The following is a 72,089-nucleotide window of genomic DNA, read 5'->3' as shown; positions in this document are numbered from 1 at the left end:
CCATTAGGGGCCTTATATTTGAAAACTTTACTGAGCAAGTTTGACCTATACAAATATTTTTCTGCGAGTATAAATTGATTTAAATGATTTTACGTTTGCATGCACCTAGTTGGGCTAATGAATACGGGCAACGTCATACTGTGGGCAATGGGGGATATATGCGTGGACAGTAGTAGGCCCTCAGCCAGACAAAAATATATCCAGAGGGGCAATGGGGTGCACAGTGGCGGAGCCAGGCTTACGTCCGAAGGGGGGCAAGATATCTGAGATTGACCGAATCTCTAACCTCGTTGTCTCCGTCACTGGGGGTGTAGTGCTTAGTTGCAGTGACGATAATGGTTGGCCGTCTGAATTTTTGTTCCGGGGTGGGCGGCATTCCCTTTTGTCCCTCTTGTAGCTGGGGGTTTGGGCATAAGACTGCCCTTTTTCGATTTCCCAGTTGAATGTTTAACGTGTAATCTGAGCGACTAGACCTATGCCCCTACGCCTGTAAAAAGCTATGATTATCCTCGCATCATTATCCCATCGAAATGGTATCGTACCTTTAATATTGCCGACCTGATAAAATTGAACTGATTTTAAACTGTTGAGCCTACTTCCTGATTGTGTTAGGTTTTCAAGTTACATCCTTTAAAACTGACTCTCGAATCAAGTAGGTCTGATAATATTACAATAGCTCTAGTATGATGATCCGTCGTTTACATAATGTTACGTACTCCGTAGTAGGCTAGTTCAAAGGGGACTATCTAAAAGGGATACCCGAAACCGAGTTGACAAACCGGCGCATAGTCTTTCTGAAAGTGATGTCGAGTTGACAAACCCAATTACCAAATACATTTGTGAACTCTCTGAAAGATGCTAAGTAGACAAACCCAAAGACCAAATAAACATCATTATCCATATGGACTCTGTGTTGGAGATATTACATTTAAAGCCATATACTCAGAAGGGGCTATCTTGCTGACGAACCTAGATTTGTGGACTCTTACAAAGGGATTCTCAGTGAGCTATCCTTAAGAAATTATACTCACAAATCCAGCCATAAGTGGTATTAGATACTCGGGTATCGTGTCCAAACGAGGTCCCCATTCGCCATACTTCCTCGAGACGATTGTCAAAACCCGTGTTTGTGATACGATAGTGCTCGGGTAGAGTAAGAGTGCCCTATTTCGCATGGTTTTACTTATACTATTAGAGAAGACTTTAAATTGATAACATTCTAACCTGGTACTAGGGCGATACGTACATCAACAAATAATCAAAAATTACTCACTAATCTTGTTTTAAAGATTGAACATTATTTACGATATATGATCAGAAATTTAACCCTGTTTGAGAAGCATGATGCACAATAACCGACAACCCCTCTAAACCGGTAGGCTATTTCCATTAATTTGATGGGTGCCGGTTAAGAGGTTTCAATAGAAATGTGCAAAAGACACGAGGTTTATGTAAAGCTATAGGCCTATAGCTGATAGAAATGTGCAAAGCTACGACAGTCGAGACTTTCAGGTGCGTTCTTTGAATAATTGTAATAGTGCAGAAAAGTAGGACGTAAAACTCCATTCATTTCTTTTCATTTTTTGAATAATTGTAGGCAAACCGAACGTCGAATTTTAATTTGAAACGTGATAGGTTCTGCACTAGACTACATATCATCAATGCTATTGAGCTCTTTTGAACATGACTAGCCTATACAACAGTGGAAACACTAAATAAACCGTATTAAAATTGAACCACCTTTGATCTCGATGCAAGGAATGTGTTCATCGTCAATTTCCATTTACTCGTACTCTCCAGCCAGTCTAAATTTCACATCCAATCCGTATACATCTCACACTTGAAAATTGAAAGTTCACAGTCTGGAATTTGGAAGTATTTGTGTAAATGACCAGAATTCCGAACATGTTTTCTTAATTCGGCGAATGAGCTCATACATCAGGTAGCCAATCTATACACAGAAAGTCAAAAATCGACAGTGAAATGATTTTTATCGTCAAGAACTTGAGTTAAAAAAATATTCATTCCATTTCACTTGTTTACAAATTTCGTTACGGATGAGACATGGAATGTGGGTTGTAGCTTGATTTGACAGGTGTCACTTTGATTATACGGAGGAGTGTATCAGTAGGACTACACCTTAATTCTTTTACATTTTAAGAGATGAATTCATCTGTCTGTCCTTTTTTATTTGGTTATTTACACAAGTTTCAAATCCCTTTTGTACATCTAGTAATTTGTAATTTAAGTCTAAAAAATTATTGTCTAAGCAAAGTAAATTTGAGTTTAATTGTGTCAATTATAATGGGGTCCAAGGGATCACAGAATGTCAAACAGACTCAAAGGAAAATATTTCCATAAATGTAGAATGGTACTTTAATATGAAAGTGGAGATCCAAATCTGGGCCATCCTCATTTTCGGGGGTCCATGATCCCAACTTGCCCGTTTTCTGTTCTTAGAAGTAACTTGAATATTTAAATAGATCTAGCCATGATATCTATTTGAATTATTTTTAGATTTTAAAGATGGAAGAAGATGGAAAAGAGGTTCAAACTAAGGAGCTGACAGAAATTGAAATTTTGAAGGAGAAAATTTCTCAGTTACAGTATGAATTGACACATTATAAATCTAACAACGAAGATTTGATATCGAAATTGGCGAAGGCTGATCGTCAGACAGCTAAAATTAACAGCTATAATGAGGAGCTGCGCCTACAGCTAGATACCCTGAGTAAAGAGCTCCATGAATACAGAAAATCTCAGACTGTAGAAAAGAAAGGAGAAGTCAGAGAAGGGGTACCGAGACAAGAGATTGGTGTTCAAGTTAACTCAGATGATTTTGAAATAGGTTTGTGTTAAGTATTATGGGATGAAACCTGTCGCTGGGCCAACTCTCATAAAAAATGGCCATGGTATAAGAATTTTTTTACCTTGAGGGGGATTGGAATATAAAAAACCAAGTACCAATGATCTGATCCAAAACGAACCTCATCTTGGCAATACCAGTATATTTTTTACAGCTATTGAACTTTTCATATGAAGAAGTACACTGTATAACAATCATAAATGAGGAACCATGTTTTATTTGATTAAATTGTTTTCCATGTCTTAATACTATTTAATTTATTTTCAGTTTTTGAATCTAAGGCTCTACCCGATTGGACAGAAAATAGCAACCATGTAAGATATGGTTATTTGTTTATTTTCAAATAAATTCTGAAACTAACTAATAAATAAGATAAGGCCTGGGCAATATAGGGATATCATATTAAATATCATTAATATATCATGATATGGGTTTATGATATAAACATTTCAATGTAAGAAAATCGACTAACGATTACCTGTATATCACCCAGCCCCATGTTAGATAGTGGTGTATATCGTATTTGTCTTTAATGGTATCATTTCAGAACAATACATCAATTGACACCAGTTCAATCGCAGATTCATTGAAAGCTACAGCTGAAGCAGTTTTACATTCCCAAGGTTCTCAACCGGACTCCACGACCAACTATACTAGTAACTATGGTGATGGCTATTCCGGTAACCAAGCATCCTCCTATGTATGGGATAACAACTATCAGATGTATTATGATTATAATTCAGGGTATTACTTAGATACGGTTAGTAGAAATAGTGTCTTAAAATCAGATTAAAAATTTCAACTACTATGACTACCAATAACTACCTAGTTACCGATATCAGCATCCTCTGGAAGTGAACGTTAACTTGTCATCTACCAACCAACCAACCAACCAACCATCCTCTTGCCATAGTTTGCAATATCAGCATCCGTTGGAAGCGAACGTTAACTTGTCACCTACCTACCTACCTACCTACCTACCATTCTCTTGCCATTACATCTACCAACCAACCATCCTCTTGCCATAGTTTGCAATATCAGCATCCGCTGGAAGTGAACATTAACTTGTCATCTACCAACCAACCAACTAGATTAAAATTATTATCTTTTTTTCATTCTATGTTTTTTCTCCATCACCATGATCCATAAAACTAAATGATTTATTATTATACGTCAACATGAAAAGGGGGGCGTATATATAGTTGTCTCCCTTGAACCCTATTGAAAATAAAAAAAATTTCAATTTGTATATTGATGTTTATTACAGTCCAATAACCTATATTACGACCCAAAAACTGGGACCTATTTCTACTACAATAATACAACTCAGAAGTATGAATTCCATTCTCAAGTTTCTGTGAATGATGGTTCCAAGAGTGCAAGAGAGAAGTCTTCTGATTGTTCCAACTCTGCCAGAAAATCAAAGACTGAGCAACATAGTCTTAAATCCAGGTCCCATTTAGAGAATGATACAAGAGACGTTCGACATCGAGATTCTCCCAAAAAGAAGGTAAGTCTCTAAAAATTTGAGATTTAGGTTGTATAAGAATTTGTTGTCTCCGGATCCCTTTTGATTTTCTTTTAGTATTTGAGTTTTAAACTTGTAGTGCACATAGCTATTTAAGGTCACTTTGGAAAAACCACATAGCTGATAAAGTGTATTTGGTATTTTGGTTTGATAACTTTTTTTTTGGAGTGGCCACATGCCTTTTAATGTTTTATTGTCAGCTTGGCATTGCATCTGAATAACCAATAATGTGTATTTGATATAATGATTTGAGTTTGTCAACTTAGCATCCGTCTGCACTCACTAAAGTAGATATTTTCCAAATTGACATTTATTTGTCTAGGCTAAGTCAAATTAAGATTCAAGGAAACCATAGTTTTAAGATTAGAATATTTTGTTGCTAGGTAACATTAGATATCGATGACGTCTGCAGATCTGTTCAAAATTTAAAGATACAGTCTCCCGTTCAAAATATTCTAGGTAAATATCATTTCGTTTTTTTCTTTTTTATTTCAGGAAAGAAGCAAACATAAAAAACAGAAACGTAGCAGATCGGGCTCAAGGGAGCGTGAACGATCATCCAAGAAACGTAAAAAGTCAAAATCACGGAAACATAGGAAAGAATCTAAGGAAGAAAATGATGAAAAGAGAAAGCATGATTCTTCACGACATGGGTCAAGTCGCTCTAGAAAATCGAAACATGGTGAAAAATCATCAGAAAGTGAGAGAAAATCGGGTGAAGAAATTAATGTTAAGGCAGAACAAGATGGAGTCCTTATAAAGGAGAAACAATATGAGGATAATATTTCAGAAATTCCGAGTACAGAACTAGAGTCAATGGAAACTAATGTAGAAATTGAACAACAGATGTCAGACAGTTCAAATGATGATTTGGAGATGATTAAACTTAAAGACAAAGTACCTGAAAGCATGGACACTGAGAAGTCTTCAACTGACTCAAAATCAAAATGCAAACAGAAAAATTGTGAGAATTCACCATCAGTTGATCAAGACATGAATTCGGAAAGCGTCAAAATGGAAGTGAAAATGGAGATTTCTGAGGGGGAGTCGAACAGTATTTGTACAGGAGAGTCAGAGCTGGAATCTGGAGAACTTTCCTCTGATTCTTCAGATTCCGATCTGGATAGTAATTTTGACAAGAATCAGCATGATGTGTACAATGTTCTGGAAGCTGAATTGATTATTCCAGAAGCTGTGATGGTGGCCCAAAAAGACATCCATGGACAATTTGTTCCCTATTCTGAAGATGATCTTCGTCAAATAGGAAATGGTAATTTGTTTTAGTAGAATTACAGGAACCACAGACTGATTGACAAGATCTGTCCTACATGAATAATTGAACCAAAACATAAAATTTTAAAAAGCCAGTTTATGGAAAAGGATTTTTGAATGGTTCTGTTTTAAATTTCATATCTCTACTTTCGTTTTGTAGAAGCGTCTGCTAGCTGGCCACCCTGTATACGAGTGATGGTGAACCAATCAGAATGTCTAGATATTGGTGATTTATTTATAGTAACATGTACAGGTGGTACGATTGGTCGAGAGAAAGGAAAGAATCATGTGATCGAGATAAACAATATTAATATTAGTCGGGTGAGTAAGTAGATAAAAAAAATATTAAAAAATATGCCCATAATGCTTATAGAAGATAAGAAAATCCTTGAAATTGAAATGGCAAAATTAGGCCCAAACACAAGTTAGTAGTTTTATAGATGTGTTTCTTAATTCTAATCAAGATACTTCCTTATCTTCTACTAGGCCAATGACCAGGCCACGTATTTTTGAAATGATCTTAGTGCTACGACATCCTAGACACAGTGTTAGAAGTTTAGACCCTAGAATATCCGAGCTCTAAGATCATTTCGAGAATACGCGGGCAGGGGTTATTTCATAAGCACATTACATTAAGGATGATGTGTTATCCATCTGTTTGATCCTTTATCAATCAAGTGGTTAGGTGTTTTTCTTAAAATTTGTATTTTGGATTTGACCACAGGTGAATAAGGGAATCATTTTTTAAAACTTAATTTATTTCTTTGTGTTTATTTTCCAACAATTTTTTTTGTCTTTATAGAATCATTGTAGTCTAAGGTTTGATTATACCAACAATCAGTATGTGGTAAAAGATGATGGTAGTCAACATGGTACTTTTATTAATAATATTAGATTGTCTCAGGTAAGTTGGAATCATGGCGCTTCAGGGTTCGAATCATATTAGATTCATCCCATGTAGGTTTGACGTTTCAGGGTTTGTAAGATCAAAAGGTCAAATTCCCTTACAATTCTAAAATCATAAGGCCACATTCCCTTACCACCCTAGAGTCATAAGATCAAATACCCTTACCACCCTAGAGTCATAAGATCACATACCCTTACCACCCTAGAGTCATAAGATCAAATACCCTTACCACCCTATAGTCATAAGATCAAATACCCTTACCACCCTAGAGTCATAAGATCACATTCCCTTACCACCCTAGAGTCATAAGATAATATTCCCTTACCACCCTAGAGTCATAAGATAATATTCCCTTACCACCCTAGAGTTATAAGATCACATTCCCTTACCACCCTAGAGTTATAAGATCACATTCCCTTACCACCCTAGAGTCATAAGATAATATTCCCTTACCACCCTAGAGTTATAAGATCACATTCCCTTATCACCCTAGAGTCATAAGATCAAATACCCTTACCACCCTAGAGTCATAAGATCACATACCCTTACCACCCTAGAGTTATAAGATCACATTCCCTTACCACCCTAGAGTCATAAGATAATATTCCCTTACCACCCTAGAGTCATAAGATAATATTCCCTTACCACCCTAGAGTTATAAAATCAAATACCCTTACCACCCTAGAGTCATAAGATAATATTCCCTTATCACTCTAGAGTTATAAGATAACATTCCCTTACCACCCTAGAGTCATAAGATCACATTCCCTTACCACCCTAGAGTCATAAGATCAAATACCCTTACCACCCTAGAGTCATAAGATCACATTCCCTTACCACCCTAGAGTCATAAGATCACATACCCTTACCACCCTAGAGTCATAAGATCACATTCCCTTACCACCCTAGAGTCATAAGATCACATTCCCTTACCACCCTAGAGTCATAAGACCACATACCCTTACCACCCTAGAGTCATAAGATCACATACCCTTACCAGCCTAGAGTCATAAGATCACATTCCCTTACCACCCTAGAGTCATAAGATCACATTCCCTTACCACCCTAGAGTCATAAGATCACATTCCCTTACCACCCTAGAGTCATAAGATAATATTCCCCTACCACCCTAGAGTCATAAGATAATATTCCCTTACCACCCTAGAGTTATAAGATCACATACCCTTACCACCCTAGAGTCTTAAGATCACACACCCTTACCACCCTAGAGTTATAAAATCAAATACCCTTACCACCTAGAGTCATAAGATCACATCCCCTTACCACCCTAGATTCTTAAGATCACATCCCCTTACCACCCTAGAGTCATTAGATCACATTCCCTTACCACCCTAGAGTTATAAGATAATATTCCCTTACCACCCTAGAGTCAAAAGATCACATACCCTTACCACCCTAGAGTTATAAGATAATATTCCCTTGCCACCCTAGAGTCATAAGATCACATTCCCTTACCACCCTAGAGTTATAAGATAATATTCCCTTACCACCCTAAAGTTATAAGATCACATTCCCTTACCACCCTAGAGTCATAAGATCACATACCCTTATCCCCCTAGAGTCATGAGACAGCACACTCTTGCCAGCTTGGTGTCATTAGATTATTTTAACTCAAGAATAAGGATGTATTGGGTTAATTTGGTTTAGGCACATGAAGAGAGTACAGAGAGGGGAATAACTCATGGTGATGTATTAAAGCTGGGTACAACAGAGTTATTGTTACATATTCACCCGGGTACAGACACCTGTACAGACTGTGAACCTGGGGAGGTCAAGGCCAGGGTCAAGCTTGAGCAAGGTCATAACTACGGTAAGTATTTTACGCAAAATCCAAGGAAATACACGATCAGATTGTTTAATAAAAAGAGATTTAAAATCAGTTTTAGTAATTGACCAATCAGATGACCGGAACAGTTCAGAAAAAGTCCCTGATTGAAAAGATTCATTGAATGATTTTAGCATCTTATACAATTCAGCAAGAAAATATATAATTTCAGTTCTAATGACTGCCAAAGAGAAGAAAAAACAGCAAAAACTAGAATTGAAAAGTATTAAAAAACGATATGGATTAAAGGTTAGTTGGCTTGATATTTAGAACTATTGAACAAATAGATTTTGGCTCTAAGCTTTTGGGTCCAAAATTTCATTCATTAAAATTAAGGTACACTACCATTGTGAATGTGGTTGGTGTCAGTGGTGTCACAGCCTACATATTTTGGAATGTAATTGTGACTTTGTTGTCCAAAAAGGTTATGTTTTGGGCGTATTAGTTATCATCACCCCAGGGCTGTTCACTTATTATTTTGTCAGTGGGACATTTTTCAACGACCTGTGATATTTGATCTCAATTTCCCATTGAGAGAAGGTTTATTATATCATGGCCTACTACACCGGTATTGTCATGATGTTTGGCAAAAGAAAGGTCAACTGGGTCATTTAACCAACAGTTCGTGATCACCCTCATAACATTGATAGAAAATGACCAGAGAATTTACATTTTTATCATGTTATACTCTATGTCTATTCGGTCTACACTTTCTTATTTTCCAGAATATGAATTTTGAAGACAATGAAGCGATAAGCAATCCGGCATACGAGGACAAGGCTGCTACTAGAAGAAAACAGGTCGGAAGCGACGGACCAGGACATAAGTCTGAGGCTCCTGCATCTGTTCATAAGTAGGATTTCTAAATATTATCTATCTTACAAGACAGTCACACAATCCAACTTAAAATGAGCCAGATGGATTTTAGATACATTATGGAAATAAGACACTTAAGTTTTGTCATCATTTCAAAAGTGAGGCATTTTCCTCCATTACTCTGGGGCTATATTTCCAAAATCTGCATTTTATTTAAGTTTTGAGAGACAAACACAAAAAATTTATGAATGGTTATTGGACCGATTTCTGATTTACCACATTAATTGAGCAGTCTTTTGGACTTCATGACTTAAATTTTGCATAGGGCTTATTATTTTGCCAATGGGACATTTTCAACAGTTTGTGTATTTCGACCACAAAGTCTAGTTAGAATAAGATATATGAGGATATATGAGTGTATCCTTGTGCATTACTTTAATGTGCTCTCAATTCTAAATGAAGGAATAAAATGATGATATTTCAGGCCTATATCTCAGAAGAATAAAGGTCATAAACTATTGGCTAAGATGGGTTGGAAAGAAGGAGAGGGGTTGGGGAAGTCTAGTTCTGGTATTACAGATCCGGTAAGTTGGTCATTATTAATGTATTTGAAAATAGCGATATGTTTGAAACTTGATGATCAAGCAAATTAAAGAAAAAGAGGTCCATATAGAGCTTGGTGTTGCAATTTCATACTTGAATTGAATACATCACTAAATAACAACAAAATTTATGGCATACTTCGCTGGCTGCATATTCTAGAAACGATTTTTGCTCTTGGATATATCCTAGGGTCTTAACAATGTTCCTGGGATATCCTGGTGCTAAAATCTTTTCGAGAATATGTGGCAGGAGGTATTCATTGTCATCATCAGATGAAAAAAAAAACCTCATTTGATTATTTGTAAATGTGTACAATAAAACTCAGGTGAAGTATACTCACTATAAGATTGTGTTTCATTATTTAATATAAACACCCTCTAATTGTTAGTAAAGATTATTGAAGACATTGTGACCTAGGTCAGTGCTTTCATTGAGACTCATCTCAATACACCTTTACATTAGCTTATCTCAAAACTTAATAAGTAAATTGAACAACTTTGTTACTTTTATTCCAGATCAATGTTACGTTTCGAGCCAATCAATCAGCAGGGTTTGGTTCATCATCGTCAGTGGCAACCTCTATTGATAACGTAGACGGATCCGCAACTAAAAAAGCTACAATTTGGAAACAAACCCGCGAAAGATTTGATAAAATTAGTAAACAATCTTTGGACATTTTTGAGTCAGATTCAGATGTGGAAAAACCAAAAGAAAATGGTTGAAAATTAGGTAAAGATAGCTTGCAAGGCAAGGGGTAATATATGATGTGAGCGTATAATAACATGAATATAAGCTAGAGATGAGTAGACTGAACTGTTGGCTACATTGGAAATTGCTTAATTATGAGTATGCAGTAAATAATTCTATTCAAAATCCAAAGGAATCCAAGGGACTAAACTCTGCATTAGTCTGAAGTGGATTGTATGACCCAAAACAAGTGGACTGTTGTGTGCCTTTAAGTGAATGGTATTACTATCCTTGTTTGATTTTCTGCTTTATGAACTGTTATATGCACATTAAAGGAACCAAGACAGATGCATTTTGGAAGATAAATATTATTTTGACCTGATTTAAACTGAACATATCAAAATGCCTAATTCAGGATATTTTATTGCTATTTTTAAATGACACTCCTGACAGTGCTTGTTTGTATGATGAATTTTTGAGTGAAAGCTTATAAAGACAGATTTTTGAAGGGATCAATAATAGCTGATTTTCTGTTGTGTTTATTTGAGTATAAAATATTCAACTTGAATATTGTTTTGTGTTTTCATTTTTGTTTTCCCTAAATATACTTGCTGTCCTGTTGAAATGTGAGTGTTAGAGCTTTGATGCAGTTTTCATAGATTTCAACGTTGAATTTTGTATGTACTTATATCAGCAAGTGTTGATCTGTTGATCAGAACAGCTGGTTTTGAAATTAATAGGACATAGGGATATACCACAAAACTGGTCTTGCATCACAAAAGTTTGTAAATGCAGCAATTTGATTGGATTGTACGCAAACAAATACAACCAATTAGAAACTTAGACAAAAAGACAGTAAACAACTAGGCTGCATGTGTATTCAGGGGCTGTTATTGGCTGTATGTGCTAGGGTACCATCCAATCAAATTGATGTAATACCTCAACATTGTGAACATGGCTTTTATATATGCCTTGAATTTACCAGCTTTTTTCTATAATATAGGTAGGCAGTTCACAGTAAATAGGCACATGCCCATTCTTTATCAGAATAAATATTTCATTATCAAAATAAATCTATATCTTTAATCACTAAACATAAAATAATATATAATAAAAATATATAATATATTTGAACAGATGAAATTAAGGCACCAATATACTAACCCATTACTAGTATAAATAACAACCATAACAAATAACAAGATAACAAATAACAAAATAAGGAAAACACACCAGTAAAAAATTATTTTCATGAGCATCAAATTTCGTTGATTTTATTTGCATATGTAATAGGACTTCAATATGTGAATCCTAATTCTTTTTTGTCAATATTTTGAACTTCATGTAGGTCTGCATGTTTGAAATTTTTCTGTGTAAAGGTGCAAGCTCCAGTGCAGGAATTATCAATACAGTTCATACAGAAGTGAAAACATGAGGTATGGGTCAGGAGAAGAAGAAATGAATTTGGTGAAATGTTAAGCAACATTTGTTGGTCATGATTTGTATTTGAAGATTTGTTACTGAAGAGACACTTGTGTTTTTTTCTTTATATCAGCACAATGTACTTGTATTTTCTACTGTAATGATAAATCCACAAATTTCTCCATATCTTATTTATTCACAACTTACGCAGTGGCGGAGCAAGGTTTACATCCGAGGGGGGGGGGGCGAATTATCTGACATTGCTCGAATTTCTAACCTAGTTATGAGATTTTTGCCCGAAAAACTTGCTTCCGGGGCTGCGAGAGGGGGCGGTTAACCCCCTTTGGCTGTGCCACTGACCTTTGGACAATGTAATTGATGAAAACTTAAGTAGTGTGTTTCCCTTTAAAATATAAAAATATAAACCTATATACATGTCTTGTTGTTGCTCCATAACAAAAACCCAGGAGGTTTAAACGTAAATAAATAACAAAGGAACACAGATTTGATTTTTGCTCGAGAGACAAACTGTAAGGCCACTGTGGTATCAGAATCACATTAGGTTAATCATTATTAAGGATAAAGGATTTCCATATGGGATGGATAAAATATTAACAATCAATTATCATTTGATGGATGAAGGGTTCGTGGTAATTTTAAGATAAGAATATGTCCATATTTTTGACAAAATTGATCAAAGATACATGTTGACCATTAAGGGACAAGTTATCTATTTTCGGAGATTGATTAGGGTCTTGAATATGTGTAAATAAACTTCAGAAGTACTAGAAATGTACAAAATTTGCATAATTCCTTCAAAAATACCTCAATCATCATATTAAGTTTCAAACGCGGATAATTCTGGACACACATGGATATGAACGCTAAAATTCCCACGGTGAACTGTGAACACTATCACTGATTAGCTTAGCTAAAAACAATTCCCATTTGGATTACCATTAGGAATGGATCAAAAATTATCAATAATTTAGTGCTGATCAAGGATAATCATGATATTGGTACAGGATTGGATGACAATCAAAAGTATTAAGTATAAAAGATGATTAGATTAAAAAGGATTATAGATGGATTAGGAAATGCTATTCAATGGGATCATAATCTCTTTGTGGGACTTTACCACACCTTATTGTAAATAATATACCATCCTGAAATAAAATAAAATACACGTATTCTACTTAATGTGATACTACGTCTTAGACTGAACATAAAATTCAAGTTTTCAAGAATGGTCAATATGAGTATATATTCATCAGTGAACTCACCTTGTGTCATAAAGTTACAATAGAATCTCTGGAAAATTGGAAAAATCATAAGTAATTATTGAAAAATGCTTAATCTTGATATCAAGCGTTTTTCAATAGTTAATTTCATATTTATGGATAATTACTAAGTTTTTTGGATTTATCGGATTATATAAGGATCCTGTTATATTATTTATGATCATGAATATATGCTCTTATTGACAGTTTAAAATTCTTAAATTCTAGGACGTAGTATTCCTTTAGGATTATGAGCCATGTGGTCTCTCCAAATTGGATGTCATTTCATTATTAGTTAAGTGGACTCTCTGAAAGGGACATTGAGTTGATACCCACGGAGCATTTCAACCAGAAGTTGTAGATGTTAAAAATGATAGTTTGTCATTATGTAATTGTTTCCTTACTGTATAAGTGTGAATTCGAATCCTTACAAGCAAGGCAATTCTGTTAATCAAAATCGAGCCCAAAGTGGAGAGTAAAAGCTGTATACTCCTCATAAGAGTAAACATGGTCTGCTTCACATAGCCTTTTATACTCTCAAGTAAATCTGGAAAGTCACCATGACCAGTGTTTCTAAAGATAATTCTCTTATACACCCAATAGTATTTGGCCAATATTGTGAAATAATTTGCACTTATGAATTCTTGAGACCCCGGCCAGTGTTTCCACAGAAGTATCTCATTCATTATACCCAAAACGGTAAATAATATCTGCCCAGTCCAGACATAAAATGGGACAAAAATTTACTCACAGCAACATAGACTGGTAACATCATCCAGAAATCACTGTTTGGTATAACATCCTTCCCGTGATGGCCTCGTGCTAGTTTCAATATTGCACCAAATGTAAAATAGGTAAATAATGATACCACAAATCTAGGAAAAAGAAACAAACAACTATAACTTAAAAAGATAACAACTTAGGTTCATAGTTAAGCATTCTTTCTACCAGCTTGTCTTTGGCCCAACCTCTTGACATTGATCTTCTCGGATTATCAATACCCATTTACAGTTGGGTCGACTGGAATTATGAGTGAAGATGACTTATTCAAGGTCATCAGATTATCACATGCCGATCCAAACCGGAACCCACAGCTGCCATTCGCTCTACGTAACCCAGCAAATGACGTCATGTAAAGAACTAGTTCTCTAACCAACTGTGCTATAGAACCTTATAAAGAAGAAAATCTTAAAATAATATTTCATACAAAAAAACACTGATATTTTCTTAATATAAATTATTCAATAATAATCACAGAGCTTGGTCATCATGAACAGATTTTTGATAAAACAAAATATAAGATATAAATTTAGGAAAGTGCCTCAATGGAATGAAGAAAAAGAAAAGAGCTTACATGATAATTAAAACTGTACCCCCACTAAGCTGTGTGACAGGAGTTGATGGCTCTATTTTTAAACACGCCCCAGCATAATCAAATGTTATGTTATACTGAAATAAAAACAATGAAAACATGGAATGGGGCTGTCAATCAAAATTGCAAACTAAGGAATCACAATTCAGAATAAGTTTTATTAATGTGGTCTGATATTATTTTGTTGAGTTGTATTCTCCCTTGATTTCCAAAGCACTATGAGAATGCATATTTATAAAAGACTGATGGCTTACCCTTTGTGCCAGTATGAATTACATTTCAATATTGTGACATAAGCATTACTATATTTTCTTAACAGCTGATGCCATTCTTTAAAATAAATGTTCCATCAATTGGGTGGAATATTGACACTCCGATTTTTAGTATTTTCTAACTCTGCAGGTAATTTGAATATAGTCTAATTAAATTAGATCAAACTTTTTTCCCTTTTTTTCCCTTAGCTTTCATTTTTAATATAGCCACTTCAATTAGGGTCTAACGACACCCCTCTTAAATGTTCATCAAATTAACCTTTTGACCCATCTGATAAACTCAGCGTCACAAAATGCCAGAGCTGGAGAGGGTAGAAATTTGATTGGTTAAATCAGGCGTCATCAGGTGAGGTCAAAAGGTTAATTTGACAAACTGAAGTGGCTAGATTAAAAATGAAATTAATAAAAAAAAAATGAAAGTTTGGTCTAATTTTAAGTAAACTGATTTGAACCCACAGAACAAAATTGACCATCAGATGATTATCCAATTCCATAGTACATAGAATTTTTAACCTACAGGTCTGAATAACCTAGCAGTTGATCATCCAATTCTTTCCCAAATATTAGGTGAATATTTTTAAATTGATGAAAAGTTGGAGTCCCCTAAAAGCAGGTACTTACACTGCATTTGGAAGCATCATAAACTATTTTAGGGGAATGTGGTATTAAAGAACTCTGTGAATCTTTCGGCCAGAAGCTGTTGGAATTACACTGAAAATTAATTTGGGTCTGTAGCTGACATGTTTTACCTCCAGTACCAGTTGAGTTGATTATCTCCCCTCCTTCAAATTTTGTTGTAAATCCTGGTGGCACTGAAAATATTAATGAAAATAATCAAACGTAAAAATTAACTTAAAAAATTGTATGCTAATAATGATGCACTGGCCATGGTCACAACAAAAACTGAAAAAATCAGGAACTTTTAATTTTAATACAATTTAGTTCGATTACAGGACAACCATACACTGGATTATTGCAATTATGAAAAGCGATATGGAAAGCTGAAAGTGAGCTCAATCAGAGAGTAAAGCAAATAACTGAATTTACTGATTTCATTCGACTAAGTTAAATTATTTCTGACTATAGGTCCTTATAGCCATCAAAAATACAAGCACATCATGGAATTTTACTTTTTTGGGGCAATTTTACTATCAAAATCTGTTGTTTGGAATTTCAAAATGAGAAATATTATATTTATGACAAAAATTAATATTCAAATTTATTCAAAAAAGGGTCTTGTGTTTACCAATCTTATCCAAATTAGCATAATAATAATAATAATAAAGTCTTCAATTTACATAGGTGGACAACCTGTTTAACAAATACACAAGTATATAAGTAATAAATGGACAGACTTTGTTGCTCTGATCAAGTACATGACCACAAAAGACGTACAAGACATCACCATTTAAGGATTTGACTGGTAACAATAACGTCTTAAGATCAAATCTGACGTAGACAACTTGTTAGATTACAATGGAGACCCAAAAAAAAATATTAGAAAAAAGAAACAAAATTGTCATCAGACTTATTATTCTACTTACCAGTATAAAGATAAAATGGATCTGAAGAATAGGCTGCTAATTTATAAAACGTGGAATTGGCTGGACTTGATTGGCATACAGATGAATCAGAACAGATGGGTGGCATCTGGAGGCGTTGACATAATCCCATATAGAACACACATGTTGGTGGAATAGTGTTGTTTACTGGTAGACAATTCTGATTCTTTCCTTCAAACGTCCAAATTCTACAATCAATGGAAATTATATTCATGGTTAATTCAGACAACCTTCCATGTTTGTTAGCCTCCTATATTGAAAGGCAGAAAAAACATCATATTTGATAAAACTTAATGCTCACAGAAGTGGCATTTCTATGTAACATTAGATTAGGTGGAGGGGCCTAGTGGGGGCCACAGAATCGTTAAGAGAGGGCAACAAGTACTAGGCATTAAATAGGTTAATGATAAGAAACATGAAACTGGGCAGACCAAAACCAGGCCAGTCAAGTTTCTGGGGGCCATGGCCTACTTGTAATAAATCTCTATAGAGTAGGACTCTGAGAGATATCTATAGGTTCCAAATGGAAATATAAAGATTCCAGAGCCTTTGAACAAGCAATGGGTGCATCATCAACAAAAGTAAGGATTTTTAAACCTCATTTTACGACAAATAAACATCATTCAAAATATATGACAACCTGGCAGTTAGGTTCCCGACGTCATATCCTGGAGCTCCAGATCCACAAACTTTGATAGGCACAGCTTGGCAACTTATAAAATCAAGAAAACTTAGCAAAATTATACTGGTAACTATGTAGATGGATGCAGCCATTTTATGTCATGTGATAGCTAAATATAGAAAAATAATACTGGATAATTGCTTTTTTGATTATCCAGACGTAATATGAAGAGGCCGAATTTGACTTAAATGTTTATTTGCTAATGACGGCTCGATTACAATTCGAGTTCTGACTAAGAATACCCGATATAATACTTAACAAATATTGCCAATTAATTCAAGATCACGTGAAGTCTAAAAATAGATATGGAGTATTTTCCGGATATGAGAAAAGTAAACAAAAACAAAAGAGCTGAGAGAAGCTGGTTTAGTTGAGACGCAGAAAAATGGAATATTGCTGATTTGATGGGTGAGAATTTGTCATTGTTACATGCCTATATGAATTTTCTTATCTCTTGAGTGGAATTGAATTCCAGCAAGCAAAATTAGGCCTATCCTATATTTATTTTACGTCAGCTGACGCTTGCTGAGGTTTTTCTGCATATCGCTTTGTCCTTTCTTTGTTAAACCATATTATTATAATGCATAGTAGCATTGAATAAAATAATATTCTTTGAGCAAGACTTACTAAGTACATTTTGAGTGATGTATGCACAGTCTTGCTCAAAGAATCTTATTAAGTTAATGTTACTAGTTTACATTTTGATTGAGATATTCTCTTGGAAATGTGTTTGAATGTTAAAACATTCCCTATTAATGAAGAAGCAATCCATTTAAAGATGCCAGTAAGCTTAAATATGTAACCGTTTATGTTAGGCTTGTGGGAAATTGGAAGATCTGCGTTTGATGTTCTTTTCCATAAAGAGATTTGTATATAATCCAAGAAAGATCACTACCTGTTGGTTTGGCCAAGGATATATGCTGGTGCTGCAAAATCTGCAAAACTTTTATCTTGAATTTTCAAATTCCACTCTTTTGTAGTATGTAACAGTTTTTTGACGTTTTTTTCTAGATATTTTGAGTGGGAATTGACGTGGAGTAAGAATGGATCAAGTTGATTCACTAGAGGGTTGGGTGGCCGTCAAAAACAATCCGTTTGTGGACGACCTTCTACCACCTAGATTGACCTTCCTGGTAGCATGGAACGGAGTGGAGAGCAAGATTGCTGTGACATGTAGGTCAAGTTCAAGGACAGTCAGTGATAAAAGTGACGATAAAACGCGATTTGGATATTTCAGCTATCAGGAGTTAAAAGGAATTCACGAAATGTTGTGTTTAATTCATCCTTCACTTTCCCCGCATCTTCCAGCGTTACCAGAGCAACCAGTAGGATTAATGGCGTACATAAGTAGCGTTCCGGTGCCTGACGACGTAGAAAAGCTCTGCCATGATCTCACAACTTATTTCAACCTTGCTCTGGAAATTTGCAAAGAAAAACTTTTAATTTCTACCTTATTTGAAGACCCCAACTATGATGACTATTTTGAAAGTGTTGGTGAACTTCGCAGACAAGGATATTTGGAGCAAATTGCAAATTCTGAAGAAGAAATTAAAAATGTAATTTTTGAACGTGATAACTGCGTTACGATGCAGGAAATGGAGAATGTTTACGACGTTGAAGATGATGCAGTGTTTCGATTAAACATAGTTTTAGCTGAATATTTCAATTACCAAATTCAGCCATTTTTAGATTTACGCGAAGTTTCGTTTAATAAGTTAAAAGAGGCTAAAAATAACCTGTTGAACCCTGACCTCGGGGAGCGAGTGAGAAAAGAAAATGTAGAAGCTATAGCAGAATGGCAGGAACATTATGAACAGAGTCTGGATTCTATACAAGATATTTATATCAAATATTACACCAGAACCAGTCAAGTATATACAGGTATATATAGCCTAATAGGATAGCAAATGAATGAACTGTTGTTTTAGAATTTTCACAACTGAATATATCAGACTGTTAATTGGGAATTGTTGCAAGTTCATTACATGAATATGGTTTTATGAGCTGGGCAGTATCTTCATATATTAATATTGATGAATATTGACCGACACAGTATTTTTTTGACAAATTGTATAAGAACAGGATCTTCAATTAAAATTAAAAGCAATGTTGACAGCTGAAATCAGGCCCGTAACCAGCCCAATTTGCAAATGGGGGCTGCTGCATTTGCATGTCGGGCAAAATAGCTGATAGAGACAGATTTCAGCTTCAATTGAGAATTTGTTCTAATTTTGTAGGGGGGGCAAATATATTTCCAGGGGGGGGCACCCCCCTAGTTACGGCCTGGCTGAAATTGAATCAAATCAATTGTTTAAATGACTATGAACCCTGTAATGAAAATAAAAGGAGAATATGTTCAAGTTCGAATAATGAAAAGTAATATTGACAGCTGATATTGAATGAAGTTACCTTATAGGAATAAGATATGTTCAAATGATTAAATCAATTAAGGTATAGAAATTTAGTGAAATTTGTCTTGCTCTATGTTACAGATATGTGTGATAGAATGAATGAAGATAAAACTCGGTTTGGAAAGAAAGCGTTTGATATTGTTGGTACTGATAGACTTTTCAGGTAAGAACCAGGCCACATAGTCTCAAAACGATCTTAGTCCTTTTATATCCTAGACACAGTGTTATCAGTTAAGACCATAGGACATCCTTGCACTAAGATTCTTTCAAAAATATGCAGAAAAAAAAGAGTATGCTTACTATGCCTGATACCACTTTTCATTATGAAATACTTACGCACTTATGATTGATATACTTTCTCATGTGAAAAGTTCATTAGCTGCAACCAATGTTTCGCCAATATGATGTTTGTGGATTTCGGGTTTGTTGTGTTTTTTCGGATCGTTAGTACTTGATTTATTTATCGTTTTGAATAATTGACTATTGTGTGATTTTAGAATTGAAGAGAATACGTGTTTAGAGAGGATGCAGTTATTTTTAAACAGTAAGAAATGGTGTGTACAAGAACGAGATAAAGTCAAACAAGAGGTTAGATTATTAGATATTACTGGAAACTAGGACTCAGAGTCAATCAAATCTTCAAAGAAAAACAAAATTTTATTTGCTTCAAGAGCATAATGAAAGGCAGGAGGCCTTATCCTCAGGGACAGACACGTCACTTTCCTTTTACGTTTTCATTGTAATTGTAATTTTATGGCCTATGTTATGGTTCTGACCATATATTCTAGAAAGGATCTTAGTGCTAGGATGTCCTAGAATCAATGTCAGAAGATAAGAATCCAGGACATTCTAGCGCTAAAATTGTTTCGAGAATACATGGCATGGATTGTTTTTGACAAGAAATGGACAATGCCATATAGTGTGCAATTTGGCAGTGACAGTACATAAGATACAAAACGTCGGCATTAGGTCACATGATTCAGAAAAGTAGGATGTAAAACTCCATTCATTTCATTTCCAATAGAATCGCAATGTCATTTGACATTTGAGTGGCCTGTTTGTCATGTCTGGATAATAGAACCAAATCACCAACCCTGCACACAGTAAAGCTTGATATTTCTTAAGGCCTTTTTACTTTCAGATCGCGAGTCTGGACGAAAGTCCAGCAGTACGCAAAGAAGTTCAGTTACTGGAAAATCATATTTACAGATGGCAGATTCGAATTTACGATGAACATCTGAAAATTTTCAGCGAAGAAGAAAAATGGACTAAATGTTTGTTACGAGCTCGATATCACAAGATAGATGGTAGGTGTATATTAATGCGTATATTTTAAACCTTAAAGCTATCATGAAGTTAAGATAGGAAAATGAATTAACAGTAATTGGTTCACAGACATACTTAAATCGGTTTTAATTAAAAAATACTTCATAATTTTATTTATGAATTTAAAATTGTTTACTTGAAACTTGCTTTTAAATTTAAATAATTAAATCACAATTCCGTTTACACAAAATCACACAATCTATTGGATAACAGCGGTCACATGCATTTGTTTTGAGTTTGATTGACGTGGCCAAAACAAGGAGTCGATATCATGAATCTGTTTCGCGGATTTATTCAGTGTTCACAGGTTTTTTCTGTTTATACATCGATAAACTGAAAAAATGTTTTGTTCAAATTTAATAAATTTTTCAATTTAATTTGTTTTTAGAAGTGAATGAGGAGGTGTTGTTTTATGATGCCGTGGAAGATCTAGATGAGATGTCAGAAGAAGATGATGTTGATGAATGTGATTTAAAAACAGATCCAGAAATTCTCAAACTTAAACGTAGGCTTGCTGATATCAATCGTAGACGAGCTATCGTTCGAAATAGAAAGGTAAAATTTTACCTTTTGTATGAAAAAATATCATGATTTTTAAACTTCATATAGGAATTTTCTCACTTTCAGAGAGTCCACATTAGAGCTAATAATGTTTATTTCATATCTGGTTTTGTCAAGTCAGCATCCCTTTCAGAGAGTCCCCATAGCTAAAAATGTAATTGAGTCAATGTATATTTTGGTGTATTTATTTCAGTCAACTCTGGAAAGACAATGTAAAGAGAAACAAGAAGAGAGAAAGAACTATATAGATACTTTTAATCACCATCATTCTATACAAATGGTTTGTCTTTTTCTTAATTTATTGTCTATTTATCTATTGTGGCTTGGTGAAAGGAATACTACTTTTTACAATGAACATGAAGTCTCAAACTTGAGTAAAATGAGTATATAATCATCAGTGGCCTAACCTGATGTCATAATTAAGCAACAGATTCCCTGTCAATGACGATAAATTTTAGGCAAGTTTAGAAATTAAAAATTTTGGTCTTCATTTTTGGTAGCTTTCTTTTAATTGAAGACCGGCTTGCTAATAATAATAATGCTATGGTCTTGATTTTTTATTGCAGAAACGAGACAAAGATAAAGAAATTTTAGAAATGAAGAAAGATTTTATACAAGAACAGAGAAAGAGAACTATTGAAAGGTTGAAGAGCCACAAAGTTGTAAGTCAAAGCTTTTTTCTTGAATCTTTGTATCTTCGAAATACAAAACTGTTTTATACATATCAGAGTCTGATGTCAGATAGAGCATATTGACTGTCGGACATTTGAGAAGCCCCGTCGGTTATGACTGGCAAATATACAGCCTGTATCAGACTCAAATGCTACAAATTTCTCAATTTTCTAAAACATTTATAAACAGCATGAGAGAAAATCTTGTCAATTAAATTGTTTAAGAGAAACCACTGAAATTTAAATGGACTTTATGAATTTTTTTCAGAAATATCCAACTCCACCAACAATCAAGCCACTACGTTACCAACCTCCGTCGTTAAGGAAAGATTCCTTGACTTCACTCAGCAGACGCAATCCACCATCTTTATCTAGTAACTATGGTAAGAAACAATATAATGAATATCCTTCTTTACATCCAATCAAAGAAAGCAAAGGAAAGAAGACACCAGTTAAACGAAAACCATTCGTTCGTCCTCAAAAAAAGAAACAAGATAATGTAGATGGCGATGTTACGTTTTATATCAGTGGTGGAACAGTCATGAATCATAATGTGGCGTCTGCTCAAGATGGTGGTAGTGATGTGGTTGGTGATTCAGGAAGTACACAAGTGACCTCCACTCCTTCATCAAATGTTCCCCCTCCACCCCCAATGAACATCCCCCTTCCGCCCCCAATCAACATCCCCCCTCCACCCCCAATCAACATCCCCCCTCCCCCACCAATTAATCTTATGCCTTCACTATCTAATTCTAAACCAATGTCCGATGCCCCCAAACCTCCTCCTTTGGGGTTAGGAAATTTAGCAGAAGCCATGAAGAATCTAAAGAAAGCTGAAGTTACCACTGATACAACCAAGACAGGAAGTGGTGGCTTAGATTTAAGCAGTATCACAGCTGGAAGAATTCATTTAAAACCAGCCAGTCAACGCACATTAAAACCAGTGAAAAAAGGTAATTACTTTGTTTTTTATTCATTGTAATGTGACACTCTTTGCTCTTATCAGATGCATCAGGCTCCAAACTCTTCCAGTATCAGTATTGAAGATTATTAGCGTAAAAGAGAAATTTGATCCCTCCTTTATTGATGTAGAAAATAGCAGTGTGATGTTTTAAACTACTTTGATATAAAGTCTGCTTTGAAAAGATCTAAAAAAGACGTGATTAGGATTTATTGCACTCAATCTTTTGAGCTGGCAAGCTAAGTCCAAAGTGGGCCTGCCTATTGGCAATTCTCAGAATTTTCTGTAATGCTAGCCTTAGCAGGGAAATCAACTCAGACTGTTTGCATTCTAATACTGCATTCTATATAGTATTATCTATTGCATTCATATATTATTTCTTTATTTTCCAGATCCTAATGATTTGAATGAAATCTTCAACATGATAAAACAGGGAGTGAAGCTCCGCCCAGTCAAATCAATTGACCAATCAAAAAGTCCATCTATGAGTCAATCATTCCCGAGTGACACCCACATCAGCCTATTACAAGAGAGTATGAGAAGAATTAACAACATGGTTCGAGGCAATACGCCAGAATCTGAAACCAGTGATGATAATAGTGATTTTGACGACTGAAACTATGTCAAAAATGTCTTGATTATGACCGAAACAGTTAAGGTGCTGGCACACGAGCCGCCTTGAGTTTCAACGACTGGCGCTGGCACACAAGTAAAAATCTCCAGTCGGTTGTTTTCCACCTTGTCGATAATCACTTGCAGAGCATGCAATTGAAAGGAAAAGGAATCTGATTGGATGATGATGGTCTGTCTTTCAGACAATAAAACTATCGGAGACAATTATCAAACTTGATTGGAGTCGGAGAAAAAAATCTCCAACCAAGACCGCTCGAGTGCCCGCACCTTTAAACAGTTTTCAAAATATTTGCAGAATTCAAGCTATCTGCAGCATTTTTCAGAACTGAAACAGAAGCTCAGTTCTTATGCTATTTCATAAAAATGTATTTTGAAAGTTTAGATGATTGTTACTTCTTTTGTTACCATGCTCACTGACTAATATAACAAAGTTGAAACTGATAACAAAAATCAAGCAAAACAAATACTTTAACCAAAAATCTTGTCCAAAGAAAGAGAAAATCAGGAGAAATATTTGTATAGTAACAATCTGAAAGAATCTTTCACAATACATTTTTGTTGAAGTGTAGGAAATTCTTTAATAAGTTGTTGAAAGTGAGATTTATTTCAAATTTCATTTATACAATATTATCTCATAGTTCCTTGATTGGAATTTAAATATCTTGATGAAATTGTGTTGTATAGACACTGAAAGATTGTACCCTGATCTAAATGATTCTGGGTTGTAGTAAAATAGAAATTGGGGTAAAATAATGGACCCATGAATTAAAATATAGTCTCCTGGACCCCGTTTCACAAATTTTGTAGATTAATGTACGTAAACGACATAAATTACCGATTTAAACAGGTCAAAGATAATGTTTTTTTTCACTTAAAGGGAACGGTGTGCCATTTTGGGGGTTGATTTTAGTCTTGAATAGCATTCAGAAGAACTAAGAAATGCACCGAAATCACATAATTTTTTTTAAAGATACTTCAAACTAGGAATTTTACTCACCATTTCTATATATGTCTTTCCTTTATATCACAGAGTATCTTTAATCGATGAGTCATCATTTTAACATTCAAACGCAGATAATTCTGGATTTGAAGGCTCAAATTTCGTCGGTGAGCTGTGAACACTATTACTGATTAGCTCTGCTAAAATATTTCAGTATCTGATACTAAAGTGATTGGTAAAAAAAATGGCCCGTCTGTCCCTTTAATGTGCAAAATTTGTGGTATGAATTTTTGAGAAATGGGTCTGTAGACTGGTGATTGTAACTTTATATTTTAAAGGTTATTATATTACTATTATATTTATTAGATTTTTATTCTGGCTGTGATATGATTTGGGCAGAGAATATTCATTGTTTAATTTTAGTTTTATTAACCAATTAGATTCATAGTAATCCTTTTCTTTAAGTAAAATTGTTGTGGATAGGACCCTTGAGTATTAAAAAACGTGTTCTATTAATAAATGCTATATCTTAGAATGGACATAAAATTTTTAAGTCTCAAACTTGGTCAAAAAATGTATATATTCATCAGTGGGGGCTTACTAGGTGCCATGACTTCTAACAATATTTCAATACTTAGTTTAATGAATTATTACTATTTATGGATTTATTGTATGATAGAGGGGTCTGTTGTAGAGTTATGACACCAGATGAACAAATACTCATTTTGGCCAAGTTTAAAAATTTCAATTTTTAGTTATTCTGTGCCAATAATTGTGATAATCTGTTTGTAGTTTTAGTAATTTTTTACAAGTTATTTAATTATACTAATTATGAGATTCGAACAGTTCAATAGGAAACAAGTGGAGACAATCCTTCCACACCTGTGACAAATTTGATTGATGAAAGATTTTTGTGAATTACGATTCGTAAAATCAATTTTTCAGCCAACATAACCCTCAAGTCTCAATATTTATCTGTATTTATTATTTATATTTGTGATTTGCCATGACTTTCTTCACTGAATGACAGTCCTCTCAAAGTATTCTATTTTATCTCTAAAGAGTCAATTTACTTGAATTGAAACAATCAACTAAAGGTGCAGGCACACGAGCGGTCTTGATCAAGACTTTTGTCGCCGATTTGAGTCTAACGACTTGCACGGGCACACAATGAGACAATCGTTTTCCACCTTGTCGATAATCACCTGCGGAGCATGCAATCGAAAGGAAACTGACTCTGACTGGATGATGATGGTCTGTCTTGCAGACGATAAATCTATCGGAGATAATTATCAAACTTGTTTGATATTATAAATCCTTTCAGGGACACGATAATCTTGTCATGGAAGCTCAGGCACACACGCGATTTTTCTCAAGACTCAAATCGGCGACAAAAATCAATTGGAACCCTTTAGAGCCAAACATATTTCTTCTTATCCAGCTCCTATTTCAAACATACATAAAGTCCATTTTATTTTTTTGGTAGTCAAGTAGTAATGAAATGAATTGAGTTTTACGTCCTACTTTTCTGGGCTATTGAATGACGGCGGCATTAACATAATATAAGTTTAATCTATATACTATATACTGTATACAATTTATTCCACCTTAAGATAAAGTGGACTGTGCTTTGAATCAAACCTGGTCTGAGGGCTACAAAACTTTTTTCATACTCAGTTTTTACCCAAATTCATAATGCCCCCAATATCAAGAAAAGGTAAAATTTGAAGATTAATGTGATAATGCTAGGAAGATTGTTCCCTTAGGAATAGATTTATTATACTATTTCTTTGATACAATTAGTTATGCACCTGTAATAGCTGCTTCAAATTTGAGTAAAATTTCAGTAAAGTATGAACCAGTTTTGTAGCCCTTGGGTTTGAATGTGCCAGACTATACCCCCAATTATTTATGTTTTATCTATATTAGTGTTTATGATTTGCCATGAATTTATTTACTCAATGCACCTAAAATTATGTATCAATATATAGATACCTATGAAATAAACTTGATAAAAGTGATAAATCTCAATGTTTGCCACCAAATCACACTGAACGCAAGCCAAGGTATGGAAGGGTATCTGTATCACAAGTTATCGACATATAATTATGATGGAATTAACTTAATGAAAGTGAATTTCAATGTTTGCCACCAGCAGCACTTTCACTAAATGTAAGCCAAGTAAGTATAGAAGGGTTTCAGTGTCACAAGTCAATGATAACTATGCGAATAGGTTGGTTGGTTGGTTGGTAGATGACAAGTTAATGTTCGCTTCCAGTGGATGCTGGTATCGCAAATATCGATAGGGTAAACCAGGTAGTTGTTAGTAGTCTACATCACAAGTCAATGATAACTGTGATAATATCAATCCCCAAGCATTATATTGGTAGTGAGCACCCTAGTTAGTATGGAAGGATTTCTACGTCACAAGTCAATGATAACTGTGATAATATCAAACCCTCAAGCATTATATTGGTATCTAGCACCCTAGTTAGTATGGAAGGATTTCTACGTCACAAGTCAATGATAACTGTGCTAATATCAAACCCCCAAGCATTATTGTTCAGATTTGAATTACCTTCGTATTCAGATATTCTTTGATGGAAACATACTCGTAACTAATCTTTATTATTTTTAAATTTTGAGACATTAATCAAATTTCTAACTGAAGTCTAACTGCTCCTTCATTGGCATCACCCGCAATGATTTTTTATGGTTTTGAATTCGTCCATCTCCCAAACCTGGCACCCACCCTGATGAGGTGGTGCCGTTAAAGAGGTACATAAGTGAAGTAGCGCCTTTGGAGATATGATGTAATCCTCCTTTTTCTAATTAAATCTATACTCAATAAGTTCATACAGATTACTTTGTGACCTAGACCAATGCTTTCATGAGACTATGTTCTCATCACCATCTAACAGATTAAATATTGATTCTAGTTTTGTTTTACATCTCATTTTTTAATAAGAAAAATTAAACTTAAAAAGTCCCATATTTTTAAATACACAAGATTTAACACACAATAGTTGTAAGAAAAAGTTTTTATTAAAAATCAACAAGGAAATAATAATAATATACTGTTATATTAATACATTCTCTCAAACAGTCTTATAAGATCATTTTATTAATAGAAGTTTCCATCAATACAAAACTAACAAGTTTCATATATAAGACCGCTCTATTGATAGAAGTTTTCCATCAATACAAAACTAATATTACACATTGTCTGCTTTATACTTCACCCCACATGCTATCCTATAGTATGACAAACCTTATTGGTTTTACCTTGTTCAATTTTCAAAATCATTCCAAGTAATTTTGTACAAGAATTACAGAGTGGCAAGTTTTCGTAATTTTCTGCTCCATCTTAACGAAAATAATATATTTTCTTTTACAAAAGAGGTGAAATTCCCACCGTTTAATGATAAAGTTTCTCTAACAAAAGTCAAGACATAAGATAGGATTGGATAGAACACGAATGATGTTGTCTTATTCACAGTTAATTACTATATCTTTAACACTTTCATTATTATTAATAATATTGTCAAATTCTTTATTTCCCTAGGACTGTTCACATCACAAACAACTGTTTTCACTTTTTTAAACAAATCGTCAGCACTTTGTAATCCCTCTTCTATCAATATTACTTTTAACTGATTATAATGACTCAAATGTTCCTCATGATATCTGATATCTTTTAAAATTGTGTCAAATCCCTGAAACAGATATATCCATTTTTTACACATTAAAACGAAGCAAAATGAAGAAATTGTAACTATAATTCACATATGAAAGTAGAGCGCTGTTATGAGACAGATTTCTACAATACTCAGTTTATAGCGGTTTATTCTTTGTACTTCCATTAGTCCATCGACAAATGCTTGTAAACACTCTAAAAGACACAATTCTTGACGGATTTTGACAAAACTTTGATTGAAAGTTCCTAATCGCCCAAGGATGAAAATCAGAAGAATCGAAAAATATCAAGTATGAGTTATTGCCCTTGTTCTTGTTTATTATCACTCATAGATGAATCCTATCGAAAATCACAAAAAATGGTTTATGGGAGTTATTGCCCTTGTTTAATGCTATGTTCTCCCTTTTGAAAGAATATCTTCAGGGAAATCCTGGTATTTTGGTTATAGATTTTTGAATGTCTTCTGAGCCAAAATAAGTTTATTAATGACATTTTTTTTAAATAATGAAAATAAAGTTGTGTTGACTTGGTAAGTAGGTATTAGTGCTTTCAGATTTACAGTAGTACGGAACGAAGTGGACGCTACTAGTATGACAGAACTTTACCTTGTTATGAAATCCATTGAAGTATTCATTTCTTATAGATATCTTTAAACTATCAACGGTTAAATTTAACAGTTAGAACCTAGGTCTTCAATCACATTTTAAAACTGTAACATGTAACCAATACAAAAGATATCTACATGGATACATCTGTAAAAAATCCACATAATTCATTAAATAATATTGATTAAATTGCATGATTATAAAGGTTATAGGGTTCTTAATAAGGTGATTAATTTCCCTATTACGGTAGTTCCTTGAAGAATGACTATTTCAGACAAAATAGGTCCTACTCTGTGAAATCTAAGATTAAAGAATAAAATCCTACCCTTACAATGCATGTTATTGTGACAAATGACATCAAATTGTATTTCTGCAAAAAGATTGTTAAAACAAACCTTCATTTACAGGACTTTTGAGGGCAAAATCGACAGAATTACATCAACATTTTATGAAACTATCCATTTGTTGGTAACAAAAACAAAACATAGGGGTGTACCTTTATCATGCTGGTTTATTCCTGATGTTCCTATTTCTATTTGAATCAATATTTTGTCCATTTCATGACTTCCATCACAAGTGTAGACACTCCATTTCTATGTTGTTACTGGGTCACTGTTTTGAACAGGTTGTGAAAATGGTTTCCATGTACCTACAAAATTATATTAATATTTTACAATCCATTAAAATCAGGGATAAAATGAGTACATCCCTTTCAGACATCTGTACAATTCAAAGATTTTTGAATATTTATTACTGTTGGGATCCAAAGTCAGTTATATAAGATCAAATTCTGAATGTCAAATTCAAAGCTCACTCTATGTCTCTTACGACATCCAAAAGTAACAAAGACACAACAGAATCAAAGAAAATGAACAGAGAACTACTGTCCCAATCGCTACAGAATTCAATTTAACTAAAAATGTTCTCAATTCAAATGTTACAGTTATGCCCAACAGTAAAATCAATTCACCACATAAGACAAGTTTTTCTAAAACTAATAATTTATCATCAAGACTTTTTGATTCCATATATGTTTAGAGATAGTTATAGTTTTGGAATTAATAAAGAAAACTGATAAGATATCCTCATTTATTATCAGGTTATTTTTTTTTTAACATTCCAGGGGAAACTGTAAAATGGACAGCAGAGTCAGACTATCTCAAGATAAATCTAATAGTGAGAAGGGTACACATCAACTTTAAAACAGACTGATCACAAAATATTTTCGATAATAAAATGATCGTGATCCCACAATACTGTTCTTTCAAATTGAACAGAGAATCAAAATAGACAAAAATATTTTCATACTTACTAAATTACCCAATTCAAACTGAAAAAACTTCGGACAACTTTCAGGATAAGACAAACTGGAACCAAACTCTTCAATTCTTCCAAAGCTAAACAAGTTTTTAAAACCATTCTTACTTACTCATACTCAGATAACTTACAATTCTAAATAACAGCAGCGTATCAAAATTAAATTCAGTTCGTTTCAGACAATAATATCTGCATAACAAAAAGATCAAAACGAGGATTTTTTTTTTCATTTTGTGACAATCCTCCACGGGAACCATTGATACATTGACCAGTTTGACAATACTTTTGAAAGTAGCTCATTTATGACATCGATTTGAACAGATTAGATAAATCAGATTAGGTTCCATGACCGAAATACGTGAAAAAGCCAAAACTGGTCCATAACTAGTCAAGATATTCAGAGGCTTCGTCGAAGCTTGGTAGTCGCCTTTTTTTATCCTGTTAATTTAGAAACAAATATAACTCAATGATATATCAATCATTTCTTCTCACAGTTGGGCATGTACCAATAAAGTTGATATATCAACAGATCCACCATAACTTATGGATAACACACCGATTGATAAAATCTGGAGATGACACAATAAATTTGTACAAGGTTGAACAGCCAACAGTTAATACTTGTTGTAGTAGTTTCTTTATATCGTTCTAAATAAACATCAACAATTCACAGAAAGGCTAAGACAAACTCCTTTTTCTTTTCTGTGATAAAAGCTAAACACAATCAAGCAATGTAAAAATAAATAAAAAACATACATTCCCACCCTCCTTATAGCACACACTCAAGTTGATGATTTTAAATGGTTCTCAGGCAGACAACCCACTTCCACTCCATATTGAAAATAAATCCCCTTATATAAAGCCATCAGAGTAAATTTTAAGAAAAAACTAGCCCAAAATCTTTATCATTCAAACCCATTTGACAGAAAATATTTGTGAACAAACATCTGCTAAATTGCTGTTAAATCTGATAGTTCTTGAATCAATCAGGTGTCCCAAGGCCCCTTTTCACAATAATTAGATGACCAAAGAAATTCATTTCAAAGTAAATTCACAGCTGACAATCAGGACAATATTAACACAAAATAATACAAAAACAGATACCATATATTAAGTTTTTTATTTTATATTAATGACTTTCTAAACATTAATACAGATAGACAAAAGTTGAAACTAATCAGGAATCAAAAATAACTTCCATTCATATCAATTCCTGCTAATAGAAAACAGTTTCCTACCACAAAAGAATAATGGCATAATTGCTGGGAAAATGAAATGATTCATTTGAGCTGAAATACTGATAGTTCATTCTTAACTATGAACGCGATTAATATTTACACCCTTCTGTTCTCTACTGAAAGTGGCATGTAGACAATATTTCTAGAAATTAGAAACTTACACACCTTCAAGACTACAAATACAAGATATTCATAATGGCATAAAAAAATGACTCAAAATTACATCTAAAACAGAGAAGCACAAATACATTAATAAAATGAAAAATTACAGATCTTTGGAACCTCTCTATAATACATTGAATGATCACGAACTGGATCATTTGATAGTTTCTTCGAAAATGACAATTACTTTTGACATTTAGAGTTAAAATACAGTCACAATTTAGACAAAACGTATACAGTAACTTGGAAAGCTTTCCATGCCAATGTGTCAGATTTCTCAAAAGCACTATTCAAAATCGAATATTTTCGAAGGTGTAACCAAACATCCATGACAAATCTTTTGACAATGTTCAACACAATTCAGAATTTATTTATCAAATGCAATACTTCACTTTTTATGCTAGATCTTCTACAATTTTCCAAGTCAAATTACGATGGCTTCAATTGGTAAATGTTTGTTGAACAGCATACTTCACATTTCATGACAATTTCGTACAATTAGATAATCAATGCATCCCAAAGCAGTAACCAGATTACATATTGGCAATTTTTCTTTTAACTGCCGTAATTTCAATAAGCTTTTAAAAAAACTAGAATACACATAAAAACCATCTATTTACAAGCACTGTTTAGGACTTTAAAAACTTTTTAGATTCCAAACTTTGTACAAATGGCGACCTTTTGACCTCAACAAACCATCAAAATAAACTGATGAATGTTTGAATAAAGTTTACGTACACAATGGTCTCCATGACAACACTTTTTACCGATACATTCGAACTGAGATTTCTCGGCTTTCAATCTGTGTTTTGTGCATAACATCTAACAAGGGGTTAAGGTTTGGTATAATATCAACAATAGGGTTTGAACTGACTGTCATTGACAAGGGCCAACACTTTAAAATTCATAGACAAAACAGCTCAGTTAAAATGTGTAAATTAATTTGGCCTGTTTCTATTTCAAACTGTACCATTATGCTTTTCATGACTTAAACTTGGCATTCAAATTCAAATTGAGGTTAATTACCAAATATCAGGCACAACCATGAACTGTAGTGATTACGGATCAGTAACAAGAATTACATATTAAAAGGATACTAATAGCTCTCTCAGCATCAGCCTGACTGGCAAATCTTATTAACCCCATTCCAGATGATCTTCCATTCTCCATCTTTATTTCAGCAAATCTCACTTCACCTACGAATTTGTTTATTTCGAAATAAAATAGAAATTCTTGTATGTTAACACAAACAGAATCTTATTTTTTACCATAACAATCAATCTTAGGATCACAAGGTTGTTGCTCCAACAATGCAAGTACTTCTTGCCAAATTTCTTTCACACCATATTGCAAAAATATATTGTCTAAATGAAATGACCCTTCCCTAATAAAATTTTACATCAATCAATATCTACCCTAACAACCAATAAACACATGTACTCACCAACATCAGCAAATCTTTCTTTTAAAGCTTTCCATTGAATAGAGTAAGGTAACTGGAAAAGACATATCAATAGTATAATAAGCTGGCAATAGGTGTTCTCCTGAAGGGTGGGTATTTCTTACAGATAAACCCACTACAGGTTCAAGGAGTTAAAAGCTTGGCTCTGAAAGACACTGGCCTTGAAAACCAGCACAATCGCCTAGTAAGGAATCTAAAGCTACAGCAAATTGTCCAGTACTCATTTATTGAGTGGAATATGAAAAATATATAAGCTTAAATATGGGTCAAATAGACTCTGAATACCAGTGCTTTAAGTTTATTGGCAAGAGATAAATGTATTTCTTGTCAAACACACTGTCAGTCATATGTCAAAAGCTTAGTTTGACTTACATTTTTAACGACAACAGTAGCATTGTCTGGTTTAGTTGTAAATCCCTTTTCAGCCAGACTACCTGATGGACGATCTTCTCTATCATTTCGTCGTCCACGATCACGGTCACCATAATTATCCATACGACCTGAACCACGGTTATCCATCATACCCATTCCTCTATCGCTACCCATACTACCTCCCATATTACTGTAGGAGTCACCTCCCCCTAGTCCCATCCCACCAGAACTCAATCCCATCCCACTTCCAGACATAGGGAGATTACTAGATCTTCCCATCCCAGCAGATCCCATTCCCATCCCAGAACCCATACCACCAGACATTCCACTTCCTAATCCAACACCCATTCCACTTGACATTCCCCCAAGGGGAGCATTAGACATTGCACTTCCCATACCGGGCATGCCCCCCATTCCAGACATACCCATTCCTGACATTCCAGATCCCATACCACTATCCATGCCTAAACTCATACCAGGCATTCCTCCCATTCCACCCGAATCCATCCCATAATTACCACCCATACTGCCGCCTAAACCTCCTCCCATGCCACCTAATCCTGATCCCATACCCATTCCTCCTCCCATTCCACCCCCAGACATACTACCCCCTCCCATACCAGATCCTAATCCTGACCCCCCACCTATTGGTCCCCCACTGTTGAAACCTGAAATGGACAAACAATATAGATCAATACAATGCTGCGAGCCATTGCTCCTAATGAAAATCTCTCCTGACTTATCAAATACCGAACCACAAGCGTATGCACCATAAATATGCGTTTGTCAGTAACATTTCTTTAGTAAGCTTATTCCAAATTAAACCAACCCTGTGAAAATTAAATCAAATTGCATAATATGTACAACTAACAAATTGCATTCTCCACATATGTTGACTTGAAATAAAGGAAAGACAACTCTACCTTGGTTAATATTCTGTAATGGAACACCACCAGAACCTAGGCCCATTCCAATTGACTTTAACCCAGCTACAAAAAAGAAATATAAATTTTTCAAATCAATGCTTAAGGGAATATTTCCTCTTAGAATAACCATAAAATTTGAATCTGTCAGCAATCATTGAAAAATACTTTAAATAACTTAAATAATTACTTAATTTTATGAATAATTACTTAGTTTAATTGATAAATACTAAGTTTTTATTTAAAAACTTAGTTTTTATTAACTAGTAAAAGTATACTTACATGGTAATTTAGGAGGTGGTGGTCCTCGTTCAGTATCTAAATTATCAATCTTCACTGACATTACTCGGTCAAATAGTGACTGTCCATTAAACATAGCTAAATATACAGTTAGGGACAAATACTTCAATATTTCATAATAGTGGGATACCATATAGTAATCTAATAACTTAAATCTTTACAGCTTTTATTAACAACTTGCTCACCACTATCACAATCATGAATATTTATCCTGGTATCTCACGACAAATACTTCTACAAATGATAAGTTTGCTCTGAATACAGACTCTATAATCACATTTTGAATGATATGATTGCTCTAATGCTCTGAATGCTCACTTATATTTATGTTTTAATTGGTGCACCATTCTTTACTTTGCCAATTCTATATCTGTCCTTTGACAGTTATTATTGACCACCTAATTTTAGAAATATTAAATTTCCTGTGAATTGTTATATTAATAAGGATACAGACTGCTTGAACAGCTTCAATAGAAGTATCAAATAAAACTGTTCCCATTCCTCGGCTTTTACCATCTTTACCAACTTTAATCTCAGTCTTTACTACGTTACCAGCTAGTCGGAATACATCCTTCAATTTCTGCCAAGTTACTTTATAATCCAACTGAAATATCAATTCAAATTTGTAGTGCTTACTTAGCACAAAAAAATAGAGTGTTATCAATTACTAAGTTTTACTATTTGGATATCATTTAAGGAGTTCTCAAGAGATTTGTCTCAGGCTTGAGGACGATGGGGGAAACAAATCGAAACGTTACATAAAACTTTAACCAGTGATTGTTGTTCCATAAAGCTGCAGCTATATATAAGTTGAATAATGTAAAATCTCAGTCTAAGCTCTTATTAAATCTCCAGACAACCAATTCGTGTGAAACATCAGTAACACTAAAATAAAAGAGTTAGCTAAAACTACTTACATTGGCCACAAAAACAGAGTTGGTTACAGGACCATCAATACCAAGCTGTTGTAGAAGTTGTGGGCTGATACCGGAAGCTGAGTTACCTCCACCTCCCATCATACTACCACTCATACCCATACCTCCACCCCCCATCGGCCCTGGTCCTCCCATTGGTCCTGGCCCACCCATAGGCCCTGGTCCTCCATGACCCATAGGAGGTCCTCCTCCACTCATTGGGCCTGGTCCTGCAGCTCCTGGTCCCTGGTTGTAATATCTCTTGTCACTGTCTCTCTCCTGTAAAATAAGATAAAAATGTGTAAATTTCCTAAAAACTTAGTTGTTTGGATTTCCGTTGGCTTGGTTTGGTCTTCATATATGTATTAGACACACAAATATCTTTTATCACCAAAGCAAAAAATTTGGTTTTCACTACTATCCAAAATTGCCATCAAAAGATTCAGTAAAATTTTCTGGCCTTCATAGTTCATAAGTATCAGGCATACAAATAGCCTCCGTATTTATAAGACACCTGTTTGGAATCTTTTTCAATTGATTTAACAATAACTGAAGAATCCTAATTCTACTGATTTAATCAATCAGATGATGTGTAACAGATGAACAAGAGAACTACCCACCTCTCTTAATATAAGAGATCTTCCCATCAAGACATGTTTGTTCATTTTCTCTAAAGCTGTTCTGGCCGTTTCTCGATCTCGGAACTCCATGACCCTATAAAATAAACATTTATGTATTTCTTGATAAAAAACCCTTGGAAACTGGAAGACATTATTGCAAGAATTAGTAATTATCATTTTCATTAAATTTGATATCAAAAGAATTTACATGTTACTTACCCCATGCCATTGGGTCTTCCATCTGGTCCCTTAAATAATTCTACATAGACAACATGACCCACTGTAAAATATAATAAAAATCATTATTAGATTATTAACAACAACACAGATCATGACTAAGAAGTTTTATTTCAACTTTTAACACACAACAACTTGAAATTATTGTAAGTCAACGTGACAATATGATCCTGGTTCGAACAAATCTAAGACGGCCTTTCCCAGCTTGCATAACTTTTAGCTCCCAAAACAGGGAAAATGTTGCATATTGACATATAATTATAATCATAATGTTACCTTCTTTCCTAAACAGATCTTTCAACTCCTGCCATGGAGTTTCATATGGAATATTTCTGATGATGATTTTGTTTGAAGATACATTGTTAATTCGTCGACGTTCTGGTGATTTCGATCTTGAGGAACGATCTCTGTCACGTCTTACTGGAGATCTTGATCTAGACCTGGATCTGAATGAAAGGCATGAAAGAATAAAAATTAAATTACACTTCTTCTTCAACTTTTTTTTCAGATTCTGATTTAAATATTTCGCCTTTCGCAAAATCTACTCCAAGAATTTGGGCTGCAGATTATAATTTTCATGCACGATCACAAGAATAGGGAAGCCAATTTAGATTCACTCGCTCCTAGAAAATTCAAATGAAGAGAAAAAAATTTTAAACCAAAATGTCTTTGTCTTGACGCCATTTTCTAATGTCCAACTTTAACACGCTGAAGCCGGGTGGATGGGACGCGATCAACTTTGCTTCAATATTTGCGGAAAAAATACAAACCTATCACGTTTGATGTGATGATGGCTTCGATCTCTTTCTTCGTAAGAAGCGTCCATTGTTTCTGCTTTGATTTAGTGTTAATTTTATTAAAATAACACGATTTTCTACCGCTTCCTTCGTCGACCCTTCCGGTTGGATTTGCTCTAGTTTTTTCCAGGTCAAAGATAAGCCTCGTTTTAATTTAGTGACGTCATCTACAATAGACTCGAATAAACTAGTATTTCATATAACTACTGATTAACCAGACGCTAGTTGACATTGGGATTCGGACGCTATTATTTGACATTGTAATAATCAATCCTATATATATATATCTCATTGGGAATAACAATGCACCGTTGACTATGACTAACCAGACGCTATATGACATTAGAATATCATTACACTGATTAACCAGACGCTATTTGACATTGGAAAATCATTATGTACTGATAAACCCGACGCTAGATTGGGATATCATTTCGTTGATTAACAAGTCTCTATTTGACATGAGATATCATTGCTTACTGATTAACCAGAAGCTATTTGACATTGGGATATAATTACACTGATTAACCAGACGCTATTTGACATTAGAATATCATTGCACTGATTAACCAGACGCTATTTTTCAGTGGAATATCATTATACTGATTAACCAGAAGCTAGTTGACATTGGAATATCATTGTGTACTGATAAACCCGACGCTAGATTGGGATATCATTTCGTTGATTAACAAGTCTCTATTTGACATGAGATATCATTGCGTACTGATTAACCAGAAGCTGTTTGACATTGGGATATCATTGTAGCTTACTGATTAACCAGAAGCTATTTGACATTGGGATATCATTGTAGCTTACTGATTATCCAGACGCTATTTGACATTGGGATATCTATGAGTTATATAAGATTAACCAGACTCTATTTGACATGAGATTTCATTAGATTAACCAAACGCTAATTGGGAGAGGAATAACAATGCTAATTGATATTTAGGCATTAATGATTCAGACGTGGCCATTCGTATCCACTTGTAACTAGTGCTAGCTGCTAGTTACCAATGTTTAACTCACAGAAACTAACGATGTTTGACGAAGTTTCAGTCGAATTGCTATGTGGTATTTGGGTATCATTGCAATTATTTAAACATGGTTCCAAACCGATTTCAGCTTTCACACCCCTGGAGCAATCACGTGGACCTTTCACACCCCAAAAAATTTGTTTCATCCACATTTTTAGCATGTGATGATGTGAGGTGATCTCTCAACTCAAATTCTTCTCTTAACCAGTTGGCCATACCCCCGAAGGTGAAAACGCCCCAGGTTGGGAACCAGGGATTTCAAGACTGAGGTCAATATGTCAGAAGCAATCTACTCATATGAAAAGGGAAAGGGGTTTAAACGATCAGGCAGCAATGGCACGTTAAGCCTCTGTATCTTGCATGCTTGTCTTCCACTGACCCTACATCTTCAAAATTCAACAGATAAAACAGAAGTAATATTTAGTATGAGTTTATTTACATGATGGACTGAAAACAATCTTTCATTTCAAAATGATAAAATACAAAGCATTATAGACATAATATACTGGTACACAGGATGGGGTTGGGAGGTCAATTCGATTCAAGTCCTTGGTGTACAAGTAAGATTCAAAGCATAAACTACACGCATGACTGAAGTTACCAGAATCAATTATTTCTATGTAAGAACAACACATAGTTTTGTATGCTTAAACACAAGCAGTCCATTTTATATTTAGGTAGAATAAATAGTTTATTACCATTATCATTAATGTAATTTAAACTGTTTAAAGCTCTCTTATACTGTGGTCATTACTACTTGAATTACCTGAAAATAATATGGACTATTCGTGTTCATGATTTAAATCATACTATAAACTCAGTGGCGGAGCCAGGTTTACATCCAATCTGAGATTGCCCAAATTCTAACCTAGTTATGAGATTTTTGCCCCAAAAACTTGCTTTCGGGGCTGCAAGGGCCCCTTTGGCTCCACCACTGTATACACTGCACAGAGATAAGAAGGTTCTATGTATATAAATGTGGCAGTATCAAGAGATTTAAGGTTAGATTTGATCAAGTATATCAAGGTAATCTTTTCTGTAAATGTCATTTTCCCAGTTGTTGTTTTCATTTGAAAAAAATGTCTGATTATCAATCTACAAAGATATAGGGCTTAATGAAATATATTTTGATTGATGTAACATTAAATATATACAGCAGTTCAGAGCCATTAAAATGCCATAAGGTGAGAGAAAGACGTCAAAAAACTTTTTCAAAACACAATATCAAAAGTGAAATAATTTTAAAAAATTGTGAGGATGGAAAAAAGCACTATACAATATTAAACTAAAATATATAAAACAGTTATATTCTATGTCTCAATTAATCTAAACATTCACTTTTTCCAAACTTACAAGTTGTAATATCTATGCAATGGCAGTTCTCTATGTCCAGAAATGCAAGCTTTATGCAAATTATGAAAGATGACTAGTGATGAAATGATGGGATATGATCTAATAAATATTTGCTTTACCAGTTGATAGATTTAAATTCCAGTCAATCTATAAATCTATCATACTCATACAGCAATAATTCATACATTCCTTTGTGTTCCCTACTTAAGCATCTTCAATATGTGTCAAGCTACTTAAATGTTACTTGCCCTTGTGGTTAAAAGTTTAGACAAGAAAGTTCATTTGCAGGACAAAATCATATTTGTAAGAGTCAAGTAGTAAATTAAATGGCCTATTAAAGGCAGTGTAATAAATACTAAGCCACCTAGCTATGAATAGTTACAGATAATGCCAAGAGGCTTGGCCAAGGACCAGCTGGTAGACAGAATCTTAAGTACTTTAGATGTCATTCTTTTAAAAAAAAATGGCTGTTTCTAGCTGGTAGACAGAATTATTATGTACCTAAGATATCATCTTGTAAAAAAAAATGGCTGTTTTTAGCTAGTAGACAGAATCATGTACCTAAGATGTCATTCTTGTAAAAATGGCGGTTTCTTTCTTAAGTTGATGTATCTTAGAAGTTATGACAAAATTTTATACCATTTGAAGTCGTACAAGGCAGTGATACGATTAAAACAAGGTGTGCAACAAAATATACTACAATCTAATATCGAGCAATGATTTTTATGCATCTCTGGGAACGCTTAAAAACAAGACAAACACTTGGCTCCCTATCCTCAAAACCTTACTCAGATAAAATCCACACTACGTATTATCGAAACAATATTAGCATTAGAACATCCTAGAAACTTTGTTACAATATAAAGAACTAGGACATCTTAGCATTAAAATCGTTTCGAGAATACGTGGCTAGGTCTTAATAAATACAGTAATTTAGTGATGGACCAATCAGATGACTTGACTACTTAAAGTTACATCATTCAGAATAAAGCCCCTGGTATTTTGAGGTAGTTTAATTGATAATAAACTGACAATAGCCTCGGCATATAGATTGTACCTCAAAAAACTACACTTCTCTTGTTTGAGTTTTGAAATTGTTCTCAGATGTGCAAAAATATCATTGCTCTACTATAACATTCATTATAAAATTTGATCCCAAATATAACCATTCAATCATCTATCGCCTGTCACGTGACCTATCTCTGTCACGTCTGTCACGATGTCTGTCCTTTTCTCTGTCCCGATCCCGACCCCTCTCTCTACCGCTATCACGATCACTGTCTCTATCACGACGTCTGCTACTGGATCTATGTGATGTACGACGTAGAAAATCATCAACATCTCGCTCATACTGAAAAAAGAATTGAAATGATACTTTTCTGGTCCTACTTTCTACTCTTCATAAACTGATCCACCATTAAATGCAAAGCTTCACCTTGAAGAAACTGGCTGGAGATATTGTGACCTTGAAAAAACTAGGACAAAATCAAATTTCACGATGCATCAGTAGAGCATTCACGAGGTACCTGTTGTTGGTGTACATGCCTTGAAATGGTTATTTACTTAATAGAAGGCAAGTTGAACCACCAAATAGCAATCTAAGTTTCATATAATCATTTGCAACTTGCATCTTCACAAGACAAAATGATGTATAACTTTTCTGGGTTGATGTAGGTTTAATATACCTGTTTCATGGATCTTTTTGTGGATTCCGGTTGAGGTGTGGGATAATCAGGTCTCATTAAAAATTCTCGAGGATTTCTGTTATAGGTTGGATAAACTTGTGGTGCTTCAAAATATCCAGGAGGCTAAAAATAATCATTAATAACGATTGAAATAAATAAGCAGAATGAAACATCCTTCTTTCAAATTCCTTATCAAAATATTTTATAAAATATAGTGTTAAAAATATCAGAATATAAGAGGCAAATCATATTGTGTTGGTTAATGTGATCTCTACCCTTAAATGACACTAAAGGATCTGAAAAGAACATCTGAATCCATTGTAAGTCTTTTATTGAATTGTAAGAGCATCAGAAATTGGAATTTAATTTTGAAAAGTAATAAGAGTAGTTTTAGTTAAGAGCTCATCAAAAGCCTAGTTTTGGAAATGGAGTTTAACTCTCTATGATGAGACTGTGCACAAAGTGAGCTCTATTCAAGAAAATATACTTACTGGAGGTCCAAATGGTGGCATAGGTGGGGGGTGAAATTTACCAAACTCTCTCATATAATCACTGTATGACTGAAATCAAACATAATAATATATCTTAAATGGAATACAAAAGATAGTGGACCACATCCATATACACCCACCATGGCATGTGGATTGTAAATATTCAAGACTTAGGAGCAAGGGCAATAACTCTGCATTTAACGGTCGAAAATAGCTCAAATTCCAACTTGATCTTCGTTTTATGAATATGTATACACATACCGAATTTCATTTGATTCCATCAAAAAATCTAGTTTTTAGAGCGTTTACAAGCAAATGTTGATGGACAGACGGACAGGGGTACTGACAATATTCGTCCACATAGAGAGATGTGGGCGTATAATAAAGTGGAGTTTTACTTCCTATTTTTCTGCACCTATTCGACAATGAGAACGAGCAAACACCAGGTGAGTAACGAGGAAATGTTTTGCCAGCACAGTGACAAATGAAATGCAGATTAACTTTAAGTCTATTATTCATTCAAGTTTAAATCATAACCAAGGACAATAATTAAGATTTAATCTTTGTCAACTCGTTTTAATCTATCTGCCACCCTCTCAACTTACTGTCGAGCGACTCCCACCCAGCGAAGGCTTAGAGTCAGCAGTTCTTATTCGAGCACATGATACAAGTATTAGTATGAAATCATAACTTACTCCATTTAAAAAGGTTTCTCTTCTCACTCCAGGAGGATTAAAGTTTCTTGGTCCACCTCTAAAAAAAAATAATGTTTAATATTTAAAAATAGCTTGCCAGGCAAGGCCTTTGATAGCTTTGATTTTGAATGAAATATTTAGCAGTACAGTAACAATCACCAGTATGAAATATTCAACCTTCAGTCATACACATCTTTTGAACTCTTTAGGGCGATACTGAATAATATTGAGTATGAGTTATTGCCCTTGTTCTTGAAAACTGTTCAATTTTTAGCTCGTGAAAATTCCACCTTCAGTGCAGTACTGAATAATAAAACCAAGTTTTGTCAAAATCTGGCAAGAATCATGCCTTTTAGTGTTAAAGAGCTAAAATTTGAAAGCGTTTTCAAGAACATTGGCAATAACTGATACTAAATATTTTTTCGATTTTTTCTTATTTTCGATAGGGTTTATCCTTGGTTGATAACGAACACTCACACCAAGTTTCGTCAAAATATGAATATTATACATATGTTTATTTTGAAAATATAAAAGAAATTTGCAAATTTGTGTTCTGAACCCTAGTGCTAGGTTAATTTCAAATTGGTAATAGTAAATAAGTGCGAATAAAGGTTCGAACATGACACAGACATGATTCATTTCTAGGCTTATCGATAGTTCACCATACTTTGCCTATAAACCAATTAACCATAGCATAGCTTTTAATGCTAAGCGTTTCTGTAAATTTCCTGCTAGCAATATTAACTCACCTATCCATTCTTCTAAAACCACCACCTGTCAACAGACACACAAAAATTGTTAGAAATGCTTTTAAAAAGAGTGGCTTACGACAATGCATCATCTTAAATTTGAGTTCATATCAATCAGAATTTTACAGATCACCAGTTTACCTGCTTCTTTTTCCCATTTCTGGTTGAAGCTTAAGCAGCAATATTGCCTTACAATTATTTCCAATTCAAATGACAAGGTGCTTTTTCAACCTGCATTATGAACTATCTCTGCTCCATATCCTGTAGGTATTTTACACTGCATAATGTGAGAACAGAAGTCTAACCATAATGTGAACACCTGACCTAGGAAAAGGAACAAATTTTTATCTCTTGGAGTCAGAAGTGAAACCTACCATCTCTGTCAAAATCATTCCTCATTCGTTTACGAGGTCTATCATAAAAATCATCACGGCCACCAGGTCTGCGTCTGAAAAGGGGGAATTAGAAGATTAGGAATCTATAAAAGCTAAAAAAAAGACTCTTATCCCTCATGTATCAACGCTTTGTTATCTTTTCAATAGTGAAATAGTACGAGGAGAGAATTATACTCAAAGTCCAAATGACGACTAAATTCTATCGACTGTTCCTTTCTCCACTGCCTAGATAATGGTAAGGGTTAAAAGCTGACTTACAACTGTGTTACAAGAGCACTGACATAAGAAGTAACCCCACTGATAATAAAGCTCCTGTCGAGCTAAGAATGTGCTGGATATATACATCTGATAGTAGCCATTGTTTCTTTATTTTTCAATTTATAATTTAACACACACGCATAATAATCAACCATGACAATTTTATGTGATTTTTTTACCTTTTCATTGCTCCTATCTATTTATTGGACACTACTTTGTAATCTGAATGAGGGAGATGGGTTTGTAATTTGCATGCAAGACATTAGATTTGTTCACAAGCATGTTATTTGTTCTCTGTTTTGTCACTTTATATTTTTCACCACTTTGTAATTTGTTGGGACGACATTAGTTTGTATGTGGGACACTCGTTTGTAAATAGTATATGGGACACTCGTTTGTATATGGGACATTAGTTTACACATTTTTTAGGATTTCAGTTTGTAATTTGCATGTGGAACACTAGAATGTTATTTAAATGTGGAACACCAGAATGTTATTTGCATGTGGAACACTAGTTTGTAATTGGCATGTGGAACACTAGTTTGTAATTGGCATGTGGAACACTAGTTTGTATATGGAACACTAGTTTGTAATTGGCATGTGGAACACTAGTTTGTATATGGAACACTAGTTTGTAATTGGCATGTAAGACACTACATGGAACACTAGTTTGTAATTTGAATGTGGAACACTTGTTTGTATGTGAAACACTAGTTTGTATGTGGGACACTAGTTTGTATGTGGGATACTAGTTTGTAAATTTATTAGGATTTCAGTTTTTGTATGTGGGACACTAGTTTTTAAATTTGTTAGCGAAATATCAGTTTTTAAATTGCATGTAGCACACTTGTTTGTAATAGGCATATGGAATTATACACTGGACACTAGTTTGCAATTTTTTGTGCAAAATTAGTTTTTAATTAGCATGTGAGACAGTATTAGTTGATTGAACACTAGTTTTGTATGGATGTTGCACATTAGATTCTAATTATAATGTAGTTTGTATTTTGTATGTGGGAAACTAGTTTGTAATTTGTACGTGGGACACTAGTTTGTAATTTGTTGACTAGATTGTAATTTGTTGATTAGTTTGTAATTTGTTGACTTGTTTGTAATTTGTTGACTAGTTTGTAATTTTTGATGTCTGGTTTGTAATTTTTGATCTCTGGTTTGTAATTTGTTTAGATGCAATTAGCATAGAAGATATTAGTTTGTAATTTGTAAAAAATAACCTCAATTTAATTTCATACTTTGTAACTTATGTGATGCTTTTCCTAAGGCATTATGAAGGTATTTGCAAGATGAAAAGAAACACATACCAGTATAACAGGTTTTGTTCTGCATTCAACAGGAATAATCCTTTAAAGGCAGTCACACATTAACACAATAATAATCCCAAATCATGATTCAAGTCCCCAAATTATGTTCAGAGTAAAAACACTACCTGAACATTAGTCCCTTAAACACAATATAAAACCCTGCCACAAACCTCTGTCCAAAAGAACTATGTTTTAGTCCCTGAACTAGTTCAAATAATAATGAACTTTAGTCCTCTCTTAGATTTGCAAGTCCAAATGATATTTTAACACTTTTTATTCTTTTTAGTCCAAATTTGGAACTTTTAGATTTGCCGTTTTTGTGGTTTTAGTGAAAGTTCATTTCATATTCACATTAATGATAAGAAATCAGTTCATGATTTGTCGAGAATTTGGGAATAGTTCATGATTTTGTGTGGAATCGATTGACACTACTCCTGGGAAGCAAGTACTTTACATGATGGTTGGTGGACTGGCACAAATGTACGATTTTAGTCCAAAATTTGGCAAAATCTTCATTTGGCAATGGATTTGTTTGAAGTCCTGGATGGATGACTTAACTTCACAAAAGTCTATTTTTAGCTCGTTTCCATTTTGAAACATCACTATGGCAACACTTAGTGATATTTTCAAAGTTTTTTTAATGAATTTTAAACACTTGAACTCAATGTTGAGAGAATTAAGTCTGTTAAAAACTTGATTCTGGGCCTGAAACACCCTCGGAAAAATTATAATACAACCTGATAATCTGGACTATTTTAGTTTGGATGATCAAGTCTACATACTTACCACCATTTTAAAACTATGATTTTATAAGTTTCATTATGATTGGAAACCTTTGTGAACTTAAGTAATAAGTTTCATGAATGTTCATTGAACAAAACCTGGCCTTTCTTGAGGAAAGACAGTGGTTCATTTGATATTTGATTTTGAGATAATCAGCAAATATTAACCAAGAATTCTGACGCTAGGTCAATCCTCGTCCGTGAACATCAATTTCACCAAACACAGTAATAATTCCTAACCTATTAAATACTCCAGCTGATCCTCCCCCTCGACGGGTTGTTTGAAATTTTTCTCTCGTTTTCTCTGGGTGATGTACAGTACGTTTTCCAGATTTGACTATTTTCTTCGCGATGGCGATAAGATCTATATTATCATCGGCAGGAAACAAGCGACATAAAGTTTCTCCACATGTTGGTTCTATTTCCTGAAAAGTAGACAATGATCTGTGATAATGCAGTGATGAAAATGGGTGAATTAAAAACAAATATGGTGCAATCACACTACAGCAAGTCACTATCCAGTAGACAAACTAAGTAATAGTACAATAAGTGACCACACTTTGGGAGTTAAAATTAATGAACCTCTTCCTGAAATATTATGAAGATTGGGATGATTTCTGCCTGCAGCAGCAATTTGATTGGATTATACACTAGTGAAAACACAATCAGAGGTTTTTACCAGTAATTATAGGCACAAAGTATTGACTGTATTCACTAACTTACAAGATACAAGAAAAGTGCAATTATAAGTCAAGGTGTTAGGCCAGGTTCATAATATTGTGAAGATGTCCTAAAAATCAGTCAGAAAAGAGGAGTTTTGCTAAAAAATAAAAGCTAATCACATTACCTGTCCATCTCTTCCTATCTTGACAGGTAAATTATCATTCCATGGATTGTGAAGATGATTTACTTTAGTAAATGATAAATCATGTCTGAAAAATAACAATATCACTAATTCAACAACAAAAAAATGTATATGATACATGTAAGGCATCTAGGTCATGCACTTAGGTTTCAAGAAACAAGACAAAAGGAATAGGGTTTAAATTCCTTAGTAACAGGTGGAGGTTCTCTGACTATATATAAGACAATCCACAAGAATAAAAGCTACATACCTAGTAATCCAGTCTAATTTAAAGACACCGCTCAAGGCTCTAGCTGACATACCAGGTGGTAAAACCCAGCGTATTGGTGGATGATCTTTTGTAGCTTCTTCTGACACTCTAGCAAACCCTGGTTGTAGATAGAAGTTTTGTATTATGAAGAAAGTGAGCAAATGGTTATCTAATCAACTGGCAAGTCTTGAAATTACCTTACACCTACTGTTAGTCAGGTTGATTGCCAGGCAAACAAATCTAGCCCTACCTAGTTCTTCAGATTTATGAAGTATGAATGTTAAAACAGGCCTATCTGTGATGATACAACATCTGTATATCACATCTCAGAGGCTGAGTAGAGCCAGATTTGTAAAGCTAGTTGATTGTTGCCTTTACCCACAAACAAAATAACAGACAGCTATAGATAATAGAGCCAATGATGCATTCAAAAATATTTAAAAATAACATCATTTAATTGCATGGCTTACTTGTATTAAAGGAAGAGTTCAAATATAATTCTTTTTCTTATCATAATAAGTGACTTCATTGAGAGAATTGATATTTTATAATAAATCTTTTACCTACCTTGAAACCTTCCACTTTCTTTGACAGAAAATATCAGAATAACATTATCATATTCCTATAATATAGAGCAGATATACTATAATTAAACTACACCCAGTTTGGATTTTAGCGCAAAGTACATGTAACAAAGAACAACGATGACAGCTGATGTAAAGTAAACAGTAATGCGAAAAATCAGGTTTATGTCAACGAAAGCAATCACAATGTGAGTGCAAAACAAATTTTCAGGATTTGATTAGATACTCACCCTAAAAGCTTGATTCAGTCTGGCTTCATTTTGGGGTGGCGTTGACCACACCCCTTTAGCTTTAGCCAGGGCCACATTCTCATGATTATTACTCTTGATTAGAAAATAGCAGGCGTTTCGAAACACATACTTTATCTTAGATCTAGCTCCTACAATCAAAATATGTATTTTTATCAAATAGGCACACAAACTGAAAATAGGTTAGTTGTTTGAATTTCGCATAGCATGAAACTCTGAGTAACAACAAGATTCAAGTTTTGTTTTAATATTTCTATTTCATCATATCTGTTATACTAATCACTTGTGTATATGCATGAGAGCAGCTTCAAGGATTGTTTTCTTCTACTGATTATCTGTATCAATAATGAATCATACCACACACAATATGAACAACAGCATTGTGTTCTTAGAATAGCTACCAACAGTAAGCAATTCACTAACATGTAAACGACTGTCAGTCTTGCAGTAATTACAAACTATAGTTGTAATCAATGGACATCAAGATTCAGTTATCTTGATAAATTTCAAATAATATTTTGATAACTTTTCGTTTAACGTAGCTTAATTTTTATCACTGTGAGAAATATGATTATAAATTACATACGTCTAGAATCATCATCACTATGGTTACTAGTTTGATCCCACTGTATTGGTGAAATATCACGTTGATCAGACGATTTACGTTTTCTACGTCTTTTCTTTCCACCTTCATCATCTAGAGAAAGAAAGACATGTTAATATAAGAAATAGGGTTGTTAATTTTACTGTGCATGCAAGTCAGGTCAAATAAGTCAATAAGATGTCATTTTAATAAAAGATGTCTCTATTAGTACATTTATATATTCACTCTTAAAATGGACAACACAACTTAAAACACTAAAATATTCATTTGTGAACATGTTAAACAAATCCACCCTTCAGAGACAAATGAGCTCATTCAAACATATGATATAGATAGTAAAAGCAAATGTGAGGAAGATTCTAATAAATGACTGGAACACTATTTACACTTGATATTCATAACCAATAACATAAACAGTATCTAATACAAGACTACAAAATTATTTACAAGAATGGGAAAAAAATCTATAGAAACTAAATTTGCAATACACATACAAACACCAATTTCAATTGACTATCTATAGAACTCCACTTTTTCAATTTCTAAATCAAAAGCACAGACAAGACAGAGACACAAGACAAAGTTTTACGAACAAAAATTAAGATCTAATCTAACATCAAAATATAACATACTATCTGAACCTGAGAAGGAACTTTCAGCCTCGCTGCGTGTATCATATTCCATATTCTCTTGTACTGGTTTTATTTCATCTGTTTCATCAGCTGATAAACTCAGGTTTAATTTGTCATCCTCTTCTACCATCTTCTCTACACCTACAAATAGAAATTCATTTTATCATCAAAATCCAGTTAATTTCAATTCAATACCATAAATTATCACAAGACATTTTGGACCAATGACAACAAAGACCACTGTTTGTAAAATCTTAGAAAAATATATGACAGGTCAATGTTTCATGTTACTTGGTCGACAAAATTATTATTACTTGGTGTATATGCTAGACTAATAATATCCTATACCGGTACTTTGAATTCAATATCAAAACCTCTGAATAATTACAAATATTCATATCATTAGAGAGTAAGAAAGCTCCTATCTTCTCACCTTCAGGTTTTCTGATTTTCTTTTTATCTGGGCTAGGAGTATTTACTTCTGTTGATTTAACTGTCTTTTTAACAGGAGATTTGTTTATTTTTGTTGGAGTTTTAACTTTGATACCTGAAAAAAAATATTCTGAATGCTTAAAAGAAAGAAAACATCAATAAAGTCAGTGGTAAGAAGATCAGGTTCAATTGAGCAAAGATATTTCTGCATACCTGGGTCCGATTATGACAACTTAGGTACCGTAACGATTATTACATTAAAAATAAAAAATCAACCAACCTTTATCGTCTTTGACGTCAGTATTGAGGTCGTTTTCACCTTCCAATATAGCGTCTAATACATTAACAACAGCATCACTTGCAGTAGTGGTTAGTTCATCTTCACCAAGTATTGCATCCAGGACATTGATCACACTTTCAGAACCTACAATTTTTGACAAATGACAGAAATCAGAAAATTACTCTTTGGCTTTCTGGTCTTGACTTAAATTCAAAGCTTGCTGAAAATCTTATCGATACGATCTATGTTAATAGCCCAAATATTACAAGTAAAAAAAAAGATATTGTTCATTCAGAGAATAACAATTGTCTATTTAACAAATGTGAAAAGGATAGGCTACATTTTGATTGATTTTCAATTTTGAACAAATGAAAAAAAAAGTCAAAAATATAATTTTAGTACCTTTAGAGCCCTCACTTTCAATGTTCATTGCTTTTCATTCGGACCATTAAAGTCTCTGCATCGTCCTTCAAGAACCAAATTTACATTCACGTACAGAAAAACCATGAAATATAATTATTTTCAAACGGAATTCCCTTCTTCTCGTAATGAAAATCAAAATGGCGACGTCGTGGAGCGTTGATCTCGTTCTTTAACGCCAAATCTCGACATCTATCTGGTTATCCAGACGAAAATTGATATCATTTAATTTTGTGCTACCAAAAAGGACTGGTTGATTGCGCTATTATAAACAAAACGAAAGTAAACCAGAAGTATTCTTTAATTCATTTCACAAAATATACGCAATTCCTGCTGGGTATTGTCAATATTCAAGAATTTATATTTTTTCCTATCTTATTGTGAAAAGTAAGTATGGTCTGCCTCATTGATTTTGAGTGCTGATAGACATTTGTAAGAGGGAATCTATATTTTTGGAAACCTGCCTGTTCAAGCTATTGTACGTGTACTAGGCCTAGTAATCAATCAATCGAGCAAGCAAGGCAGTCGTGGTACTGAAAAGGCAACTAAAACTCCCCTATTTCAAATGAGCTCTTCCAATCATGCATACACAGCAGTGATGTTGATAGAAAGGATGCAAGTGAAGGAGTTCAATAGAAAGTTGAGGGGTGTCAACTGACACACTATCTAATCCAGCCTTGGCTGTAATTCACCCCATTCTTTTTTGTTTTATTCTTGCCTATTAACTCTGCTCATTTCAAGCCTTACATGCGATTTATTTTAAAATGGTCCGGTCCAGAAAGATCATTGATTGAAAAGAAATTTTTAAAATCTAAAATCCAGTCCATTTTGGTAGCAAAAAATTGAAAAATTTAATTTTTAGTGTAGATAAAGATAATTTTTGTTCAAAAAAGGGATTCCAGAGGCTAAGCTGTTAGCATATGTAATCTTGTGAAATATGGTTGTAGCCCTCTTTTTATTAGGAAAAGAGTAACTCTATGTTACAGATAAAAATAGTGATTGAATTAACCAATCAATCAGTAAGAAGTAATCTTTGAGCAGTGAAAAATGGAGATTGAAGAAGAACTAGAAGTTATAAAGTCTATTTACTGTCAACCAGGAGAAGTAGAAATTACTACAGGTACCAGTAGTCTTGACTTGCTAGTCTTAGTTTTGAAAGACATAAGGCATTTTTTTGCGAAATTGAACCCCATCAGAAGTAAATGGCATATAGGAACAGGGTCTTGCCTTTCAAAAAGGCTCATACATGTAATTGATTTTTGATGGTAATGAAGGATGTTTGGAAGAATCTAAAATTACTAATAAAGTGTGTTCCTTGTAGAATTCTAATTCTTACCACTCTGTGACAAATTTTTAACATAAAAGAATAAAAAATAAGGCTTGATATTCATTGTTTTTATAATCTAATTTTATTACAGATGCATGTAATGGTTATCATATATCTCTACATCTGACTCACAACATGTTATCTACCTTCGCTTTAGATGTCAACATTGTGGTTTCAAGCCAATACCCTAGTAGACCTCCTGAAGTCTCGCTGATCAGTCGTACTGTTTCTGTCCGTGACGTGAAATCACTGAAAGCCAAGGTTTCAAATTTGATTAAAGAGTCACTGAGCTTGCCCTGTGTAGTTGAAATCGTGACATTGATAAGTGAGGAATTTAATAATTTGGCGTCTGATTGTTCTGATATTTCCAAAGAAACTGAAGATTTCAATAATTTGACGCCTGATTTCTTCAGAATTCCCAAAGAAAAGGAAAATGTTGATTCACAGACTACAGTAGCTGTGTTACATCTAGATCATATGAGAGCCAAAACACAATATGTGAAACTAATAAAGAAATGGACGAATGAACTCAGTTTAAATGGTCGTCTTATCTTCTATAATAGATTGATATTGATAGTTTTAATTGGAGATTCTGAGGATATTAAGGTATATATTATTATTACTTACAGCCCTACTAGATCTGAACAAAGCGGCTGATGAGAAAAGCTGACTGCTTCTTTGATTGGTAGGTGTTGAATGCTGACACCTGACCAACTCTCAGAAGCACTAGCACTGTGGCGTCAGCATTTTTATCCCTTGATGATATTTTACTATATCCCAAGGAGATATTCCATTAGTTTAGAGCAAACAAGTCTGACTTTTTGATTTTTTAGAGGTAAATCCTCTGAACTTGCTGGTCACAGATCAGCAAACCTAATTTAAATATCCAAGAAGTTTAAATAGATTTAATCGTCAATCGGAAAGTATTATGTTAAGAATACCCTTGATGTTATAAAGATTTCAATGTTTTTAGGAGTACATCCATCGTAATAGAACTATCAATATTGATGTTGATTCTCGAGGTCAGAGTTGTAAAGAAAGGATGTTGTCTGTTTTATGTGAGGAAAAAAAGAATATCAGGTAAATTTAAGTCTTTTCTACCAATTGTACACAGGCACCTGTTTCTATCAATAGTCGACTCTATATTATAATATATAACTATTATAATAGAGAGAGTCGACTATTGATAGAAACAGATGCCTGTGTAATTGTACTAGAATTTAAGGGACATGTTCACCATCCATTTGATCAATCATACTTTAGTCTCAGAAACAGGAATTGTTCAGCCAAGCTTATCATTAATAATCTTCATAGCTGACCATCCGAAGACTATTTACATTTTCAAATACATAATCCAGCCCCAAAATGTGTTTTTTTGCCCTTTAACAGAGCAGAGCCTATAAATCCCTTGTAAGCATTACCTCTGTAAAACTGTCTAAAATGACGCAGCATTGACAAACCCAAATTTTCAATATAAAAAAAGTAAGTCACAGACTGGAATCTTAATTCCTGAAATGTGCTTGATTTTAGCTTTCAGTTTGTACATTGAAAAGTTAATCAATTATTTAGCTCCCTTTTGAAATTCCCCCAAGCATTTCAGAGCCTATATTGGCGTCACCCATGCTTTTATCTTGTTAGTTATAATGTCATGTTGATATTTTCAGTATGAATAATTTTGAGGTGATGAACTGTGAGAAAGAAGAAGATGTATTATCAATATTTACTGGGGGCTTACGAGATATCTATAATAACTATATAACATGTTTAACTGGATACGGCCTGAAATCATGAGAGGGTGAGTTATCTTTATTCTATTACTGTTTTCTCACATTCAGTTATTATTGATATGACTTCAATGGTACATGCTCTACTCAGGCATGACTGGCTATAATACAGCAGATCAACAGTACAACTTCATTTTCCATGACTGGCAAATTTTAGCATATCAAGAACCCTATTGATGTCCATTGACCAGTGTGTTAGACACATAGACCCTATCAGATCGTTTATTGACAATATAAATTGACATTAGAATGTAAACATGGTCGTGGAGTTGACAAGGGACATAATAAATTAATTAATAAAGTTTCTTATCATCCAGTCAGTTTATTAATAAATAACTTTGTTACTCACCAATCAGTTCTTATTATTAAAGTCATATTTCATTTTGTTTTGATCAGATTTTTCAAAATTGTTTTATCAGTTTAAATATCTTACACTGTCACTGTTGGAATCTAAGGTAAATTCAGAAGGTTTTCTTTCATAACACAATTAAATTTGTAGGTAAGATAATCATTTTTCTGAAATTTCGGAATTTGAAATGATAGTTAAAGGTGTATTAATGCAATGAATGGGCTCGTGAAGACAGACAACCCATGTAGTGTACAATGAGTAAAATTTTACAAGGATAGTGGCATGAGTCTTGAGTCAAGTGTAATTAAGCAATAGGGTAACAGTTTATTGCTTACATTTACGTTTTCAAGACATTATAATTTTGATACAAAGACTTTAGTATGAATTTAAGTAGGGCCTATTTCTTTATGTTTCAACATTTGGCACTACATACATGATTGTTTACATTGGAGACCTTCTATTAGATACAATGATGTCAAAAAATAACGACGTTATTGATTTAAATTACTACGCCTAATGTCTTGGTGATGAGGCAATGGCATTTATTGTGATATAAGCGCCACACAAATTTGCATCAGTCCAATGGACAAAACAATAGCTAATGGAAATATAGAGATGCGCAGACTGCATCGTATCAGGAATACGCGTTATGACATAGTCTTATTAACCCAAGAAGTATGACGAATGGGGGTGTGGTTTGGACACGATGCACAGACTGTAGCTCACCAGACCTTGGTTTATTGTCAGTATAACATTTAATTCTTACTCTGTTATTAAACTATCAGACAAAAATTTTAAGCTTGCTATGTAAATTGCACTTTAAAGGGGTATTCCGCTCTTTTGTAAAAAGCTTTCATTATAAAAAACATCGTAAAATATACCTGAAAATATTTCTAAGATATGGTATTTATATCTATGTATCTTCTTGATCAAATTAAATTTGTTTTAAAAGGACTAATTAAAAATGGAGAGTAATATTTGTTAATTAAGCAGATTGGCCTAATTTTGGTGTTTGGCTTTATAATGGCTCGTTATATTTAGTTGAAACCTTTAGAATGCGTAGGAGACTATATTTCTCTACAATTAGGCATTTATTTTACTTAAATCTGAATAGTATTTTTCTAATAGCTTCCAAAAAGGGATAACAAACTTAAAAGCCTTACGTATATTTTTAAGTATTTTTGGAATTTAAAAGTTTATGAAAACTTTCAGATACCTTAAAGGGCACATTTCTCTAGATTTTGGTGTATAATTTTCACCAATTTGAGCAAAAAAATTAGCGGAATGTCCCTTTAAGTGGTATTATAACTTGTTTTAAGCTTTATCACAGCATCAAAGATTATTTTTGAAAAAAATGCCTGAAGAATCTTCTGTGAATAGAGATAAATTCACCTCAATAGTTGTGACTTTGTTTACAGGTTGTCAGGCAAATAAAACAACCTGATTTTAACTAGTTTACATTACATAGATAAATACTTATAGAAATTCTCTTATCATAGACTCTATTAAATACAAACAAAAACTGTTATATATCTTCATAGAAATTCATTCTTTACATGTTCAATTTCAAAACATTAAAGCAAATATTTGAAAGGCATTCACGACTTTATTTGAAAAAGAGTTGACTTAAGTTGAGAAATTCTGCTAAAAAAGGGTCAACTTTAGATGAAAAAGGTTCACAAAAGTTGAAAAAGAATCTCTGTATGAGAATTGCTCAGTGATCTATTAAACTGATTGATTTTAGCTATTGATTATGATATAGTTATTAGGTGAATTATGAACTAGTTTTATGCTCAAATAGGTTAATAGTCAACAGTAAGGTCATATATCCAAATAAAAAAGTTATAAATTGAAATATAAAGGGACTATAAAGTCATAAATAATGGTATTACATGGAACAAGTGGTTTGAATTACCCCCCTGTTTATATTGGTGAACATACTCCTATACCATAAATAACATAGTCAAATTCTTTGCCGTAAAATTTTAGAATACTGTGAAAAACAGTCTTGTCCCTCTTTTATTTAGAAACCTTCATACATCAATTTGATTTTGTTTTTTGATTCTGAAAGTTTGTCAAATGTTGTCAATAGAAATATTCATTGAATTTTTAAACTATGTACACTCTAAAGTCCTGATTTTAATTTACTACAGCTCATCTTAAGCAGTCGGCATGTGTTTCAGATATCAAATACTTGTCAGGACTAGTCTGGAATTGGTATTTAACCAAGCAAATTGTTTCAGATATTAAATCGTCATCAGGACTTGTCTGGAATTGGTAAACTCTCAATGTAAGACTTGAAACTTATTGAACAGGTGAATGAAATCTACAATGAGAATATTCTGCAGTAGGACTACCCTACCATCTATTGGACCTGGGTTATAAAAACTAGATATAAAGACTTAAGTATTATTGTAATGAATATCAAGATTAGGACATATTCTCTGAACAGTTGGGAGAAATCTATCAAAAGAATATTCTGCAGTAGGACTCCCTACTCTAGCTATTTGAGCTGGGTTATATAAAGACTAAAGTAATTTTTTAATGAACTAGAAGTTCTTGAGTCAATAAACAATTTAACCCTCTATTCTTCAATTCACTTTATATTGTATTGGTGTTTAGTTTTCATAGGGGCTCACTTGTAATAGTAAAGGTGGATACCTCCAACTAGGGTTAATTAGACATTTCTTACTTTACTGTATGACAACAATATTAGCAGAATTGCACTTTGTCAATCATTTTTGACTTAATTGAAATATGAACTTACAAAATATTACTGTGAGTGTCAGATTGAGCTTTGTGTGATAAAATAATAAATTGGAAATAAGAATTTTATTTGTAATATTTCCATGCAATTCTGGCATCATTTCTAACACATATTTTACATGGTTCAGAATAAGGTCCAAACTGACATGGTCCTCTCTAACTTTGAAATTTCACAGACAAAATTTTAAGTTAAAATTCAAATCTAATTGGATAATAATAAAAAACAATTTTAGTGATTGACCTATCAGATGACTGGAACGCTAAAATCATCACAAGGAATCTTCCACATCATTTCATAGTTGTATCTTTGACATTGGAATATAGGGTTCAAAATTATAAAGATACTATCAGTGTCAGAATTATCTCAAAACTTCAACAAGATTGACTTCTAGCTTACACAGGTCAAATGTTACACTGAGGGGACTCCAACTTTAACAATACAAACAAATAGTAAGATAAGTAGACAACACTATTAGACATATTTTTTTCTAAAATAAGTCACTCTTGTAGTTTACTAGTAACAACATGGACGTAAGTGATTAATTTTTTTTTTGAAATTTTAACTTTTTTTCAGCAATATCAAATTGTCAATTAAACAATGTCATAAATGTGGACATTCTAAAAGATATGATCAGACGTCAAACTCAGACAATAAGTTAAGTTATGTCTGGTTGTACAGCTATGTTGTTATTTAGTGTAATTTTTGTTCATCTTGAATTAGTTTTGATGTCAAAATTTTGTAAAACAATTTGAAAAGGATTTGTTTATTATCTGCAGGTGAAAACAGCAATGATGGCAAGTTCTACTACCAGACCAAAATTAGACAGAACTATTCATACTGTTAAAGAAACAAAGGAACCAGAGGTTAAGCCGGTACCTAGTAGGAAAATCTCAACGTATGCCAATCTTAACCAGGCCTTTTTACGTCCTCGAGTGAGCTCCATAACTAAACGTGACAGAAAGATATCAGTGTCCAGTCGTGACCATGACAGGTACAGCACCAGTTCGCAAGAGAATTCTCATCGATCAGTAAAATTAGAAAATACTTATCAACTTGAACCAAGCGTTAAATTTCAGGAAGAGAAAATCGAAAGGATTATTCAAGATGTTTTAGAAAGTGAGCTTCACGATATGGAATACGACCCAACTACCTCGGCCAAGACATGTTTGAGTCTTAGTACTCTTATTAAAGAAAAGGTTAAAATGTTGAACATGAAACGATATAAGATTATTTGTTCCATTGTGATTACAGAACAAGCTAATCAGAGTTTAACGATGGCGTCAAGGTTTTGCTGGGACAAAGAACATGATAATTTTTCTAGTGCGACATACAGTCAGCCTAATTTACATGCAGTAGGAACTGTATTTGGTGTTTATTTAGATTAGTTACTATGGTAATATATTAAATTATATCATTTAAAAATCATGTTATGAATAGATTCAATAATTGTGATGTCTTGGCCTGTGCTTCCAAGGATCTGCCTGTAATTCCAACATTTATTCTGAACAGAATTCTAAAGGTCCCATATATAATTAATTGATTCAATGAAATGAATTGACGGTCCTCATTCTTTGATCCGTCAATAGTTGCTTCAATTATTTGCAATCAATGTCCCCCGTAATCGATCATTTTTCTCAAATGCGGCCTTAAGATTTAAGGGGGAAAAGACAATGTACGGTGTCTGGTAAGATGTATGGTGCAGGATTATCGATACAGTAGAAGAAAATAGAAGAAATGGCTTCTAGTGGCTATAGTGGAAAAAGTGCCCTTTTTGGAGAAACAAATTATAATAATTGATATTTTCAGTGACTTGTTGAGCGATTTATTTTGACAGATTGATACACATTTCCAATTTTATTAAAAATATTGAAATTCGTCTTTTTATAACAGGGATTTAGAACCCCGATTTATTGTCCCACATGACTGGTTGTTTTTCTCTGGGGTGGACCCAATTAAAATACATCATTTATAAACTCTAATTAGTCAATTTTATTGAAGTTATAACAACCAATCAGATAGCAGTAAATTATTCAGATATGACAATGGACCAACTCTATTAAGTTGAGAGACTTGACAATCTAGCCACAGATTTTAGTATTATGACTATATATTAGTGTCTACAAGGAAAATAAAGCCAGAACTTAACAACTTGCACAAAATATCATATAACCAAAATTTACTGTATAAAAATTTACAATGTGATTGTGGCATTTTTTTTTTTCAAAACTAGACTCAAGTCTAGGAAATTCAGTGAAGGCTTCAAACAGCTACTACTGATAATAGATTCAAAACAGTTGAAAATTGAACTGTAATAAGAACTACAAAGGGACTTTTCTAGTGTGAAAATTTACTAACATCATAAGACAAGGAATTTCTTAAAAGCAATAAATTATTCAATTTTCCCTTACCACTTTTGAGATTACATTTTTTTTGTGTATGCAGTAAGTCTTCAATTAAATATAAGTTCTGAAAAATTAAATTAAATTTGAAACTATTGCAAGCGGCTGTGTAATCGCCCTGCTATGGACAAAGTCACAAGAAAATAAGGATGGGGTGTCATGTTCTTGCCCCTTTTTTTTCACTGTAATGTAACATTTCTTTCAGATTTCCAGCATGCCATAATACGTGTTTTTATCAATTGAAACAAGTGACTGATTTTTTGTTGGAGGGTCACATATTTTGACAATTTCCCACCCCTCCTCTCACACCTGACCCCCCTCCCTCAAAATCTAAATAAACATGAAACAACGGGAGTTAAAAATAAATCAATGTTTGTTTTGTATCGAAACCGATATTACTTCAACATCACAAAAATAACGTGGAAATTAAAGTTCTTATTTAATACCAGCTCATTAGCAATCTTGTTAACGACCTATTTAATTAGCAGCTTGTTAACAAATTTGTCAAATTCCACTGTCACTGATATTTATATTATTTTAATACACAATAAAGTCTCGAATTCACCAAATATTTTACACTTTCACCCTTCCTCTTCGAAAGTTTGAGAGAGCAGGAAATTTGCAGCTAAATCTTCATTCTTTTCACAGGCGAAATATGCTTGGATACACATACCTTCTGGGAAACCTAAAGCTGTTAGCTGGAATAATAAAAAAAAAATCAGTTTATAGAAATAATGAGATAAAGGCAATGTAAAAACATTTGCATGCATCACGGACACTAATAGCATAGACTTACATCATTCCAACTGTGGTTCTTGCTATTCCACTAAAACTAGGCCTTTTGCGAAGTCACTATCACAAAAGCTGCTAACAATATCTTAAAGGGACTAAGGGGCCATTTTGGGAGGGTTTATGACGAGTCGTCATTTTAACATTCAAACGCGGATAATTCTGGACAAACATGGATTTGAAGGGTCGAATTTCGACAGTGAGCTGTGGCTACTATTACTGATTGACTTAGCTAAAAAATTCCTGTTTCTGAGACTAAAGTATGATTGGTCTACAAGAATGGTGTGTCCGTATCTGTCCCTTTAAGGCTTTTGTGATAGTGACGTAATAAATCACTTAGTTACAGTAGTAAAAGTGATGCTATCAGTGTCCCCAATACACAGAAACATTTTAGAAAACCTCTATACAATCACTTAAACTTTCTTCTATTCAGGCCCTTATTGAAACCAATTAGGAAATGAACATACTGTTCTATTTTGCAATGCCTGTCTTAAATTGTCGGATTATCTACCTACCCATCTACAGTCGTGTAAATATAAATTTGTAAAATGAAATGTCCTACTTTTCTGCACTATGTGGGCTGGCTAATGAAGAAAAATTTTCTAAATCTATAGCACTAAAGCTATAATGCTATGAGCACACTTGTATGTGGAGTTAAGCGCTATATATATATATTAATTATTATTATAGCAGTCCTTATTTATAAATGTTTAGCACTTACTCTGTCGATTGCCTCTTTTTCTTGGGGTGTAACCTGAATAACACCTTCCTGAGGGGTGCCACCACCCCCACCACCAGCCAATGGGTTACCTCCCCCTGCAGCCTGCTGTTCTCCACTTTCCTCTGGTAAATCAGAATTTAACATTTCTATAAAACTTTCTTGATTTTCACTAATTATCTACAAAAAGAATCAGTTATAATTATAAAATCTGTAATAAAACTAAACATGTAGATGACCTGATTCAGCACAAAACAGACAGTTGTCATTTATTATGATGATTATCAACTGATTTGAAGTGAAGACAAAACCATCAGGTCAATTTTCAGCAGTTTTAGGTGAGTTCGGCACTTTCAGGATTTATGAAATCAACGAGAAGTACAATAAAACAACTTGGAGCTGGTTTCAGAATGCCCAAAAAAAGTGCCCCAAAAAAGTAGGAGTAGACAGGTTTCAAAATGGCAGAAAGGAATAGAGTAGTAAAATTGAATGTGACATCTCTTGGAGAATTAGAACAGGCAAAACCTCAGAAGTAACCAATCGAGCACCATCTCGAAAGGATTCTGGAAATAACAAGAGTTACCTACCCTTAATAAATTGGGATTTGACTGTCCTATTTGTTGTAATAAAGTAGGTAAAAGCTGTGGATTTTCTCGAATAACTTGTCTCATTCTGTGAAACTGGGGTTGAGTTCTCAGGAAAGTTAAGTCTTGACCTGTAAAATACAAAATAAAAAATTTATTCCAATTAAGCCCAAAAATCAGCCTTTTTTTTTAAAAAGTATTTTAAGGCAGAATTTCTTCAATTGAAACATAATAAATGTTAAGTTTCATGTTTTAGATGTCTACACTTGTTGCCTGTTGTTGACAACTGATAGCTGTCATCCTCATTGTGGATTAATTTTCTTTCCTTTAAAAAATATTAAATAAAATCAAGACCTACCTCCTAACTGTTCTAAAGAGGGTGCTCCTCCAGCTGTGGGGCCGGTACTTGCTGGGGTACCAGTGGCAGCTGGGGCAGTTGTAGCAGGAGCTCCAGTCGCAGCTGCTGGGGTGGCTGTACTAGCTGGGGTACCAGTAGCTGAACCAGGGGCAGAGGCACTGGCAGCCGGAGGTGCTCCCCCCACAGCCGGAGGAGGCTCATCAGCCACCGGTATATCTGGTATACCCTACAAAACAGATGATAAACTTTAATTTTCAAAAATAACATTGATGGGCCAGCCATATAAATGAAGTGGTTTGAAGGCCATGCTTAATAAAAGAGACAGATGTGCCATTTTGGGGGAGTTGATTTGTTTCTTGAATATATATAAATAGAACTCAGAGGTACTAGAAATGTATGAAAATCGCAAAATTCCTTCCAAAATATCTGCAAGTCAAATTTATTTTCCTATTTCTATAGATTACACAGATAATTGTGTACACACATATGGATATAAAGGTTCAAATTTTTACGGTGAGCTGTCAGACTAAGGTACAATTGCTCAAAAATATGTTACACCTGTCCCTTTAAATCATGACACACCCCAATCTAAATTGTGTATACTTGTATTATAAATTTAGTATAATGCACATAACAAGTTATATGGCATTAATACAAAAGAATATTGCCAACAATGATGAGTTGACAGCTCATCTATATTGACATGTAATGCGAGTCACGAAACCTAACTTTTTGGAAACTGTTTTTTTTTAAAAACTTGACATGCTATGACAGTTTTATTAAGATTGTGATAGTAAAATTGTTAGAATACAGTGGAGATGAAACAATTCAGAATACAACAAAGAAAGGAAATTGTGATCTAATTTGAATTAGAAACATTAAAATAGAACCTGAAACATGTTGCTACTAAGAGTTAAATGCTATGCGATCTATTGCAACTTCTAATTTTAATTTGATCAATTAGAAACACACTTACATTGAAAAGATATTCTACAGCTCTATCAGGATTATTAAAACTTGCTCGCAGGGCCTGGACAACTTGTTCTCTATCAAACCCCATGCTCATTATTTCTTGTAACATATTCTCATACTCCTGTCCTGTTACTAGGGTACTCTCGGCCGACATCACCGCTGACACGTCATCTGACATGACAGTACCAGACGACACTGTAGATGGAGTCCTAGAAATACAAAAGACATTGAACTCAATATTCACCTCAGATATAATTCATTGGACAAAAATATCTATAATTCTTGAATGAACCATTACATAGACACTGTAGTTTACAGATGGAGTCCCAGACAATCAAAAATATACACAACTCTGGTCCAGACATACTTTAGCCCTTAAAATATATGCTGCACAAGCCCATAGAGCTCAGCGTCAATCACTTGTAAGAATTGAGATCTTCTTCCAACCATCAAAAATATATTGAAGAGATCTGAACTACTTTAATTCCAAAATGTTCTATAATTATCAATATGTGCAATATAAATTTCCATGTGAGTCTATAAAAAATGTATTGACTACATACCCCTGTGGGGATTCTGTAGATGGTGTGCTCTGTGTTTCCATACTAGTTGTTGATGTAGTCGTTAAAGAGGATTGTGAGGGTTGTACAGTCGGGGTAGGGGCAGCCGCTGGGGTAGTTTCCTGCACAGGCGTGGCTGCAGCCGGAGCTGGAGTGGGTGTGGCTTCTGCAGGTTTTGCAACCGGGGTAGCTTTTGGCTGAATAAATAAATACATAAAATTTAAATAATTTAAATCTTTTTGACGATCTATAAACTTATGTGAATACAAGCATTATACAAAACATAATACAACATTAAAACTATGATTTCAAACTGTAAGGCAATAGACTTCTTACTCTTGAAAGTCAACCTCTATTTCCAAAACTTACTATCCTAGAGCCTTATTCTTGACAATTATTAATCAAGATAAAATTCAGACTTAAAGAAATACAGTTATCTAAATTTAAACTAGATTTGAATTATTGATCAACCAGATGACTTAAACGGATGACTTTAATCCAGGGATTCTCGAGCAAATAAGCTTGGAATTGCTAAAGCGCCACAGACCTTAGTGAAGGCCCCCGCCTGCATCGCTCTCCCCCCATCCTTTCACATGCTCCTCAAATGGCGAGCGCCCAAGTTGGGAATCCCTGCTTTAATCCATCGCAAGTTATGTTTTTAAAATAAGACCATTAATAAAGATATTATGTGAAAGCAGCAATAGATGATCTCTTGTCAATCAAATATATAATACATACAAATTCTTAGAACACATTTCATAATTACCTTAGTGACCATAACAACTACAAAATTTTTCTCATCAATTTTATATTCTTCTATTTTCTTTTCATCATCTAATATTTTACCTGAAATTAACATCATAATCAAAATTACTGATGAGCTATGAAATGTTGTCAATGAGAGGGATTCACAAGACGTTTGTTAGCCTTAGTATGTGTAGTGTACCGACATGTAGTGGTCTCCCCCTTAGTTTTCTCTTCCATTTTTAATTTTCATCTGTTGAAACAAACACCAGGCCTCTATCAATATCAATATCCTTAGGCTACAGTTACTATTTTTAAAGATGAAAATAATAATAATAATAATACCTGCATAAATAAGTTTCTGACCAGCCACAGGAAAATCTTTTCCTTTAACATCTTCCACTTTGGCCTTTAAATCTTTCACCTAAAACACAAGACAATTCCAAATAATTAACACCTGTTTTGAGTTTTGTGACGTTCGTCATACACAGGCATCTTAAGGCACTCTATGGACTAATTTCTGGTCACTGTCATTTCACAATGTTTACAGAATTACATTTTGCCTATTATATTTGTATGAATTAAAATATTAAGCAAAAAAAGACCACTGAGAGTCTAAAATTGCCTTCGGGTTGACAAGAATGCAAGCCACTGCAAAAAATAATTATTCTTTGATTTCACAGACACAGGAATGTAATGATATCAGAAATGTGGGCAATTCACATGAGAAATATCTGGATGGTTTAATTCCAATGTAAAATTTTCTAATACATGCCATTTAATTTTGAATATTATTTGTGAAATGGGATAAAAACTTCAATATTGAGAATACTTTGGTCAGTGACCCAGTAAGTAGACTACTAATTTAAAATTAGTCTATCTAAGAAGGAAAAAAAATCACATATGTTCAGCAAAAATCTAGTTTCAAGTCTTCAGATAAGTTATCTTTAGCACAAGACACTGATTTACAGATTCACACACGTTTCGTTTTCTGAAACGCCACAAAAATATTTGAGATCATTTCTCGACTTACCGGCAATGTTGCGTCAATTTCAACTTTAAAAGTTTCTTGTTGTAAGGTTTTCAGCGTTATTATCATCTTGGGTCGTGGCTTCCAGAGGAAATATTTACCTCTTCTTTGTTATATAGAATAAAATCAAACAAAAACTTGCAAGTAATGATTCCCTTTCAGGACAGTCGCCATTTACAAAAAAAAGGCTCGCAAAAATTGTCTCGCTTGTAAAAGTGTTAGGTAGAATTTTCGTTTATACCATTTTTGAATCCATCACTATTTCATTGATTTGCAAATATATAAATATTCCTTAATTTTCATTAAAAATATTTTTGATACTTATTTATATGCACCAGAAATCAAGAAAATACTTTACTCCATAGCTGAAATTGTACTTCCGGGTCATAGGTTACAGGGATTTCCTTCATTCTTGGGAAAGCCCTTGGAGTGAATAAGCGTGTGTATATTTGGAAACTTGCATAAACATTCTAATTTAGACCTTCGTGAATGTTCCTTTGTTCCCATCTTTCATCAGATTCGTTTTTAGAACAAAGCCAAATACACTGATACATAAAACAGAGACTAATGGGCAAAATTTTGAATAGGGCTGTGTCTGGACCAAGAAGGAGAACCCCCCACTCCCACCTCATCCCTATGCCCTTAAATTACCCCATCACGTTAACACCTCACCCCTTTCCTGCCACATACACTAGGCACCAGATCAGATGTCTTGTCAGCTATATCTTTTTAAGGTCCTCTTAGTTAGAAGTACAAATCACTCATAAATGATCCTTATTTTAGCTGCAGTGGCTCATTGAGTTAGACACTTGCTCGCTAACCTCAAGGTCCAGGGTTCAATCTCGGCATAGGTTGAAATATTCTCGGATTTTTCAACCCGGTTTCCCCCTGTCGGTGATAGAGACAAAAAGTGTCTAGTTGTTCAAATGATACACTAAACCAAGGCCCCGTGTGCAATTATATATAGGATAGGCTGTGCATGTTAAAGATCAGTTGGAAAAGAGCAGGCTAATGCCACTGTTCTGGCAAAATTTCCCTATATGTACCCTGCATGAAAATGGTGCAGAAAAGTAAGATGTAAATCTCCATTTTATTTCATTTCATTTTATTTTAGATATCTATCGGAAATTCAAGAAATTGTAGTTGAACATTAAGGAAAAATGTCTGAAGAGGAACCCTCTGCAGCCCCAACGCCAAAAGATGGTCAATGTTCATTTTATTTGAAGAAGAAAAATCGTTTCTGTCGATTTCGGCCTAATAAAGATCAGAAATACTGTGCTGAACATTCTATCACTATGGGGGTAAGATCTTAAAAGTTGTAATGTTTGAGGAGATTAAATGGTATGGTCTCTTACCATAGGCATCCTTTTTTTACCCTAGCTAAGGAAATTTTTTCCCAAGATGTTACTTTAATCTTAGCCATGATTATAACTTTCTAATATTTCTAAACTATTGCACCTTATTTTCACATGAGTCTTTACTTTGTGACCTAGGCCAGTGCTTTTATGAGACTACGTTCTCATCACCTTCTAACACAATCATCTTTGTGCAAATCATTCTAAAACCTTAACTAACAGTAGGTCTACTATTTTCAAGCTGATGATCCAATTCACAGGAAATAACAAGTGAGAAGACAAATCAAGGCTCTATCTATGTGAATTTTTCATTCTATTTATGTTTTGTTTCAGGTAGAATTAGAAAGAAAAAGAGTTGTCTGTCCTTTAAATCCATTACAGTAAGTCTTAATCAAAATGACTTTAATGAAGAGAATCTTTTTATTATTTGCTACATTTCAAAATAAAATTATTCAAATATTGAGTTAACATAAATGAAAATTTGTCAAGAGCGCAAGACAGGTTGGTTGGTAGATGACAAGTTAACGTTCGCTTCCATTGGATGCTGATATCGCTGAGCTCAAGACTAAAAATTTCTGATATTTATAGCTTTTTTCAAAATGAAATCAGATGTGTAGTTCATCTACAATTAGGTTGAATTTTAATTCTATAAAGTGATATGTACAGCTGAATATAAGCTCTATTATTTAATTAGATGACTATATTTCCTTTTGAGGAATGCCAAGAGAAGTGAAAATAATGAGCTTTTATTTTTTCAGTACCTGCTATGAGGATATGTTGAGGAAACATATTAAGAAATGTAACAACAGAAAAAAACCAGAAGAGGTTGGTATTTTTTTGTTCAAGAAGATAAAAACTATTGTTAACCTTCTGAAATTCAAGATAGCACACTATGCATGTAAAATTAATTTTATATGCAGAAACTTCACATATTTAAATTATTATTATAGGTGCACTATGTTGAAGGTATCAACTCCGGTAGTGATGTTGAAGAGAAAAAGGTGAAGTAATTATATTTTTTACATCTGTGCTATATCTACAATTTTCCTTGCCCAATGTTTAATGCATTGTCCGTTATACTAACCTGGACTGGTTATATTTTTGGTCTCTTTGGTACTTTGGCCAAGACTTAATTTTTCGCGTTGGCTCTTCTCTTTAAGCCCCTGTTTCCCCCTGTCAGTGATGCAGGTAAGCGGGACTGACATAGAAAAAGCATTTAGACATTCGAATGGGACAATAAACGGAGACCCTGTGTGCTACAGGCTGTGCATGTTCGACAGTTGAAAATTGAAAAAGAGCGGGCTAATGCCGCTGTTCTGGCAAAATTTCCATCATTGCATCCTGCATGGCGTTGCCTGTCTTCATTAGTCATTATGGTGCAGAAATATAGGACGTAAAACTCCATTCATTTCATTTTCTCCTCTTTAAGCTTAAAAATTTTTTTGTCTTCTTCCCCATATTCAAACAATTTCTATGACTTAGGCACAGACTTGGGTATTTTTGATAGTTCTCTCAAAACACAAATTAAGGCTCTTTTGATCTTTTCATTTTAAATTTACATTTGTGACTTTAGTCTAGTTGTGGATAATTTAGAAAGAACAGTTTGAATTATTATTAGGATAATGGGCCATCTATTTCAGGTTTCTTTTAACTCTATAGATACTGCAGACCTACGTTGTCTCATAGAAAAAATAAACAAACTTTATGATGGTGAGTTCCTCCCTGTGTTCATCATCTCTCTTTTACATTATAGCTTTCAGAAAACCTATTGATATGACTTGCACTATTTTCTGACTGTTTCTATAACTTGTTCAGTACTAATTTATGTTTATCTTGGCAAGGCATTGAAAGCATGTCACAGATTTTGAGGCCTATGGTTTTCAAATTCATGAATAAAAATAAATTCATTTCCAAATATGGTCAAAAGCCCACTTGCTTTATAAAATGTGTTTAGACCATTGATAGTTCTCTGAAGATTGCACAGTTTGAAACTCTTGAGGAAGAACATGTTTCAGGTTCTGTTGTAATATTTCTATATTTTGTGTATATTGCTAGAGTATATTGGAACTATAGAAGAAGATATCTTAACACATGATTGTTTAAAAGAAGAATTAGAAAATAGTTCGTATGGAACGGCAGCCATGAGACATCGGAAACAACAGGTAAGAGTAAGGCTTATTAATGAGGATAGAGGGCTTATTCATAGCCACCAGACGTTCACTCTGACCACCGACTGAGCTTAGTATTCCTTGACCACCATTTGTTTGACATAACCAATCAAATGATATCATGTAAAGTTTCCAACTGTCCCCATTATACAGAGATGTAAGACTTTCGGAAAATGAAGTGGGCTTCTGATTCATTTATTTTCTGCATGAAGCTTCCAAAAGTTACGGAAATTAATTCAATGATCACTTACATCTCAGTTATATCTTCTCTATATATGCCTATTTCCATGTATCTTACTGATAATATTATCGTGTTATATTTATTTCAGGCGTCACTAGTAGGTCATATGAATAAATTAGGTTTACTTCAAGATAATACCAGGTTTATTGAGATGGGAGCTGGTAAAGGTATGCAATTGTTAATTTGTTGTGTAGCAAAGATATATATGTGCATCAAGGATTTTGAGAAATAAAGCAATCTGATTGGTTGATACAACTGAATTAAAAATCGGTTATAATGACTGACCAATCAGTTGAATTGAAGACCTGGTTCAATGCAGCAGAAATTATGACAAAAACTTTTGTTGATTTTTTGGGGAAATGGGTCTGGGGTTTAGTTATATGAATGAAAAAAATCCTGAAAATCTTAAAGGATTCCAAAGATAAACATGTTGTTGGCTTTAATTTGCTGTAATGTCTGTCCTAGGTCAACTATCACACTGGGTAGAGAGGGCGGTACAAGATAAAAATAATATAAGTTTTTTACTGGTAGATAGAGGAAGTGCTAGATATAAGGTAACATTATTTGTTTTTGATGATAAATATATAAAAAATGTCCTGAACTAAATCTTGACTAAGTTCATTAAACAAGAATTAATCCCTTTTACTGGTGTGAATGGTAATACCAAAAGTGACTTAACATTAAAACAGTAGTTGAACACTGCTAGAAAGGATACTTACTGTTTTTATGAAGCTGTCTATTACTTCTCTTGTAATAAATTTAGATTTCTATTACAGTTTGATTGTTATCATAATAAAAGTGACAGTGGTCCAGAGTTTGAGAGGCTGAAAATAGATATAGAACATCTGGATCTAGGTAAGCATTGAAACTAATTTTCACTCAAATCACAAAATCAAATAGCAAAGAAAGACAATGTTGAAGGACTTTTCCAGTTTCATATAAAAATAAGGAGCAAGATGGCCTGAACAGCAGGTGATAAGGTGACCCAATATTACTCATACTCGCAGAAATAACATTATTGAAATGTCTAGCTGTTGTGTGGCCTATAACCCTAACCTGCTGTATATTGATAATATTCTAATTATAGATAAAGTAGCTAGTATCAAAAACAGTCAAAAAGAAAATGTGGCCATTGGTAAACATCTTTGCGGGGCAGCAACAGGTTGGTTATTTTAAAAGCAGAGAGAAGAATTTACTCTTAGGACCCCTTGATCTGGTGTGTGCAGAGGCCACCAATAAATTTTCTATCTTAACGATTGGTTATTTAACAACACGATTCACATTTCATGCCAGCCATAACGTGATGTCGTAATCTCGTATATTCATGATGTCGAAAAAATCTAGGTCGAAAATGCGTTCAAAAGTCATTCTTATTGATCCTGTGTATACAAAATCGAAACATTATTATTTCTGAAAGGGTTTTTTACAATAAAATTTGGATTTCATCATAAACCTGACTATTCCTTTAAGTACCCCTTTTAATGAGAATGCCAAATTATTCAATTGAAAAAGAAAAATTGTTAGATATTGTAATCTCTGTATTTTGTAGATTTAGCTTTAAGATGTCTGTTAAGTCACAATGGTCAGAACAGACACACTTGTCCCGAGAGTCACAACAGTGAATTTCCAAATAAAAAACTAAAAACAAATAATGGAGGTTCTATAGCTCAAACAGAAAGGTGTGTATTTTTTTTCTATCAGACAATTTTTAACATTTCTGAACATCACAAATAGTTGCAAAATTTCCTTCATTAAACACTGCATGTGGTCTTTAGCCAAACAAAGGTCAATTTCTCAATTAATTTTCCAGTAGAAGAAGTATAAAAGGAGTGGTTATAGCGCTATGTTGTCATCATAGATGTACATGGAAATCATATGTTGGTAAAGAGTTTATACGTTCAGTAAATCTTACTAGTACAGATTTTAATATTATGTCCAGTATGAGTAGCTGGGCAACCTGTACATGGAAAGGCTGGAAAGCTCAAGGTGGGTCAAAGATAACCCTTTCAACGCTAGCAGCTACCAGCCACACACTAATGCAATATATATCCGAGCAGCTGGTATACGGGCCGTTACCAAGTGACGTCATACAATGTTAACGTCATACGTTTTTATTTTTATTACTTGGGGTTCAGGGTATATGACATTATATTTCATTTACACTCAGGGTTCAAAGGGTTTATGGTTGAATTCATGTTTTCAGTGTTAAGCTTTAGAAAACTTTTCTCAGTATTTGTATTGAAAGAAGGAATTACAAATTATTTAGTGACTTTCAGTTTGCCGTTACATCAATTATATATATGAGGTTTTTTGAGCTCCAATCTATATCCTATAATATTTTCACTAAGAGGGAAACCGAGTACTAGGGTAATGTAAATTTATATATGTCACTGCTCAAACTAATTAGTGGAAACAGGACAAGGCATGCTGATTACCCTAGGACACCTGGGCTCCCATTCTCTAAACGATCTTAGTGCTAGGATGTCCTAGAATCAATGTTAGAAGATAAGAACCTAGGATATCCTAGCGCTAAGATCGTTCGAGAATATGTGGCCTGAATATCTAGTGTCCAATTGACTTCAAAGGGTTTATGGTTGAATTCATGTTTTCAGTGTTAAGCTTTAGAAAACTTTTCTCAGTATTTGTATTGAAAGAAGGAATTACAAATTATTTAGTGACTTTCAGTTTGCCGTTACATCAATTATATATATGAGGTTTTTTGAGCTCCAATCTATATCCTATAATATTTTCACTAAGAGGGAAACCGAGTACTAGGGTAATGTAAATTTATATATGTCACTGCTCAAACTAATTAGTGGAAACAGGACAAGGCATGCTGATTACCCTAGGACACCTGGGCTCCCATTCTCTAAACGATCAATTATATATATGAGGTTTTTTGAGCTCCAATCTATATCCTATAATATTTTCACTAAGAGGGAAACCGAGTACTAGGGTAATGTAAATTTATATATGTCACTGCTCAAACTAATTAGTGGAAACAGGACAAGGCATGCTGATTACCCTAGGACACCTGGGCTCCCATTCTCTAAACGATCTTAGTGCTAGGATGTCCTAGAATCAATGTTAGAAGATAAGAACCTAGGATATCCTAGCGCTAAGATCGTTCGAGAATATGTGGCCTGAATATCTAGTGTCCAATTGACTTCACCATTAACATAGCCCATGCTTATTGTAATTTTATCTGTTATTATTTAGAACGAGTTAAAGCTGACAAAACAGACAATAAACAAGAAGAAGAGAATAAAAATATTGAAAACATTGATGATGAACATGAAAATAATCCACAAGAAGATTATAGGTATAATTTTTCAGAAATATTAAAACAGAACCTGAAACATGTTGTTACTCAGAGTTTTACACTGTGTGATCTTCAGACAACTGTATTGGGCTCTATTTTAACAGTGAAAATACTTTGATAGGATATAAATTTTATTTGTTTTGATTTTGTAAATATGATTGTACAAGTGCGTCAATTCAGTTGAATTTTTCTGGATGGAAATGTGTTTTGTTAAATTGCAAAATCACTCAACCTTATATTCTACAAGACATTCTAAAAGAAATGACATACATGCTGTATTT

At 33.8% G+C, this 72,089-nt stretch overlaps 9 protein-coding genes across 9 annotated transcripts in view; 5 read left to right on the top strand and 4 right to left on the bottom strand.

The window, feature by feature from the left end:
- Window positions 1-5,825: 5,825 nt before the first annotated feature.
- On the top strand, window positions 5,826-9,276 carry LOTGIDRAFT_102757 (hypothetical protein; the record flags this gene model as incomplete). Its single annotated transcript, XM_009045846.1, has 6 exons — window positions 5,826-5,995; window positions 6,165-6,213; window positions 6,469-6,570; window positions 8,242-8,392; window positions 8,571-8,668; window positions 9,145-9,276. Coding segments are annotated over 6 exons (702 nt in total), but the record flags the coding sequence as incomplete, so codon positions are not given.
- A 3,464-nt stretch (window positions 9,277-12,740) lies between these two features.
- Window positions 12,741-17,207, bottom strand: LOTGIDRAFT_228086 (hypothetical protein; the record flags this gene model as incomplete). Its single annotated transcript, XM_009045845.1, has 6 exons — window positions 12,741-13,113; window positions 13,979-14,102; window positions 14,582-14,676; window positions 15,493-15,683; window positions 16,416-16,621; window positions 17,074-17,207. 6 exons carry the CDS (start codon window positions 17,205-17,207, stop codon window positions 13,048-13,050), a joined length of 816 nt encoding a protein of 271 aa, XP_009044093.1. The 3' UTR covers window positions 12,741-13,047.
- Window positions 17,208-18,158: 951 nt separating this feature from the next.
- LOTGIDRAFT_152402 (hypothetical protein) lies at window positions 18,159-23,661 on the top strand (the record flags this gene model as incomplete). Its single annotated transcript, XM_009045844.1, has 9 exons — window positions 18,159-18,996; window positions 19,608-19,689; window positions 20,024-20,114; window positions 20,668-20,833; window positions 21,241-21,407; window positions 21,607-21,693; window positions 21,980-22,075; window positions 22,353-23,037; window positions 23,438-23,661. 9 exons carry the CDS (start codon window positions 18,159-18,161, stop codon window positions 23,659-23,661), a joined length of 2,436 nt encoding a protein of 811 aa, XP_009044092.1.
- A 10,629-nt stretch (window positions 23,662-34,290) lies between these two features.
- On the bottom strand, window positions 34,291-36,814 carry LOTGIDRAFT_103237 (hypothetical protein; the record flags this gene model as incomplete). Its single annotated transcript, XM_009045843.1, has 7 exons — window positions 34,291-34,460; window positions 34,677-34,772; window positions 35,145-35,298; window positions 35,612-35,814; window positions 36,225-36,322; window positions 36,448-36,508; window positions 36,742-36,814. Coding segments are annotated over 7 exons (855 nt in total), but the record flags the coding sequence as incomplete, so codon positions are not given.
- A 6,864-nt stretch (window positions 36,815-43,678) lies between these two features.
- On the bottom strand, window positions 43,679-50,475 carry LOTGIDRAFT_228083 (hypothetical protein). Its single transcript, XM_009045842.1, has 11 exons — window positions 50,324-50,475; window positions 49,922-50,065; window positions 49,643-49,756; window positions 49,210-49,350; window positions 48,560-48,670; window positions 47,956-48,104; window positions 47,709-47,763; window positions 47,142-47,259; window positions 46,874-46,958; window positions 45,245-46,451; window positions 43,679-43,720 (listed from the first exon to the last, which is right to left on the bottom strand). The coding sequence occupies exons 1-10, from the start codon at window positions 50,349-50,351 to the stop codon at window positions 46,209-46,211; spliced, it is 1,188 nt and encodes a 395-aa protein (XP_009044090.1). The 5' UTR covers window positions 50,352-50,475; the 3' UTR covers window positions 43,679-43,720; window positions 45,245-46,208.
- A 1,646-nt stretch (window positions 50,476-52,121) lies between these two features.
- Window positions 52,122-52,277, top strand: LOTGIDRAFT_99835 (hypothetical protein; the record flags this gene model as incomplete). Its single annotated transcript, XM_009045841.1, has 1 exon — window positions 52,122-52,277. A coding segment is annotated over one exon (156 nt), but the record flags the coding sequence as incomplete, so codon positions are not given.
- A 5,256-nt stretch (window positions 52,278-57,533) lies between these two features.
- Window positions 57,534-57,950, top strand: LOTGIDRAFT_88259 (hypothetical protein; the record flags this gene model as incomplete). Its single annotated transcript, XM_009045840.1, has 1 exon — window positions 57,534-57,950. A coding segment is annotated over one exon (417 nt), but the record flags the coding sequence as incomplete, so codon positions are not given.
- A 1,604-nt stretch (window positions 57,951-59,554) lies between these two features.
- Window positions 59,555-64,785, bottom strand: LOTGIDRAFT_54396 (hypothetical protein; the record flags this gene model as incomplete). Its single annotated transcript, XM_009045839.1, has 9 exons — window positions 59,555-59,665; window positions 60,478-60,654; window positions 61,062-61,183; window positions 61,561-61,642; window positions 62,393-62,583; window positions 62,995-63,145; window positions 63,715-63,794; window positions 64,038-64,116; window positions 64,726-64,785. Coding segments are annotated over 9 exons (1,053 nt in total), but the record flags the coding sequence as incomplete, so codon positions are not given.
- A 1,097-nt stretch (window positions 64,786-65,882) lies between these two features.
- The window catches only part of LOTGIDRAFT_102700 (hypothetical protein), a gene marked incomplete at both ends in the record, with an annotated part of 6,386 nt that continues 179 nt past the window's right edge, over window positions 65,883-72,089 (top strand). Inside the window, 13 exons of the mRNA XM_009045838.1 lie at window positions 65,883-66,023; window positions 66,411-66,457; window positions 66,836-66,902; window positions 67,028-67,078; window positions 67,718-67,787; window positions 68,133-68,239; window positions 68,575-68,653; window positions 68,952-69,052; window positions 69,302-69,341; window positions 69,574-69,648; window positions 70,036-70,165; window positions 70,300-70,472; window positions 71,718-71,808. Coding sequence (XP_009044086.1) covers window positions 65,883-66,023; window positions 66,411-66,457; window positions 66,836-66,902; window positions 67,028-67,078; window positions 67,718-67,787; window positions 68,133-68,239; window positions 68,575-68,653; window positions 68,952-69,052; window positions 69,302-69,341; window positions 69,574-69,648; window positions 70,036-70,165; window positions 70,300-70,472; window positions 71,718-71,808 — 1,172 coding nt within the window. The remainder of the gene's footprint in view (window positions 66,024-66,410; window positions 66,458-66,835; window positions 66,903-67,027; window positions 67,079-67,717; window positions 67,788-68,132; window positions 68,240-68,574; window positions 68,654-68,951; window positions 69,053-69,301; window positions 69,342-69,573; window positions 69,649-70,035; window positions 70,166-70,299; window positions 70,473-71,717; window positions 71,809-72,089) is intronic.

This window comes from Lottia gigantea, assembly GCF_000327385.1.
Source record: "Lottia gigantea unplaced genomic scaffold LOTGIsca_1, whole genome shotgun sequence".
Classification (NCBI taxonomy): domain Eukaryota; kingdom Metazoa; phylum Mollusca; class Gastropoda; family Lottiidae; genus Lottia; species Lottia gigantea.
This window is presented reverse-complemented; position numbering and strand designations above follow the sequence as displayed.

Bases quoted from the DNA above. Each gene is read 5' to 3' on its own strand.
- LOTGIDRAFT_228083 (XM_009045842.1), bottom strand. From the start codon at position 50,351: ATGAACATTGAAAGTGAGGGCTCTAAAG. The intron at 50,066-50,323 runs GTACTAAAATTA...CAAAAATTGTAG, and splicing joins TGAAAGTGAGGGCTCTAAAG to GTTCTGAAAGTGTGATCAAT. The intron at 48,671-49,209 runs GTATGTTATATT...TTCTTTCTCTAG, and splicing joins TTCCTTCTCAGGTTCAGATA to ATGATGAAGGTGGAAAGAAA.